General features: G+C 34.2%; 3 protein-coding genes across 4 annotated transcripts; 2 read left to right on the forward strand and 1 right to left on the reverse strand.

The window, feature by feature from the left end:
• Nucleotides 1-21,052: 21,052 nt before the first annotated feature.
• On the reverse strand, nucleotides 21,053-21,772 carry LOC102663597 (CBL-interacting serine/threonine-protein kinase 5-like). Its single transcript, XM_006588086.1, has one exon. The coding sequence runs from the start codon at nucleotides 21,770-21,772 to the stop codon at nucleotides 21,053-21,055; it is 720 nt and encodes a 239-aa protein (XP_006588149.1).
• Nucleotides 21,773-25,543: 3,771 nt separating this feature from the next.
• On the forward strand, nucleotides 25,544-30,326 carry PHR15 (MYB-CC domain-containing transcription factor PHR15). Of its 2 annotated transcripts, none has more exons than XM_006587152.4 (6): nucleotides 25,544-26,438; nucleotides 26,525-26,732; nucleotides 27,130-27,246; nucleotides 29,337-29,388; nucleotides 29,530-29,599; nucleotides 29,929-30,326. In XM_006587152.4, exons 1-6 carry the CDS (start codon nucleotides 25,803-25,805, stop codon nucleotides 30,118-30,120), a joined length of 1,275 nt encoding a protein of 424 aa, XP_006587215.1. In that variant the 5' UTR covers nucleotides 25,544-25,802; the 3' UTR covers nucleotides 30,121-30,326. The 2 variants fall into 2 exon arrangements, with proteins under 2 accessions (XP_006587215.1, XP_006587217.1); XM_006587154.4 differs by having other exon boundaries at nucleotides 26,525-26,600.
• An 11,190-nt stretch (nucleotides 30,327-41,516) lies between these two features.
• Nucleotides 41,517-44,428, forward strand: LOC100797195 (myb family transcription factor PHL5). Its single transcript, XM_006587155.3, has 7 exons — nucleotides 41,517-41,964; nucleotides 42,059-42,176; nucleotides 42,831-42,907; nucleotides 43,137-43,176; nucleotides 43,377-43,431; nucleotides 43,565-43,634; nucleotides 43,978-44,428. The coding sequence occupies exons 1-7, from the start codon at nucleotides 41,623-41,625 to the stop codon at nucleotides 44,089-44,091; spliced, it is 816 nt and encodes a 271-aa protein (XP_006587218.1). The 5' UTR covers nucleotides 41,517-41,622; the 3' UTR covers nucleotides 44,092-44,428.
• Nucleotides 44,429-72,089: the final 27,661 nt, after the last annotated feature.

Below are 72,089 nucleotides of genomic sequence, written 5' to 3' on the forward strand. Positions count from 1 at the left end.
TTTTATGGTTTACGGTTTAGGGTTTTGGATTAGGGGTTAGGTTCATGGCTTAGGTTTAGGGTTAGGGGTTAGGTTTAGGGTTTAGGGTTTGGGGTTTGTGGTTTTGGGTTTATGGCTTAGGGGTTAGTGTTTTATGGTTTAGGGTTTAGGGTTTAAGGCTTAGGGTTTTGGATTAGGGGTTAGGGGTTAGGTTTATGGCTTTGGGGTTAGGGTTTTATGGTTTATGTTTTAGGGTTTATGGCCTAGGGTTTTGGGTTAGGGGTTAGGTTTGTGGCTTAGGGTTTAGGGTTTATGGTTTAAGGCTCAGGGTTTTGGGTTAGGTTTAGGGCTTAGAGTTGAAGGTTTTATGGTTTAGGGTTTTGGGTTAAGGGTTAGGGGTTAGGTTTATGGCTTAAGATTTAGGATAGGGGTTAGGTTTAGGGCTTAGAGTTGAGGGTTTTGTGGTTTAGGGTTTAGGGTTTTGAGTTAGGGGTTAGGGTTAGGTTTATGGCTTATGGTTTTGGATTAGGGGTTGGGGGTTATGTTTAGGGTTTACGGTTTACGGTTTAGGTTTTTTGGTTTAGGGTTTAGGGTTAGGGTTTATGGTTATGTTTTTAACTAACGAATTCATTGAACCCCACAAATAACTAATGTACACAAACCAAAATAAGTAATGTTTTTAACTAACGAATTGATTCAACCCCACAAATTCAATACATTGAAGAGAACTTAAACAAATACAAGTGAGTCGACTAACATACATAAATCAATGGTTTGAACAACTCCCACGCTTAGATTGCATTGGACAGCGACTCCTGTTATGGTCTTCGGCTCCACATCTACTACATTTTGTCGGTGCTCAGATGGTTTGACCCAATCCATCTCATTCCTTATCCTTGTTGATTTTGGCCGACCTTTCGCACGAATTGTAGTTGGGTCAGAGATAAGTGTCCATGCGTCATTAGAAGGAGGAATAGCCACTTCATTCCCAAAAGGCCACCATTGTGCGGAGTAAGCTTTTAAGATGTGCTCATTTGTGTAAACAACATCTATATATTGGTAGTAGTTCAGGCTCACGTAACCACAAGCTGCAATAAGTATGAACATGGATAGTGAAACGCTGAATACCTTCTGCATTGACAATAATGACCATTCAATTTAACTGCCCACTTTTGTCCGCCACGTTGCATAATAGGATTGAAGGTCTCCTCTACTTCAAACCTTGTGGAGTGGATGTCATACACGCGAACGATGTGCAAACAAGCTTGTTCTTGATTTTTTCTAAGTTCTTTAACAAGCTTTGAACAATATACTTGTCCTTCATTTAACTATCTTTGGGCTTGGCGGCCATGCTCAACAAAGTACTTTCAACACCTACTGTACGTTGATTTGACCAATGTTGTTATGGGAATGTTGCGAAAATCCTTCAAAACCTTATTGATACATTCTGAGAGGTTGGTTGTCATGTGACCATATCGACGTCCTTCTCTATCATAAGCCATCGTCCATTTTTCCTTTGAAATGCGATCAATCCATGTTGCTATGACTAGACTCAGTTGGCGAAATTTTTCTATATTTTGATCAAAAATGTGCTTGCAAGGAGTGTAGGCTGCATAAAATTAGTTATGAATAAAAAATTTAAGTATATATGAAACTTAAATAAATGTGACCATCAAATATGAAATCTTACCCAATTTCTTCAACATTTCTTTTTGTTTGGCATTATTGAATTTCCGATTGAAGTTGCTTGCTATGTGTCGCACACAGTAGCCATGATAACCGTGGTGAGGTTGCCAACCAAGTGCTTCGTTAGCGACAACGGACTTTATACTCGCGTGTCGATCAGATATCAGACAAATACCATTTTTATTTGTGACGTGTTCACGCAAGTGTGCCAAAAACCATGACCACGCTGTTAACGTCTCACCTTCGACCACCGCGAATGCTAGAGGAAGGACACCACCATTTCCATCTTGTGATGTGGCCATTAAGAGGGTCCCACGGTATTTGCCGTACAAATGTGTGCCGTCAACTTGTATGATTGGCTTACAGTACTTGAAAGCCTCTTTACATTGGCCAAAAGTCCAAAAAACTCTATGAAACTGACGGTGTTCGCGACTAACCGTATTCCCAACGATAAAATCGTCATGTAGTATTTGAAAATATGATCCAGGAGAATGATTTTTCATGTGTGTTAGCCACGACGAAAGTTTCTCATATGACTCATCCCAATCGCCATATTCAATTGCAATGGCTTTTTGTTTCGCCAACCAAGCTTTTTTGTACGACACCTTGTACGCAAATTCATTGTTAATCCTCTCTTGAATCAAAGAAACTTTTATTGATGGATCTTCTCTGATCATGCCTGTCAATAACATAACAAAATTTAAATGACAATTAACAAAAAATTAACATAATATGAACATAAAATACGTACCTACTACACAAGTGGCAATTAAATCTGAATCAAGTTTCTCGTGATCTTGTGTCATGGTCATATTCAGACATGTGTGTGGTCCACCCCATTGTGTGACTTTCCACGTATCTGTTTTTTTAGATAAAATTGCCCTCATATAGAAAGAGCAAGGGCACTCTGCACTTTTATTCAAGCAACAAATCACATGTTCGATTTGCTTTCAACAACTTTGAAACTTTAATGCACCTTCATAACATATTGTTTGATTGCATTTTTTACCGCATCTTTACTATCAAATTCCATGCCAACATATAATTCTTGGTCAACATTAAAGGTCGACGACATCTCCAAACCGCAAATGTCCTCCTCATCAGGATAACTCCAGTTGATATTGTTATAATGTAAAGCATCATTCCAAAATGGATTTTCAATTCCTTGTGCACCTAACAGTTCAAAATAAAAATTTAAATCATACTTATTTAGCATTAAATACAATTGTCATCAAATAATAAATGTATTGTCTAATTTTTTTATATAGCAAATTATACCTTCTGCTGGGTGAACAATTCTTACTGGTTGAATCATGTCGGTGACTTCATCATCTGTATCAGATATACCATCAACACTGTCATCTTCGTCTAAAGACTCTTCAACATATGAGTTAGACACAAGATAATCATCATCATCATCATCTTCGTCAACATGTAAATTGCTCATATTTGTTGGCGGTTGTGTCTCATCATTAGATATATAATTTCCACATGATGTAAGTGAATTTGCAGAATGAAACATTGAACCACCAGCCACATCCTTTTCTATGTACAATTCCAGAACTGACATTTGTTCTTGTTGTTTAAAACTTTCCAGCATCGTTTCAACATCTTCGTCATCACAAATTTGCAAGGTAATATATTTTCCTAACACTAAAAATCTACAACTAATAGCAGAAATAATTTCATTATTTTGTAACTTTACCTTATCTCCAATTTTTTTCTTCAAAGCATTGAAACTAATTCCACGTTTAATCTGAAACGTTTTTTACTACCTTCAAATATTACACCATTATTATCTTCATATACCCTTCCATTGAAATACAACACTGTTATAACTGAATTCATCGTGTACCTACAAAAACAATATTTTAACACGTCAAATAAATTATAAAATGGGTATCACAAAAAGTCATTGCTGGAACTTCAAAATAAAACTTTATTTTAAAAAAAAATTAACTTCAAATCAATTTCACATTAACACACTTTAAAAACATTAACGATTTCAATGTAGTAATTTTAAATTAATCAAGATGTAATCAAAATTATTAACTTTAAATAAATTTCACATCAACACACTTAAATAACACGAACGATTTTATAAAATTTTAAATCCAAACTAATAAAATGTAATCACAAAAGGTCTCTTTATTGGAACTTCACATTCAATTTTTCTTTTAAAAAAATTTAATTAACTTCAAATTAATTTCATGGGACACACTGAAAAAAAATGAATAATTTCAAGATAGTAATTTTAAAGACAAAATAAAATAATTCATGAACGAAGTTAGTAGTATAAATAATTAATCTTAACAATAATAACTTCAAAATGAAAATAGGTAATTACAAAATTACTACAAATATATTAAAATAAATATGATACGAGAAACAACAAAGCATCATCAAATAACACTTTCAACTTGAACGCTTATAAATTTTTAACACACCAACAAATGAACCTAATCTAATTAAAAAAATACTAGAACTTCATATTTAAATAAATTTCGTACTCAAAATACTCACTTCAAATAAATATGATCTACAAATTTTTTTAAATGAAAGTTCAAACGTTCATCAATTATTAAAACACTAATAAATCATCAACACCAACCTAATCTAATTAAAAAAATACTACAAATTTCATATTCAAAATATTTTATTTTCACTAATAAAATTTTCTTCAAATAAAGATTATTACATAATTTTTCTTTTATTTTAGACATTTAAACACACACTAACAAGTCTATGGAAAGTCTATGAAATATAAAAGCTACTTTAAAAAAATATTTCATACCACAGAATTTTGATTGCCAAAGCCAACAAAGGAAAAGAAGTTGCAGAGGTAAACTGAATCGCTGAAAGGGGAGGTGTATTTAAACACCCTAAAACGCCAAAGGGAGTGGCGTTTTAAACAGCCTAAAACGCCAAAGGGAGTGACGTTTTCTACTTATCCTAAATCGCCAACACTATCAGCGCCTTGTATGGTACACTGTCATCTGAAAAAGCTGGAAGCTGCCTGAAAAAGCTGACCCTAGGCTGGTGGCGCCAAGCTGACCAACGAGTCCACCCTGCATGGCCAAAGCACCAGTGCAGGTGGCGATACCACTGGTGTCACCAGTGGCAGTGGCGCCACTACCACGTGTCGCCGCAACAAAGGACGCGCCAATCATGCTGGCGTTTTGCATAGATATTTCATGCAGGGTACGTAAAAAATAGTCCCCCTGGAGAAAAACTTTAAAAAAGACCCCAAATGAGGAAATAGTTTGTAAATAAGCCCCAAACTGGAAATTTTGCCGTTTAATACCACCTCGATGACATGTCACCCAGTTAAATGCACAAACAATATGATATATAGCTGAATCAGCTCAGACATGGTTCGAGTTTCCGGACCAATTGATTGAACAAGTCAAACCAAGCTGAGTTTAATAACTATGATTGGACTTGCTAACATAAATTGAAAAGTTACAAATGCTGTCAACATTTGAAATTGATTGGGCTTAGAACCGGTTACTTTCTAAATCCGTTATACCAAGAACTGACCGAGAAAGTATTTTTCTAAATCGCTTCTATAGAAACTAATTTACAATGTTCTTCACAATATTTCAAAAATGTCACCTCGTTCCATATCAATTTTCGGCGTAAGTGTAACGAGTTTTTTTTTTTTTTTGTGCTAATGGTGTTTCCGTTCTCAGCTTTTGAATTAATGTTTCAATTATCGATATGATATAAAGACATATGGAATTATCGATATGATATAAAGACATATGGAACAGGTTCTAAACTTCCACCAAGAAAAGGAGAGTAGGAAAGTAAGTAAACTATCAATTAGAGGTAGGGGCCATGATGAAGTTGGCAACTTGTGATTATTAATGAAGGAATTATTTTCCCTTTTTATTCTTGGCCCTTTTGGGCGGCAATCTCTAGATTAATTCATATTTGTGCGCATAAGTGTTATTAGCTAAAGGTTTGAAGGGTGAAAACAAAGTTCGCGCACTTTTTTGACTGAATTTCGGGACCTAAATCCACGTAGAACATTATTCGTTTTGAGGTTGAAGAGGCTGAACTGAATCTTGCTTTCCATCCTTTAATTGCAATGCTAAAATCATTAATATGATTCTCCACTTTTGATAATGACATTCACGCTGTAGCTAGCATGATAAGAAAATAAATTATTTACATCTTTGTGACTATTATAGATTTTTCTTTCTTATGTCTAACACCATTTGTATCCTTCTTAGGAGTTCGGCTCCTCTCCAGTAAATGGAGAGGATATTATTCTCTTTCTTATTAGAGTTGGGAGAAAACCTAAATATTACTTAGATAATTTTTAAGATATTTTCTTAAATATGCAGACATAATTATAGTTTTCTATGTATAATATATTATTTATTTAAGTGCTTCATCACTATCACGGTTTTATCTTAGTGAAAGGCACCTTGAAGGGTTAAGAGTAGAAGGTATTTATAAGCGATTATTAACCTCGATTGTTTAGTGATGTGAGACTTTATGGCTATCAGAACAATTCCTCAATCGAGACTAAGGGGCAAGAGTGGCCTAAGTCCTCCTTCTAGCACTAAATGTTCCTACCTCAAATCTACAAGTATCGTTTGAGTTTTCTGTATCCGAGGTATCGTCCATTTAGGTGTTTGATTACCTTCATGATTTTATCGTTAGTAAAAGGTGTTTTGGTGGGTGAAGATGAGAAAATGCTTATAAATAATCATTGGTATCGACTTTTAAGTGATATGAGATTTTGTAACTACTTGAATAAGTTGCTTTAAAAGTTAGTTTATATTATTTGGGAAAACCTTAATTCTAATTGAATAAAATAATAAAACTTATGAAATATATAAGATACTAAGAAAGTCTAACTCAATTAATAATTGAATAAGAAAGTCTAACTCAATTAATAATTGAATAAGATGCCTGATTTATTGTAAATTGTTTACTTATAATTTCTACATATAAAAATAGCGTTAACTCTTCCTATGAGCGTTTTCTAAGAAAAATTAAACATGTACCATCTTGATCAATACAGCTGTCTTTATATTTAATAATGTTGATCATCCTTATCCACTATGGTGAATAATTCATTCCGCCGGGTTATCCAAAGTAGAACCAAATGCTTGTTATAAGGGTTCCTAATGTTTGTAGTATAGAAATCGACCCCCATGAAAATGCTGATAATTTAATCCAACTAGTTTTGTTTTTATTATATTGTTTTATTCCGCTAAAATTTGTTCCCATTGAATTATATATAGACCGCTTAGCTTGCTAAACAGTTTGATCACAATACAATACTACAATAGCAAAGGACAGATACTACCTTTACAATTAATTTATTGTATATAAAGTTGTTCGATATAAGGGTGGTAGCCATGAAAAGTAGCTGTTTACATAGGGTGGATACTCCCAAAGAAATTAATTTCGTCAATATTGAAGTTGATAAAATGTAAGCTTAATTGTTTTATATCTCCAACTTTTAAATTTGATGCATTTAACTTCTAATTTAAAAAAAAAAAAATTATTCAACTGATGTAGCTATGTTAACATAAGCACAAAAAATGAGGGTAAATTTTTTCAAAAAGTAAAAAATACAAATATTTTAACATGTTATGTTAGCTTAACAACAAAAGATAAATCAAAATTAAAAATAATTATAAATCCTATTTTGTGTCATTTTTTAATAAAGGAGATAAAGAAATTATGTATAAATTAAGATATTTTTTATTTATCAATATATATAAGAAAATATTCTAAAATTAGATGTTGATCACTCAACTAAAGTTGATTAATGTGAAGATAAAAGTAAGCTTTATATATAAATTTTATGAGAAAAATGCAAGAATAAAGTGAAATTGACATAATAAAGATAAATAAATATATTTAATGAAAGAAAAATAATCAATCATAATAATAAAACACATAAAAATGATGCGAATAAAACACCAAAAATTCTTCATTTAAATAAACTTTTTGTATTTATTCGCCTTTTTCCTTACTAGACTTTCTGATATTGAATAAGCTTCATTTGATGAAGAAGATGCATCTTTTGACTTCTCGGATGCTTGTAACTCTGAGCTTTTACTTATGACAAATTGTTTTTTCATATTTTTCTTTAGTGGACTTTCTTCTTGTTTTGATTATTAAGCTGCATATTTTGACTTCTTTGATAGTTGTAATTTTGGACTTTGAGTTGTGACAGTTTGTTTATTCGCTTTTTTTTTCTTAATGGACTTTGTGAGATGTGATAAACTTCTTCATTAGATAATAAAGATGCACATTTTGACTTGTTAGATGCTTGTAGCTTTGGGTTTTGGCTTATAATTAGTTCTTCATTTGACTCATCTAATGATATTTGTTGTGAAGTGAAGTGAGCTCTTTTTTTAATAAAAATATTAATTACTAGACGAAATTATTAATATTTTGTACAAGAAGTAAAAATATAAATAAATGATAAATATGGTTACATGTTTAATTTCTTTGAGGAGAAGATCATATTAAATGATATTTTTTGGGATAAAAGTCCATGTCACGGTATAGGTTTTTGAAATCCTTTTTTCAAGTTGTGAGCTGTGAGCTTGATTTCAAAAATAAAAATGTGCATATAAAGGGGATACAATATTGGGGGTATGTTAGCCTTATTTGTATTTTGGGTGTGAAGGAGTTCAAATTTTGTTGTGTTTAGAATTTGTTGTGCATCTCGATTAAACATTGTGAATGTTGCTACACTGGTATCATAAGAGACTTTCAATTGTATCTTGAACCTAAAAAACATTTTTGAAATTTTAATATTTATTTAATTATGTTATAAAAAATAATTCATTATAAACAAATATTAAACCTTCTTGTTGGTACTTAGGAGTCTGTTTGCATTCTCTACAAGTGTATTGATCTCTCTCTTTTGTGACTTTCTTTTGGCATCTCTCACATGCAACATAATTTCAAACAAACGTATCATCGATTTCATTGATTGTCATAAATTATTATCCTATTATTTTATATATGTTAAAACTAAGAAAAAAATAAATTATTATTGAATATTATGAATATGAAGGTCATGGTAGGTTAACATATTTGTGATTCTGATATCCATTTCATGGACATTATATCTTGCTAAGATTTTCTATTTTTTGACATTCTCTTGTCAAAATCAATGTTAGCATAACTTAGATAAGATAGTTCTTTTATTTGATGTTGCTTCATTTTTTTTCTACAAAGTAGTTATTTAGAATAAAATTTATAATATTTTAACTACATCAATCAAAGAATTAGAATAAATTAACGATTTTATTTTTTGAATGCTACAAAATGTGTATAATAAAATAAAATAAAAGAAGGAAGTTCATTTTACTCTATCTCGAACTTTGCAAAATCAGGATTGTCTAGGTTGATATAGATCATTGTACTTAAAATTGAGTTGATTGAATACTCAACTAAAAAACAATTATTAAAATATAATTGTTAGTAAATTAAAATTATTATAGTAAATAAAATATAAAAAAATATCATAAGCAAAAAGTATGATATAGAATTAATTGAATTAAAATTATTTATTTATTAAATAAGTTGAATTGAAAACAATACCTAAGATAGTAAAGAAACATCTCAAATAAATAAATAAATATCAAATTAAATAACATGGAAATATTAAAATAAAGAGATACAAAATTATGGATCAATTTTTTTAAAATCTTATTTGAAGATTATATATATATATATATATATATATATATATATATATATATATATATATATATATATATATAAATTTAGAAAAATAATTTCAATTTCTATAGTGAAATGACATATGACAATTGTTAAATGTAAACATTAAGTACAATTTAACCATCCATTTATCTATTTATTCATATTTTTGGCTAAATTATGTATATATATAAAGAAAAGAAAAGAAAAGAGATAGAGTAATAAGATATATAAAGTGTAGAATATAAATTTTGTTAAGGATTTTAAATGTGTGAAAGTAGTCAAACCTCTCAATTTCTTAACCATGATAAAAGTAATTGCAACTATCTTTGAGCCTTTTTTATTGATTGCTTTTTCTAATTCTTAGGCTTTGTTTGTCCACAAAGTAACTTTAACAACTTTAGTTTTGAAAATAACCAATAAAAAAAGGATATGTGAAAATATAATGTTCTATATTATATTCTATTTTGTAAAGAAATATATATTAATGAATTGTACAAAATAATTATTTTAACATAATTTATAGTTAATGATAAAGTAAGGATAATTTATTTACTCTTTTAATAATAATTCCAATCTCCTTATTTTTGTTGGTTTGTCACGGGCAAGTGGACCTGTTTTTCATTTCCAAGTGCATGAAGTGCATCAATAATATCTATAATAAAATATGAGATATGTTAAAGTGAAATAAATTAGTTATGAATTTGAAAAAAATTAATGTTATACACGTTAAGACAACTCTATCATCCACCCTTTGAGGTAGAGTTTCCATTGAACCAAACTCAAAATAGTGTAAAGGAATGCTAATGAGTATCTTATTGATTTCCTTGACCACATTAGTAAGCAAAAATAATCCCTTGAATGTTCTTTTGACAGATTTTTATGCATCATTTGGTGAGACAATTTTTAAATTATGTATGGTGTATAAGTTTTCCTCTTGTAGAATATCATTGATTTTTGAAATTATATTCTCTCATATCGCTACATGTAGTGAAGATTCCTATTGCAATATATTTAAAAGTGAAAATCGGATTACAATTAAAAGTATTAAATATATTTAATCAACATAAAATTTGTTTAAAATAATTTAATGTAAAAATAGAATATTATTTTTATTTTTATTTATAGAGTAGAAAATATATTGAATTTAGAAATTACTAATGTAAAAAAATTGAATGATATGTAAAATGTAAAAGAAAATGGTTACATTTTCATCCAACAATAACATTTCCAATAACATTGGATGTTGCTCATCTTTCTTATTACAAACATTCCACAATCGAGCAATACACACTTTTAGAAACCAATCATTTGAGGTCTTCGATAAATTCATATTCCATTTTATTTTGCTAGATTCTCATGTAAAGAAAGAAAATATAGTAGATGAAACTTGTATGTAATTAGAAAACATTTTCAATTATATAGCAATATGATAGGTAAGGTAATACATGATTTTAATATGTATTGAGTTAAGAAATTGAAATTTAAAATTCAAAATTGTGTTATACATCAATAATGAAACCAAATTTGAATCAAATAATTAATATAAATAAAAATCAAATTGTGTCATAATGAGACAAAATAATGACATAAATTTAAATTAAAAATTCAAAAGTGTATCATACATTAATAATCATAAAATCAAATCTAAATTAAGTATTTTTAATATGAGAAATCAATAAAAAAATGTGATCTAATGAAAATTTAAAATGTAGTAATTTTTTTACAACTCGTAATAAATAAGTTAAAATTTCACATTTTATTTAATTATCAGTTAAATATTAATTGTTAATTAATTTTGAGAGGCTTAATATTTATTAAAATATATAATATAAAAATATATATAGAATGTATATAGTATTAAATATATAAAAATATATAGAAGGGAATGGGGAAGGTTGGGGCATTCTCAACGTTGGGAATTACGAAAAAATGTCGGAGCTGAGAGAAATACCCTTTGCATCGTAGCTTTTTCTTTTCCCGCAGAAACCCAAAACTGTCTCAGTAAAACTACGATCCCGGACTCGTTAACCGTTGAATTGCCGTGAAATTTTGATATGTGGTTTGTGATGCTTTTTCTCACATCTTCACGGTTGGGATTTTCAAAAGAACATCTGTGGATGGAGAAATACTCATCGCACGTAGACAGTGGAATGAAAGCTTCAATCTGTTTGACCTTGTGGCCTCAATAACTTACAAAGGGGTGAATTAATTTTCCACTAACAAACTTTTAACCCCCTTCTAAAAGAGATAGGCTCAAAATGCAGAAGAAGCAGCAATCAATTTAATAATGTTCTTTAAACATGAAAGACATAATTGATTGCAACAAAATGAATAAGATAAGGGAAGAGAGAATGCAAACACAATTTTATACTGGTTCGGCAAATTCCGTGCCTACATCCAGTACTCAAGCAACCCACTTGAGATTTTCCACTCCCTTTGTAAAAATCCGTTTACAAAGTCTGAACCACACAGGGACAACCTTTCCCTTGTGTTCAGCATTCCTTACAACTTAAGAGACCTTCGGTCCCTTAAACAATCTCTTTGAATGAGAAGAAAGAAAGAAGAATTCTCTCTTGAAGAGAAGGATATTACAATTGATGTCCATGGATGAACTCTTAATGGATTTGCGGGTGTTTGCCCAAGAGTTTCTTTTGAGAGAGCATTTGACATTCAAGTTCTCTTGGAATCTGTCACATTTTCTTTTGAGAGGATAAGATGGACCAGCAAAACTCTCTACCAATTTCGTCCCAAGTCACACATATATATAGGCCTTTGATGGCCATTCAAAATCCAGATGATAAGATGTGACTGTTGGCGATATTCCTTGAAAATCCTCTCTGGTAATCGATTACAGCATTAGTGTAATCGATTACACAGTTATTTTACTTGAACAGTTGTGACTCTTCATTTAAAATTTGAATTCCCAACGTTCAGAGTCTCTGGTAATCGATTACATATGATGTGTAATCGATTACACACTTTCATGTGCCTTGGTAATCGATTCCATGTATTGGTAATCGATTACATATGCCTTGGATGACTTGAAACCTATTCGTTTTGAGGCAAGGCTTGATCTTGAAGAAATCTTGAATCAAGGCTTTGTTTGTTGAAACAATCTTGTATTAATCTTGAAGCAAATGAGCCTTGTTTGATTCCTTCTTTTGATATCATCAAAATCATGTATGCATACATTCACACAATCCCTTTTCCTTCTCTCTAATGATTGAGAACCCAATTAGAGAAGTCAGAGGAAAAACTTGAGGAATCTCTGGAAACTGTTAGAGATGCCGCTATTGCTGTCACAATACACATGTGAGCTGCTTAGAGGTAAGGGATGAGTTTATCGCAATTGAGGTTAGAATGAACATGTGTAGGGGTTTTTAAAGGATCAAATTGAGTTTATTTTTAGATGTTTATTGTATTGAAATTTTTTTTTGTACGATTATGTGAAATTGTTTGAGGGGTTTTACTCCCCGTGAATTGAGAAATATTTTTGTATAATTTTTTGTGTTTTGAATAAGATTAGCGTAATAAATAATTATATTGGGATTATGAAATTATGATTGAAAGTGTATATAAGTGATAAATTGAATATATGATGAATTGTAGAATAATATATTACTTTAAGATTATAATATTGTTATGGAGATTGAGTATAAGTGCAAAGTTGAATGTGTCAATTGGAGAGATACATATAAACATAAGATGGTTAATTGTGACCTAATGAGATGTGAAATTGTGAACATGAGTTTTAGTTGTGAATAATTGTGTGGTTAACACTTGATGTGACATTACTTGTGTTGTGAGCTGTAAAGTATACAATAATTCGACCAGTGTTTATCTTGAGAAAAATGTTGATGTAACAATCTGTCTCGTCGCTACGATATCACCACTCTAAACCGCGAGAAATTTCAAAATTTTTTTAATGAAAACTCCGTTAATTTGCTTATGAAAAATGAAAGTAATTTTTTTCGATATACATTCACCAAACAACGCACCATTACTTAAGTGAATACATACATACATACATACACACACACACACACTGATATATATATATATATATATATATATATATATATATATATATATAGTAACCTAGTACACATCATTCACATAATGGAAAATAAATTTGTTCATACATATAATTAAATTTGTGATTTACATCTTCAAATCAACAAAAAGAATTACGGAACAAGCTATGGAGGAATTGATTAACAAAATACAACTCTCTCCCAAAATAATCCCAACGTCATCACGTCGGCTCGGTGGCTCCACAAAAGAATCTCACTTCTCATTCACTACTACTGTCATTCTGCTCCCACAAACAAAGGTTCGCGATCATCACAGGTACCAACCACACAGTACAAAAATTGCGAGGGGTGAGTTTATTATAAAAGAAATTAATACAAAAATCAAATAACCACAATTAGTAAGAAAACATTAACAAGTATCATAAGCTTGCACCAACATTCATTAGTCCAATACACACTCAACAAATAGTCATCATCCATCCTCAATTCCAATCATTCATGTTCAATATGATGCATGTTCCTGACCTCAACTCTCATATGCAATATGGTACCATCCCCAAGGAAATAGCCCAAGTGTGTCCATACGACACTCTCACTTAGAAAAACTAGGCAATAAGTGTCGAGGTTACTCTCTCGTGCACAGGCAACTCCCCCCCCCACGGTGATCAGCCTGAGTCTCAAGGGAGTTCCAAACCGAGTGACATGCCCCTAAGTACAAGTATTTCTCCTCATGAGAAACTACAAATTACTTACTGACAAAGTTTATACTATTTCCATGTCATATGAAGTATGAAACATGGACACCATCAAATGCACTGACCGTGGATAATTAAAGATTCTAAGTCATCCCCCTCCAGAGATGCTTAAAACTCTTTAACCACTCTATTTCCCCCACCAAGGATATCCAACAAGGTCAATGCACCCCCCACATGATCATACACAACATACAACGTATGAAACATAGGCACCATCAATGCACTGACCGTGGATAATTAAAGATTCTAAGTCATCCCCCTTCGGAGATGCTTAAAACTCTTTAACCACTCTTTTTCCCGCACCAGGGATATCCAACAAGGTCGCTGCACCCCCTATGTACATACACATCACACAACGTATGAAACATGGACACCATCAATGCACTGACCGTGAATAATTAAAGATCCTAAGCCACCCCCCTCCAAAGATGCTTATAACCCTTTAACCACTCTATTTTCCCCACCAGGGACATCCAACAAGGTCAATGCACCCCCCATGTACATACACAACACACATCATCACAGTGTATTTTCAACATCATCAACATTTCATCTCAATATGCTCAACATCAACATCATCTCATCTCAATGACATTATCAACAACAATAACATCATCTCATATTAAAATAATCATCAATAACAACATCAACTCATATTGACATAATCATCAATAACATCATTTCATATCAATATCATCATAAACATAAACCTCACCTCATATCTATTAATGTCATCAATAGCAACATCAATAGTAAGTCACATTCCGCATATACATACATCTTAGTTCGTGCTTGAGATTCACATTTCCCAGGTCTTCAAACCACATAAGTCTAATAGTAATGTTATTAATCAATAATAGATATATCGCATCCCATTAGTCAAAAACATTATTTTCTTTGAAAACCAGCATGCAACAGGGACAAGCATACATCCCCATAGTTAGGTTCCCTGACCCCAACTATGGAATTAAAAGTTGTAAACTATAATAGACTTCCCTCACCTATTGTGAGCTCTCCTTCAGTTCCTGTTTGCGTTGCTCAAAGGTCTCTCTCGTTCACGCTCGTCAGTCCAAACACAAGGTTCTATATGCCAAATTGAAGGGAATTTAGTATAGGTTTCAAAAATAAGGTTAATAACCATATTCGAAGTCAAATACCCCTTTCAAAACATAAAGGGTTGAGGGGATTTCAGATTCTACTAAAAGGAGACATCATTTTAAAATTCCGATCACACCAATGTAATTAGGGTTCAGTGAAGGTCACAAAAATAACATCAATGTTATAAAAAAGATAACTTTTACAATGTCTCATTCTCTAGGGTTTTTCAAAGGAAGTGTAAAAATACCCTGTTACAGTACCCAACACACAAGAGGAACTCAAACTAACTAGGAGAAGGGCTTAGAAGTCAAGATTACCTCAGAGAAGCTATGAAAAGGAAGATTGGGGGAATTTTCTCCACCAAATCCTTGAGGAGGATTCTAAGGATTTCACTCTGATTAAAGTGTTCCTCTTGGTGTAGGGGTTCGGCAGCAAGCAACGGCGGCTCCTGGCGGCCACCAGTGGTCTTGGGTGGTGGAGAAGGTGTTAGGGTTTGGGTGGCGTTTTGGAGAAGAGGAGAGTGAAAAAACGTGTTTTTCACGTTGAGGAACGTATTTATAATCTTCAAATCTCGCTTAGCGAGCTTCTCTCGCTAAGCAGAAGCCCATTTTTTTCGCTCAGTGCTACTTCCTCTGTACTATGGCTTGCTCAGCGGGTCAATTCTTGCTCAGCGCAATTCCCTCTCGGGTTGAAATTGCGCTTAGCATGCCCTTCGCGCTTTGCGCGCCCTTTGCACTTACCGAGACATCAAAAATTGTTATTTTAAAAATCCGAACGGTGAGACTATGGAAAATTATCTTAGGAAGCTCCATACAAAATGTAAAGATGATCCAACGGTTAACGAATCTGAGATCACAATTTTACTAGAATAGGTTTAGGTAAAATTTAAAATCTCATAATTTCAACTTAGCTCAACAAAACTCCACATAACTCAACATCCACATCAAGAAATTCACACATGACTAATTCAAGCCATACCTACACTCATTTAATTAAACCATATAGTCAAATAACACAATAAATACAATTAAACATCGATTTATAAATAGTAATATTTCAGGGTGTTACAGTTGATGCATAGTGTTAAAGGAAAAATGTAGGTTTCCTAGTTAGGAACCAATGTTAAATTGTAAATCATGTGTAAAACGTGTTTGAAACAGAGTGTGAGGTTGTGAGTATTGTATAATTCATGAGTAGTGCTTGCTTATAATATTATTGTTGAAATCGAGTATAAGTATAAGTTGAACATGTGTTAATTTGTGAGATACATGTAAACCTGTGATGGTGGATTGTGATATTATAATATGTTAAATTGTGGATATGATATTTGGTTGTGAATAAGTTTGTGTGTTTAACACTTGATGTAACAATAATTATGCTGTGAGCTGTGAATTATACAATAACCACACCAGTGTTTATATTGAGAAAAGTGTTTATACGCAATGTTAAAGAGAAAGTGTAGGTTCTTAGTTAGGAACCAATGTTAAATTGTAGCGCAATGTGTTAAACGTGTTTGAAACACAAGTGTGAGGTCTGGGTATTGTATAATTCATGAGCAGTGTCTGCTTGCAAAAATTGTTTTAGGGGTTGGACCTAAATCAAGAAGGTGAGGCCCTAACGGATTCTATGGAGTCTAAGCCTTGGGGGTAAAGACACTCGATTTGAGTACTCCTTTAAGTCTATGTTGATCCCATATAGTTGGAGCATTCTCGCAAAATGGAGTGACCCTGACTGGTCACCTTATGATTTTACTTAGTGAGAGTGACCTGACATACCCATTGAGTGGTGTGTCTTGTTATGTACTCCTAAGCGCCCCAGGGTGGTTTTTCACTGACATGACACATTGCATGTAGGCTTGATTCTTAGTATAATTGTTGCATAACGCTTGCTAATTGTTTATTATTAAATTGATGAGTGTTATTATGTCTTGACCCGAGTGTGTGATTCATGTGTAATGTGATTGCTGATTGAAAAATGAATTTTAAATGATAAAGTGGTGAAGTGACGTGGATTGTATTAAGTTAAGCTATGTTATAAATATTTCCATAATTTATTTTGATTACATCTTGTTTATTTGTTTTGTCATTTTTTTGTGTGATAACTTACTCTCAGTGTGTTATTTGTCTTTGGATCCTGTGATGATCTCGAACCTTGTGTTCGTGGGAGCAGATGACTAGGTAGATGACTTTAAAGAACCTCGTGTCAAAGGACGTTGGGACACAATGCTCTGATAGGATGTGACATTGGAGATGAGTTTTTTATTTTAATTGCATAATATTATTTTATTTTATTTTACCTCATTGAAGTGAATGTGAACCTTTTATCCACGTGAATTTGTTGATTAATATTTTTATGTTTTATTTATTTATATGTATGTCGGGGTAGAGGGTGTCACATATGGTGCTTCCATGACCATGCTAGAGTCTATTGCGCTTTTGTTGGGTGAGGCTTGTGATTGCAAGTTGTGTACCTTTCTTTTATTATCATTTCTATTGGGTGCGCTTTTGTTATATTGTGAGTAACATTGAAGTTGTGAGTAATATTAAAGAAAGAAGAAAAAGAGAAATGATAGACACAAAAGGAGAATGTTCTCATTCTTCCAAATCATCAATTTTGTTGACGCAACAGTGTAATATTGAGGAGCTCGGCTTTTATATATTATAAATAGAAATTTAAAGTTTAAAATTATGTTATACATCAACAATGAAATCAAATTTGAATCAAATAATTAATATAAATAAAAATCAAATTGTGTCATAATGAGACATAACAATGACATAAATTTAAATTTAAAATTCAAAAATGTATCATACATTAATAATCATAAAATCAAATCTAAATTAAGTATTTCAATGTGAGAAATTAATTAAAAAATGTGTTCTAATGAAAATTTAAAATGTAGTAATTTTTTACAACTGGTAATAAATAATTTAAAATTTCACATTCTATTTAATTATCAGTTAAATATTAATTGTTAATTAATTTTGAGAGACTTATATATTTATTAAAATATATAATATAAAAATATATATAGAATGTATATATTATTAAATATATAAAAATATATAGAAGGAAATGCAGAAAACTGAGACATTTTCTCTAGTGCTACTACGCTGAGATTGACGCTTTGTGGCTTTGCTTGCAATCAGGTAGTGCATATGGTGCTTCCATGACCATGTAGGAGTCTCTTGTGCTTTTGTTGGGTAAGGCTTGTGATTGCAAGTCGTGCACCTTTCTTTTATTGCCATTTCTGATGCCCGTGAACATGAGAAGAATTTGGAGGTGAGTAAGACTAAATTGAAATGTACTGGTATAAGGTTTTGTTATGTTGTGAGTAACATTGAAGAACAAAAAAGAAAAAGAGAAGTGATAGACGCAAAAGGAGAATGTTCTCATTTCTCTAAATCATCAATTTTACTGACGTGACAGCGTAATAGTAAGAAGTTTAGTTTTTATATATTATAAATAAATATGGATGATATTGCTTATTTACAACCGTCGCTAAGAGGATGACAAGGACTAAAAAGAGACTCTTATAAAAATGAAACCTAATTAAATCTTTAAATACCAATGAAATGAAATTGAACATAATAAATAAATAAATAGTGAGACAAAAAGTAATTAATTGGGCCTATTGCTTAATTATATTATGTGGGTAGACCATGAAACATATATAAAAAAGCAAAATTCAAACAATGTATATATTTAGCAATATATTGTCAACTTGTTGGAGAATTTACTAAAGTCATTTTAATACACTAACGATAAAATACCATATATTGTGTTTGAGGTAGTTGAGGTTAAATTTGATTGAGCTTTGATATGGCCGAGATATATATGGTGAAAAGGGATAGGGTACCTAGCTACAAAAAGGTATTCTAATGCTCAAATTATTAGCAATTTGGCAAGATAATGTCATGTAATAAATATATACTTGTCATTGTTCACATTAATTGTATTATGAATTGAAATAAAACTTTAATTATCACTTTACTTGAGGCTTCGGCGGACTCCTTTGTATACCTAAGATGTTGTAGCAATCTTATACATGCATATTGATATTGACTTTGGTCAACACCTAATATAATGGTTAAGTTTCCTAGCACAGAGATCAAGGTTTTTGAAAGGCAATGTTAGCCTACTATGGAGTGAAACACTATCATTTTACTCTGAACTGTGTGACACCCTTTACCTCACACATATATGTACTAATAACAAAAAGAATAAAAAAAATTTAAAACACATTTAAATAAAAGCATTTCAAAAGGGTAAAAGGCTCACATTCACTTTCCTGACATCATAATAGAATGTGTCCAAATAAATAATAAAATATTCTCGGTTCAAAACAAGGTTGTCCAATACTTCATGCAATTAATATAAAAACCTATGCCCTAATGTCACATCCTATCAGAGTATTGTGTTTTAGCGCCCTCTAGCATGAGGTTCTTTAAAGTCATCCACCTAATCATCTACTCCACGAACACAAGATTTGAGATCATCACAGGATCCAAACACAAATAGCACATAGGGAATGAATTATGACAATTCTAAAAAAATACAAAAAAATAAAGATGTAATCAAAATAAATTGTGGAAGTATTTATAACATAGCTTAACTTAATACAATCCACGTCACTTCACCACTTTATCATTTAAAATTAATTTTTAATCACCAATCACATTACACATGAATCACACACTTGGGTCAAGACGTAATAACACTCATCAATTTAATAATAAACAATTAGCAAGCGTTATGTAATAATTATACTAAGACTCAAGCCTATATGCAATGTGATACCATGTTAGTGAAAAACCACACTAGAGCACTTAGGAGTACATAACAAGACACATCACACAATGGGTATGCCAGGTCACTCTTGCTAAGTAAAATCATAAGATGACTAGTCAGGATCACTCTATTTTGCAAGAATGCTCCAACCATATGGGATCAACATAGGCTTAAAGAAGCACTCAAACTGAGTGTATTTACCCCCAACGCCTAGACTTCAAAGAATCTATTAGGGCCTCACCTTCCTGATTCTTGTCCAACCCCTAAAATAATTTTTTTGCACACAAACACTGCTCATGAATTATACTCAAAACCTCAAACTCGTGTTTCAAACACGTCTAACACATTGTGATACAATTTAACACTTTAGGTTCCTAACTAGGAATTCTACACTTTCCATTTAACACTGCGCATAAATAATTTTCTCAAGGTAAACACCAAGGTTATTGTATAATTCATAGCTCACAACACAAGTATTGTCATATCAAGTGTTAATCACACACTTATTCACAACCAAATCTCATGTCCACAATTTAACATCTCATAATGTCACAATCCACCATCACATGTTTACGTGTATCTCACAAATTAACATATGTTTAACTTTGCACTTATACTCAATTTCAATAACAATATTATAATCTCAAAGCAACATGTTATCCCACAATTCATCACATATTCATTTTATCACTTATACACAATTTCGTGATCCCAATATAACTATTTATCACGCTAATCTTATCCAAAACACAAAATTAAATTACACAAAAATTCTTCTCACAACACGGGGAGTAAAACCCCTCAAATAATTTCACATAATCATATAGGAAGAATTACAATACAATAAATATCCCAAAATAAACCTCAATGTGATCCTCTAAGGGTCCCAACACGACGGCGACTAGGGTGCAAAAGTGAAACTACTTTTGCACCCAACGCAAGTTTCGGTAAAAAAAGAAAAAGAATGCATCGCGTCCGTCCGATTTTAAAATTAGAAAATCAAATGATGGAGATCTGTTTGGGGTACCGGTTGTAATAGGAGCCCTCCCCTTCCATTGTCTTCGTCGCGAAAGTGACCTCCGGCGCCACCTCGAATACCTCTACCGTGACCGCTTGCCTCTTCTTCCTCCCCTTCGCCACACCCTTCAGCCGGATCTTGAAGTCCTTGACCTTCGCCACGCGGAACCTCAGCCACCATGTCGCCACCGCAATCTTCGCCACAATCACCGCCGTGGAGCACTTCAGCGTGAACATCGTCGTTGTCTTCCTCTTGCTCTCGAACATCCTCGAGAGGTTGAACCTAGAAGACATGGACGAAATAAACTCAAACGCGTTGAAGAACTTAGGCATCTTGAAATTGTTTTCTTCCTCCGTAATCGTAAGGGCCTCTTGTTTCTCCAACTGACACAAGTTTGGAGCAAAAAATGAAGAAAAGCCCTTCCAGAACCACGGCATGCGAGTTATGGCCGAAATCGTGGTTCTCTTGGCGGGATCCGCCACTACAATCTTGGAGATTAGCTTCTTTGACTCAGGCAAAAACCACGGTGGAAACTCAAACTCAACTCTGAGAACTTTGTTATACATGGTCATGAGATTCTCGTGTTGGCCGGAGGTGTTCAAGGTGGCGCCGGAGGTCACTTTCGCGATGAAGACAATGGGTCTGAAGCTTACACCGAAGGGGAGGGCTCCTTTTACAACCGGTACTTCCTCCGCCGCCATAACTAGAACCGTCGTCGCTGGAGATCTAGCCTCTTCGACATCACCACGGGTAGAGGGGGAGGGGGGAGGGAAGAACAATTACCGTAGGAGCAACCTCTCAATCCGGTTGCCATCATCAAATCCAATCCATTCAATTTTTTTATTATTAAATCATACAGACCCGAATGACTGTTACCGTTTTTTGTAAACTTGTGTAGGATGCGAAAGAAGTTTCACTTTCGCACCCTAGACATCGTCTCCCAACACATGTTCATTCTAACCCCAATTGTGATAAATTCATCCCTTACCTCTGAGCAGGCTCACATGTGTATTCTGGCAGTGATAGCAGCATCTCTAGTAGCTTTCTAAGATTCCTCAAGTTTTTCCTCTAGTTGCTCTAATAGGGTTTCCAAACGTTAGAGCGAAAGAGAAGGGATTGAAGCCTCCATTTTACTGTCCCCGTGCGATGGACATTTCTCTCTCTATAGATATTATTCATAAATCCCAACGGTGAAGGTGTGAAAACTTAAATCGCAAACTTGATGTTTAAATTTCACGATGATCCAATGGTTAACGAGTCTGGGATTGTAGTTTTAGTGGAATAGGTTTGGGTGTATGAGGAAAAAAGAAAGTTACGATGTGAAGGGCATGTCTCTCATGTCAGACATTATTTCAAAAATTCCAACGGTGAGAATGTTTAAAAATGAGTTTCAAATTTGGTGCTCAAATTTCACAACGATCCAACGGCTAACAGATCCGGGATCGTCATTTTATGAAACAGGCTTGGGTGTATGCAAAAAAATAGAGGATTTTGGGAGAGGAAGAAGGGAAAACGAAATTGAGAGGAAGAAGAAGCATAGAGACGTATCGCAAGTCTGAAAATTGACCTAACATGTCTCTATTTATAATTAGGGTACTCCAAGCCTATTATTTACTCTATTTTTCTTTCTTTTTATTAATTTATAAACAAGAATTCTATTTTATTTCCTATCAAATGAATAAATAAAATATCTTTTTTATTTTGTTTCAAACCATTATTTTAATTAATAAAATTATGTTTTCTTATTTATTTAATTATAAAAGCCTCATCATTTTTTTAAAACTATTTATTTTTAAATAATTTTTTTTAATTTATTTTAAAAAAAATGGGATGTTATAAACTGGGGTAGACTCTTTAGTTATAAGCATCTTATATATGGATAATGCTGTTTTATGACTTCAGTCAACATCTAAGCTAGTTGATTCTCCCTTTGAGCTGAGATGGCACTTTAAACATATTGAACCTCAAACCCAATTTAGAACACTAGGTGTTAGTTACCACATTGGCTAGTTCAAAAATATTTTAAAGTTGGTATAAAGAATAATATGGAACTTTTGCCATGCAGTTAGTGCATCACAACTTTTCATACATAGTCAAAGGTCATAAGTAAAATAGGAAAAGACAGAAATTTTGCTCTATAATTTTTAACATTTTCACTTTAATCTAAACTATATATACGGAGATTAAATGATAAGAATATATAGAACTCAATCAATATTATTACCTATAACATAATTTTTAATTTGATTTTAGTCCAAACCATAAAAAAAATAAAGTGCAAAAATAGACAAATACTTCAAGAAAGTGTTAAAGTACAGGAAAAAAAGTCAAGTACAATTTATCCTAAAAATTGTGTTGTTTTGTATGTTAAAGTTCTATGTACAATGAACATAAAGTAAGACAACCAAACGTGCATTATACATAAATTCTAAGAAGATATTATACTTTCATTTCCCATACAGAATAGCGAGCATACTTTCTAACTTCAACAAATATAAAAGTTAAGTGGGGCAAGTTATCTCTTGCTATGTAAATGCTAAGAAGTTATTATACTTTCAATTCCCCTACAGGATAGCGAGCATACATTCCAACTTCAACACACATAAAAGTTAAGTGGGCAAGTCATCTTTTTCTATGTTTATATGTAGATTTCACACCCCTTAAAAAAACCATTGAGTTAGTGACTAAATTTTATAATAAAAAGTTTTTTTTTTCTTATTAATCATGAGGTTACAAAAATTTTAGTGGGATGACAAAATAGGTTAGATCTGACATATTATTTCATTCATCAATCTACTTAAAAATGACAAGTCAAGATCTTGTCACCCGTTCCATCCAAACTACTAACTTAACGAGCAAAATAGGTTGGCCCACCAAATCACTAAATTTTTTAAGAAAAATAAATATGTAAATCTTATTAAGTATTTATTGTTTTGGCTTAGTGTTTTCACTCCAATATCTATCCGGTCTTGCAATTAGAATTAATATGGTTGGCAATTACCATTAATTTTTTTGTCAAGTTTTAGTGTTCTTCAAAAATCAAAATACACATTTATTATTATTGCTAGTGTATTTTATAAACTCAATTCTTTTGATACTATCAGAAAAATTTATATTCAAATCAAATTTAGGCTAAATTATTAATATAATTTAGGTCCTTTAATTAAATTTGCAATTTGAATAAGTTTTGTAAAAAAAACTTTAACTTTCTCTTTTATTTTATTTTTTTCATTTTTGGCGAGTCAACCTGTCCAGCATGTTTTTAACAGGGGTTAGGGGAAGAACAAGTCAAAATAGGTCAGATTAGTCCTATTTATCATCTCTAATTAACAATAGAGAATATAAAAATATAGTAAAATCATGAAATGACTAGAATTTCAACAGTTAATTATTAATCGAAGTCTATAATTATCCCTTAGAGTATATTTCCTTCAGTTTTAGAGAAGTCATTAAAAAATTCGCAACTCAATTTGTTATAAGCTCTTTTTTATATATTATTATTCAATCAATTTCTTATAAGTTATCATATGAATAAAATTGACCTACAGTTAATGGATATTTCTTGCATTTTGACCTTGTTAAATCAATGGCCAGAAGAAAGTACAGTGGATGAATACGCTGAATATGTGTATATCCTTTTACCTTTCGTTAATGGAAAGCCCATTATGATTAAGGTTACTGAGCAATGTTGGAAACTCTGAAGTTGAAATTCTGTTATGCTTTTAAGATGAACAAAAGTTAGTTACACTTTTTTAGTAATTTCTGATACCCCACTTTGCAAGATGCAGTGTCAGGCAAATGGGACAAGATTTTTAATTCTAATATATATTTTCTCTTTTCGGAAAGGAAGATTCGGCTATCTATCTATATTCATATTTATTACTCCTGTGGGTGGCTAATGATATTTCTTCCGAATCCAATATAAGAATAATTGCAGATCTTTTACTTGTGAATTTATGCGAGTATCTTTATCTAACATTTTATTATCACACTATAGATGGCAACAACAATATTCTACAATTTCAAGATGATGATGAATAAGTATTTAGTAATAGTTTTGGGCCTGTTTTGAACCTCTATTTGTGACTCATTCAAGTTCGGTTGCTTAGCTTTCATCTTTCTTCTGATTCTCTTGCATTTTGTTTTAAATGCACTTGAAGATAACATTAGACAAAATTATCTATTTGTTTATCGAGCTTTGTTGTTTTCGGTGTTCTGTACTTCGGTTGTGTCAATTGATAATTGTTTCATTCATTATAACAAATAATGAAAACCACCAAACGCATGATAAGCAATCTCAATATGGAATCTAGGCATCCAGCTGCATTAAATATTTGGAGGGAAAGTTTTAGCGCCTATGATAGTAGTCTTAGTCAACTACATCAGAATTGTCTTCTCTTAAAGATACAAGTGGTCTTAAACAAATAAATAATAAATAATGACCTTGCATGGTAGCATTTAGACAAATTAGATTCAAATCTTATTCATGAAGCTTTCAGGAATAAAAGACAGCACTTTATGCCATAAGGCTAGAATATAGCCGTATTCTTACCTTTCCAATCTTCTTGTTGCGTTTCTGGTTTTTGTTTTCTTCCCTTCACCACCCTTCAAAAGGGTGCTCCTTAACAAGGATGAACTTCTCATAGATTCATGTAAGCTCCAGAAAATTTGAACAGTTATTTTGCAACTTTTCTAGTCAAATTTTGAAGGGACATTTTGGGGTGTCTATAAATGAATGAGAACAGGATTGATTCATGTGTAGGACGGATTCAACAAAGCTATGGTCTAAATGGTGATTGGAACTCTGAGTTTGGAAATTGTTCTAGTCAATATTTTGATATGAGACAGGCTTCAAATATGGGAACTAGCAATCAGCCACTTGCCATGGCAAGTGGTGGAGGAGTGGAACAAGAACCAAACATAGGCCAAACCAAATCATCTAGCAGCATTATAAGCCGTTTTGAGTCACCAGCTTCAGCCTTTTATGCAACAGAAATGTGCATGGGTGGTTTCCCACAATATGATAGCCAAATTGGTAATAATCTCTCTTTGATGTCTCAGTCCTCTAAGTTTAGTAATATGGAATTCCCTTTGTATCAATCTCCCAGGCAAAGCCTTTTCATGGCTTCATTAGCAAACCAACCTCCCCCCAACTTTGACTTGTCAAATCCCTTGCAAGAAATTCTCAAATCTCATTTGAATAGTGATCAATGTGTTAGATCTCCTGAAGACTCTAATAAAATCCCATATGGGGATTTTCCTGGCAGCAATTTTCTTCCAATTGAACAACATAAGTTTTTCATTGATGATGCTATCTCAACTGGTATAAGCCCTTCAATTCCTTCTAAAGGAAATCAGGATCAATCAGTAAGTTTTTTTGCCAACCACATATTTAATTTTGTCCGTTGTTCATTCCTTGATTGGCTTATGTTGTTACTGCATCCTTTGTGTAGGTTTCTTGTGGCCCATTCAATTTACCTTCTGCACAGCTTAGCTTCTCTTCTCAGCAAGAGATGCTTTCTCCAACAGGTAGCATGTCAACTACTTCTGGAAATTCTAATTCAAATGGACCAGTAGTTTCAAGTAAAACAAGAATAAGATGGACTCAGGAACTTCATGAGAAGTTTGTTGAGTGTGTGAATCGCCTTGGAGGTGCCGAGAGTAAGGGCTTGTTTGATTCCCTTTTCAACTTTTTTGTTTTAAAAACTGTTTTCTAAAATAATTTCATAATACTTTGCAATCAATTTCTCATCCAAAATCTAACAAGTTTTGAAAATTGTTTTAAAACAATTGTTTTAAAGACCACAAAAACAGAATTGCTGGGAGTTCCCATCTTTTGTTTTCATCTTGTTCAATCTCTCCCTCCATTTCACACTCTCATTTGTTCCTTACACCACCCTCCACAAGCTGTTTGAGCAACCTTGTTTAGTTTCATTTTGAAAACTAAAAACAGTTTTTAGAAATAGAAATCAAACGTACCCTAAGTAACTAGCTAATTTTTTTCATTACATAAAACACTATTCAACATCTGATAATCTTCTTGGCTGCTTGATTGTAGAAGCAACACCAAAAGCTATATTAAGGCTGATGGATTCAGATGGATTGACCATCTTCCATGTTAAAAGTCATTTGCAGAAATATAGAATTGCCAAATTCATGCCACAGCCAACTCAAGGTAATTTCTAACACAGTTGCAGTGCAGTTTCTATATCATATGTCAAGTACATTTCACGGCACTTAAATTTGATAGCATTCACATAATAAATTACCTTTCTAGGCCCGTCAAAATAGTCATAGGTCCTAGGACCAGCCCACTTGACTCTCCATAATGGTCCTAGTGGGCCTCAGCCCCCTAATGAGGGATCCTATAGGACCCCAACCCATACAACCCCACTTAATATGGGGTCAAGGCCAAGGGTAGTCCATGGGTCATGCTATTTTAAAAAGTGATTTTTTTTCAATTATCCAAAAAATATATTTTTAAATCAGTTGGTTAACGTTAATTTTGATCAACCTTTTCTAGGTTAACTTTAAATTATTTCGACTAAGGTTATTTTTGGTTGACATTCATGAGAATTTTTTTGACTTACCTCGACAAAGTTGTTTTTGGTTGACCTTTGCTGTGAAATTTTTGATCGACCTTCACCAAGATAGTTTTCAGTCAACCTCGACATAACTGTTTTTTGCCAACCTACGCTAGGGTTATTTTTGGCCAATCTCGACCATGGCTATTTTTTTTCCAATAGTGACCTAGGGTTATTTTTTATCGACCAAGCCCAGGGTTGTTTTATGTCAACCTAGGCCAAGGCTAGTTTTGGCAAACCTCAGTCAGGGCAGTTTACGACCAACCTCGAGACCTTGGATAGGGTTGTTTTTGGTCGTCCTTAACCAGGGCTGATTTTGCTCGACCTTGGCAGAGCTCTTTTTGGCTGACCTCAGCTAGGGTTAATTTCAATCGACTTCGGCCAAACTGATTTCTACTGACCTCAGGTAGGGTTAATTTTCAGTTGATCTCAATTAGGGTCAATTTTCGGCCGACCTCTTTCGATCAACCTCAACTAGAGTTATTTTTCGACCGAGCTTGACCAGAATTATTTTGGGTCGTCCTTGACCATAACTATTTTCGGTTGACCTCGGTCAGGACTATTTTTGGACAAAGTCGACCAAGGTTATTTTCGGTCGACTCGAGTAAGACTAATTTCAAATGACCTCGACCAAGGCTATTTTTAGCTAACCTCAATCAAGGTTATTTTTAGCCACTCGACTAGACTATTTTTGCTTGACCTCAACTAGGGTTAGTGGTTGACCTCAGCTAGGGTTAATATGTGGTTTCCCTCGAGTAGGGTTCATTTTTGGCCAAGCTTGGCTATGGGTATTTTCAGTCGACCTCAGCCAAGACTATTTTTGGCCGACATTGGTTAGGGCTGTTTTTGATCGACCTCAGTTGGGGATATTTTCGGTCACCTAGGTTAAAGCTATTTTTGGCCAACCTCAGTCAAGGCTATTTTTTATCAACCTCGATAATGATTGTTCTCAACCTAACTCGATCGAGTTAATTTTAGCTGACCTTGGTTAAGGTTAATTTTTGTTGACCGTGACCAAGGGTTATTTTTGTCCTACTTCAGTTAGGATTAATTTCAGCCAACCTCAGTTAGGGTTCTTTTCGACCAACCTCGACCAAGGTTGTGTTCACCCGAACTTGGCTAGGGTTGTGTTCAGTCGATCTCTATTAGGACTATACTCAGTCAACCTCCATTGAGGCTATTTTCAACCAACATATATTTGTTGTTAATTTTGGTCAATCTCGATTAAAGTTATTTTTATCGACCTTGACTGTTTTTGGAGTTTATTTCAGTTGACTTTGACTTGAGTATTAAAAAATGACATAATATTACTAGCCCTGGGGGATTTTTGACCTATGGGCCTTTTGGCACTTAGCCCACACGAGCTAGCGATAGACCGGGCCAATCAGGCCATTTTGACAGCTCTATACCTTTTATAGGATGAACTTATAAACTAATATAAATTGTTTAGTTGATACCTTCACACTTAACTAGCTAAAACTGAAAGGGTAAAATAGTGCTTTCTTGATTGAGTATAGTTCCAGGTATTCTTTCATATGGTACAAAGCTTGAATTATTAAATGTCAAATACAGTTTACTTCCTCTGCTATAGAAAATACTGTATTATTATTCTGCTGTTATTCAGGATCTTCAATGCCCTTTTTGTTATTATTCATTTTCAAATTATGTTTTCATGTTTCAGGGAAATCTGACAAAAGAACCAATGTAGAGAATGTGCATCTTGATGTCAAAACGTAACACTACTTCTTTTTCCTAAGCCACCGTTATCAATTATCCTTCTACAGTTCAAATACTTCAATTCATAGTTATTTTCATATTGGCATAAGATGCTGTTAATCAACTTAATTTCTTGTTTCTTGTTTCTTGATTCTCAGTGGATTGCAAATTAAAGAGGCACTTCAGTTGCAGTTAGATGTTCAGCGGCGTCTTCATGAACAGCTAGAGGTATATCCTTGTTAGAGGACTCTCAGTAACACAATCTTTACTATTAGTTAAGATTTTTTGAGAACTACAAAATTACGAGTGAAGTTCATTAAATATAAAGTGGACATTAAATATAAAGTGAAATCCACAAAATTTTGTGATTTTTCATAAATTTCAACTAATAGAGATTGTGTTACTAGCATTTCTCATCCTTGCTGTATCTTGTGACTTTTCGGCAACTATATTTTCATGTTCTCCAAATCTTGATGTTCATACTTTGTACTTCATAGTTACATTCTCTTCATAATGTTCATTGACTTCAAATTTTCATTTCAATTTACTTGCTCCAGATTCAGAGAAAATTACAGTTGAGGATTGAGGAGCAAGGTAAGCAGCTGAAGATGATGTTTGATCAACAGCAGAAGACAAGTAATGGCCACTTGATTACTGAGAATAATGATAGACCAATTAGTTCTAAAGATGTTCTGGTTTCCACTTCTGACGGGTCTGAAAATTCCTTATTCTCTACCAATATAAGCTAGTTCTCCAATCTCATAATTTCGTAGCTCTATACATAAACAATTAATTTCAGTAACAGTGTGCCAACAAATCATACTCCTTGTAAGAGACAAACCACGCCATACAATTTCATTTTGAGAAGTAAAGCACTCTTGTTGTCCTGCAAGTAAAAGTCAATAAATTAGTCCATATAAGATGAGTGTGCTACTTTTGCATTACTTGAAAAACACATCACAATTGGTTAATCGTAATTTTCATATAGAAAGCTTTTGTACAAGTTTAGCACGGCTTTGTTCTCTTGCTTCCTCTGCACTTCCTTTATGGCTTTATCTTATGATAAACAAACCTTTACTTTGAGTTCTCTTGAAAAACTTTACATAAGCAAAAAAAACAAAAGTGATCTCAGAAGATATCTAGTTTTTGAAATGTGAATGTGATAAACACCCCATAAATAAATAAAAAAACTTAAATATATTTTTCATTTCTACAATTTATCTTTCTTTTTAATATTTTCATCTCCACAAAAATAAAGTTTTAATTCTTATAAATGATTGTTATTTTTCATGATTGTCATTTATCTTTATAACAAAAATAATAATTTGACAAATAAATTGATGATATAAAATATCATATCATCACATGATGTTATCATATTCCATCAATATGTCACATCATCATTATTTATTGAGACAAAAAATAATCTACCACGATTAAAATAAAATAATATATTTATATGGACAAAAAGAAATTATTTTATATTACATATTAAAATAAAATAAATGATTAAATATTAATTTATTCACATCTCCATCTTTAACACTATTTGCCTTCAAATTGTTTTTCTTTCTTTCTCTCATCTTTTATTTCATGTTTTACCCTTTCTCCCATCCTTTAATGTTTTTCTCACATCCTTCACCACCATGGTAGTGGGGGTGGTCACGTTCAATAATAAAGGTAACTGTGGACATAACACAAAAATTATTTATTAAAAAGTAAATTTATGAGAGATAAAAATATATTTAAACATTTTTTTATAAGGATATCTGTAACTAATTCCTTCCGGCCTTAGAAATTACTAAAACTAGATATATACGCACGCGTTGCGGGGGGTTAATCTTTTTAATATTATAATAGGTAAATTAAATAAAAATCATAAAAACATGGTACAGCTAATGAAATAGAAAAAATATGTTTAACTATTACATTATCATTTTTCATTAAAATATTGCCATTATTTTGAATTAGAAAATAATATAAAAAATAAATATGCATATTCTTTGTAAAAAAATTAATTAAAATAAAGTAAAATATATTTATACTACCATGTAATTAGAATAACTATTTTAAATATCATACTTCGAATGTTTATCTTGGTTGAAAGAGTAAAATTATGAAAATTAAACTTTTATTTATAAAGTGAGCATATTTTATTCATGTAATTTAAACATCAATCTTCTTGTACGTACAGTAATGCGTATTTAATGCTTAATGAAAACAATTAAAATTAGGAATATAAAAATACTCTTGAACATTTAATTAAAATGTCAGACAAGTAATTATTATTTTTTAGATCAGATGTATTTTTAACGGGAGATAATTATGATCAAGTTTTCCTCCTAAGTAACTCAGTATCACTAACGACACCAAGACACTAAGCAAAAGCACCTGACAAGAGTCCCAAATTTTCAAACTATCTCTAAACATTGAACCTTGCTTAGCTAACCAATACTTCCCTCTTTATCTGTGGCGAAGCATAGAAGGGACCTCTAATATACTGTTTATTTTATGATGATAATCGATTTTGGGAATATCCTCTAATTATAGTTGTTTGGCTTATTAAGAAAAAATGAGTAGTTGATATATGTATTATATTGATAATGGAAGATTTTTATATTTTTATTTAATTATAAATTCATATTTATGATAAGTGATAATTAAATAAAAGTGTTCTTAATATTTGCATCCAAAGATTATAATCTATTTTTGCATTCAAAATATTCCGGAAAGCGTATTCTTGAACAACACAAATTTTATTCCATTACTTCCATTAATAAAATGAAGACATTACATATATCAACATATTAATCTTTGCTATCCGGATGAGTGAAACTCTAAAAAAAAAATTATTTCTATTTTTTATGCCTAGAAATTAGACTTCATTTTTTTTAATTTGTGTTAGACATATGCTTCTATTTATAATATTATAGAGTTATATATGAATTTGGATCTTTTAAAAAAAAGATATTTTATTTAAAATAATTTTAAATCTCTTTATCTTTATATTTTAAAAAATTTCATGATATAAGTCAAAAATAGTTCGTAAATAATCACATGACTAGTTAGTGTAATTAGTCACATGATGATTTACTCTTTATATTAGCCATTAATATAATACTATTCTTATTTTGTGGACAATTTTTATATTTATAAAATAATACTTTATTTATATTAATTATAGTCTTGATGCTAACAAAGAATATAATAATATTACACTAAAATATTCATTTAATTAAATTAAATTCTCTAATTCAATTATCAAATAAATTATTTTCTTTTATAAAGATTGAAACACACATTTATATGTGATCTCATAGGTTCAATAGTAAATTAATCATAATTAATTTACTACTCAAGCGTCTAACAACATTCCTTAATATATACATAGAATGAAGTGACATCTTTTACCTTTAAGAACCAATAGAATAATAATATAATATTTTATTCCATAATCTACCGCTACGGTTAATTAGTTTTAGAGTATAATATTACGGTCAAACGCTACTATGTTAACATATTATATTTAATCAATGAATGACTTAAGAAATTATCTTAGAGTATAATATTATTGTCAAACTCGTTTGTGCGTGATCTCGTAAGTTCAATAATAAATTAATATTAAATTAATCATAATTAATTTACTAATCAAGGTAGGTGTCTAACAATACCCCTTAATATCGAGATAAAATGAAGTAACATCTTTTACCTTCAAGAACTAATAGAAGAATAATGAAATATTTAACTTCATCATTTACAACTAAGGTTAATTTTAGAATATAATATTACCATCAAACTCTAATAAGTTAACACATTATATTTAATCAATGAATGACTTAAGAAATTATTTCATTCAATTGTATTGACCAAAGTCTTAATTATATCATATAGTTCAAACTTATTACCTAGAGTTGATGGTTTCCTTCTTAATTAATCATTAATTCTAAAAGTATTTAATCATATTTAACATTCATTCAACTAGTATCCTAAGTAATTAGGTTACTGAAATTAAAATATTATAAATAACTTATTAATTATTATATAATCTTAGATCTAGGAATGACAATGAGCACGGGTAGTATATAATTGCTACCCGCCTCATGTGCTAAAATAACCGCCCGTGAAACTGCGAGTACCCATGTATGCAACTACCTGCGGACATTTGCAAACTCGTGGATATCCATGGATAATAAAAAATAAAATTAAAAAAAATCTTTTTTTTTAGGAAAACAAAGAAAAATATAGATAATGTTCAACAACTTCACGAGAATTACACTCTTTAAAACATATCATTACATAACACCAAAAGCATAAATTCAAATAACATTAGTCTCTTTAAAACATTAGTTAAAATAAAATTAGTCTATCTAAAATACAAGTCCAATAAAAACATTTGTTCAATTCCCTAAGTCTAAATAATAAAACATTCTGCAATTGATATTTTACTCTTCAACAACCTTACTTTTCAATTGATATATATACATATATAAAGAGAGAGAGAGATTATTTTGGTAATTTTTCAGGTAGCGATACCCGCATGTATGAGTATCATATATCCATATGTGTGCACTATCCATCTCATATTCACTACAAATTTTATCCACGCATGTTCACGGGCACATATTTTTTTGTCATTCATACTAAGTAAAAAAAAATATTATATTTCTTCTTAAGAATTTCCTATTAATATATTAAAGTAATATTAGTCACTAAGAATTCTTAATTGAGAATTCAATTCAATGATGATATCCAGGTATATATCATCTATATAAGTAATTTAATAAATGAGATTTATTAATTTTTATCTAATAAATATCATTACATATATATTTATATATTTAAATTATATATTGATATCTTATTCACAATAATTACAAGTCTTTAATTTTAATTAGGACTTGTTAATTAACAATTTAATAAAGGGGATCACTAACTTATTCTCACTAATTTTTATGAAGGAGTAAGGTAAAAATCAACACCTTTTCTTTTTAAGAAAAAACTATTTCTTTTTTTAAAAAGTAATTTAAAATAAAAGATATTTTTTTTATTTTATCTATAGACACTTTCTCTCTCTTTAACCATTCACACCATTTCCTTCTTTGGCAGCCATATTGATCTTAGTTTAAATCTGAATATTTCAAAAAGAAAAATGGTCAGAAACTAGACATCACCAAAAAACCAAACAAAATTACAAGTTGTAAATACCACATTAAAAAGTATTAGCAGCAGCCCGCAACTAAATACAATAACGTCTCATGTGCAAAACGGACCGAGAGTTCAGATTATAGATAAATACTATAGCTGCAATTATGTGCCATTTGAAAAGCAAGATTGAATAATTAGGAAACGTACCTTTGTGGGGAAAACAATTTGGTGCAATTGTTTTGAGAAGAAATTGGAGAAAAGCTTATGGCGTTCAGACGAGAGCTCCGGGAAGAGAGAGAAAAAACAAAAATTAGAAAAAAGTGTAATTTTGGAAGATTTAGGATGATAAGATTGATTTATACAAAAAATAATAATAAAAAAACTGATTGGAGAGAGAGTCTTAGATAAAATAATAAAAATATCATTTATTTTAAATTACTTTTTAAATAAAGAAATAGTTTTTTTGTCGAAAAGAAAAGATGTTGATGAGTAACTTATCCTTTATAAAAATTAGTCGAAATAAGTTAACAATCCCCTCTAATAAACAACAAATATGATATTAAAATAAAAAATAATTTTTTACTGATAATATGATACATTAAATTTTAGATATATATATTTATCTTCAATAATAAATTTATTAATTTTTGAATAATAGTTTTAAAATTCATACTTACCATAATTTTTTATGATTTATAAAATAAAATATTTTACATAAATAGACTATAAATATTAAACTCAAATAATTTATAATATATATAGGTATTAAAAAATAGGTTTAATTATCATTTTTATCCCTTATAATTACAACTTATCTTTTTAGTCTCAATAGTTAAAAATATTTAATTTTGATTTTTATAGTTACAATTTTTTAAACTTTTTTTTCCTGTCTAAAGTTGCATAACACATTACATTCCCAATCTTTTAAAATCGCTATAAAACTAGATTTGATGGTGTAAAATAAAATAAAAAAAATACAGTCAAAGCTTTGTCACTGCATAATAAGCTCGGCAATAAAAAGGCATAAAATTGTAAAATAAATAATCTGAGTAGTGTTATTAATAAATTACAAAAGAGATTTTATCTGTCAAGCTCTGCAACGGGGAACGGATATAGGTTAGAAACTGTGGGGACAATTGCCCCCAAAATAATTTTTTTTTATATGTATTTGATAAAAAAAAATATTTTGCTCTCATAAAAAATAGATGTTGTTTCAAAGGTAATATTTTATGTAGAAAATTATAGCTAAGAGATAAAAAGGGTTATAAATTGGTATTAATTTTACTTTTAATTTTTTTTATTTTTGTTATTTTACTCTTATAATAGCAAGCATATATATAAAATCAGTGAGAAACACACATCTTTAAGTCGATTGTAATTTGTAAAAACTTATATATGTAATTAAAAAATTATATATTTGATAAAAATATATAATATTTTTCTTCTATAAAGATATAATATATTGTTTTCTTTTACCTCACTAACAAAAATTTTTGGATCTGACTGTCATTTTCCTCTAGAAAAATGGCAAAAAGAAAGAGAACAAAGTTTGTCAATATAATAAGAACGAATTTGATTAACCACTACAGCGTAAGGATGGAAGAGTTGAATCCTCCTTCGTGTTCAAATGCAAAGCCGTCATAGAATCTGCTTCACAAATGATGGGTGTAAAACCAGAATTCCAAGCTAGCAGCAACCCTTGATCAATAGCCAGCAATTCTGCATCAACATTAGACGTATGTCCAAAACCAGAAAAATCCACTAAGCTAGTGCCACATCTTGTGCATATAACCAGAGATTTTTTTTTTCCAATGGAACACTGAATAACTATGTAACTGAATTTAATATTACACTTAATCATTTTATGAATTATTTTTTCATTTATATTGTTGTTAACTTTTTTATCTTTAATCTCTCTCAAGTGAGAAAGACTTTTTCAATCTATAAGTATCCAATGATCATCTTTAAAACTTAATTGTGATTGTCCGGCCAGGGTTGTGTCTAGATAAATTAGGATTTAAAGCAAAATATCTATAAAAAATAAATGAAATAATTATTATTTTTTATGTTAATTTTTTAACATTTTGATATGCAAAATCATTTATCTTTAAATGTTTTATAATTAATTAATTTTAATATTTCACTTTTAATAGATAAAATAGTTGATTCATTCAACCTATTTTGTAACATTGTTGATCTTAGATAAGATTTAAAGAATTTTAATTTTGAAAAACTTCTATCGATAGTAGCAATTGTTACGGGTATTGTTAATAATATTCTATAAGCAATATACACATGTCACACATGGGAAAGAATGTAATCATTTTATACAATTTAATACTTCGTTTGGAGTGCTAACTTTTTCTTTTAATATTTCTTTCAATACTTTTAATTTTGAAAATAAATCGAGACCATCAATATTTGAATGTTAACTAGATCTTAAAATTTTTTCAAGATTAATACAATATTTTTTTAATTTATCATCGCTTAAAGTTTTAAAATTTTTAAATTCAAATAAAAAACAAAAATAGCTTCATATTTGAAAATCTGCTCAAATCGAGTCTCAATAAAAGAAATAGATTGATCCACTGGGCATATAAAATATTCAATCCAAACAAAATCTTGAACTAAATATGTGATCTCATCATTAACATTTTCATCAAAGTATGATTTTCTATGAATTATATACTTTTCACAAAATTTGGGCTTTATATCCATTTAAACAACTAATTTTTTTGTGGAATCCAAAACCAAAGTAAATCCATTTTTCCTATAATTTTTTAAATAAGTAATAAAACCTTTTAAATTATCTATAACAACATCTATATGCATATCTTTCTATTGTAAAATCTTATTAACAAAATTAACAACAAAGAAAATATCATACCAAATATTCATTCCTAATAAAAATTCAAAATTTTTAATCTTATAAGTTGTTAAACATAGGGCTTCACTTTTTAATTTAGGATCTTCACTATATTTTGATAATTGAAGCAAAACATCTCTTATCTATGGTGCTTGAAGTTTTATTGGTTTGACACTTTCAATTCTACTCTCCCATCAAGTTTGAGATAATGATTTAATAGAAAATTTTCATACATTATCTTGCAAAAATTTCCATTGTTTAGTGTATGAAGTAAATAGAGAATAAATGTGTTGTAGAACTCTAAAAAAAAAAAAGAAATAGCTCCAGGAGATAAATTAGGCATATAAGACTAAATCTAAATAATAACATCCAAATGACGTATAAAATTTTGTAGAATTTATAACTAATAATCTTTTTTGCACTTCTTAATTTTACCCTTCTTGTTAGATCCAATATCATAACCTTGTCCCCTTATATCATTAATATCAAGCTTGTATTTTTTCCAAAATGTTAATAAGCTCATCAAAAAGGCATTTTCCTAGTGTATCAAAAACTTATAAAAACTCTATAAAGTGTTTTTCTATTTTTTATTGGAGAATTCGATGCGTCAATGCATCTAAAAAATAATAGTCAATTGTTTTTTTATGACTTACATCAGGTTTACAATCAAGAATAACATAAACATATTTTGCATCTTTAACTTTCTTTATTTTTATTTGGAAGACTAACAATTTTATAAGTTCGTTATGTATAGTATTACTTAAGTAATGAGCACAAATTTCACTATTTTTTATGCATCTCACATGTTCTTTTATAATTGGATCAAATTCTATAAATATTTCAATCAAATTCAAAAAGTTATCATTTTTTTTTCATATATCTTCTCATTTATACCACGAAAAGTATGATTATTTTTAGAAAGATATTTAATTATAACTATAATTTTAAGTAAAACTTTTTTTCAATGTTCCTTTTATTTATTAATTTGTTCTTGTAACTTTTTTATGTATAGTCTTTTTTCTAGTTCAATCCATTAGGCCATATTACTAATATGTTCATGAGTTGTCTCATGACTTTTGAACTAAGATTTTTTCAATCTCTAGTCCTTTCATTTACTAATTGACTAATATCATTTGAACAAAATAACTTACAACAAAAACAATACACTTTATTTAAATCTTTAGAATAAATTATCCATTTCCTATCATATTTTTCTCCATTTGATAATATTCTTTGATAAAAGGATAAATTAAAATGTCTATTATTTTTATCTTTTTTGGAAATTGTAAATTGTTATGTCTAATTGGACTTTTTTCTATCTTTAAATCTCTACATTTTTCATCAATAGTTTTCTATTTTCCTGGATCATAAATATTTTTAGGAACTTCACTTGGGGTGTTACTATGTTCATTATTTTCTTCTAATAAAGTATTCACCTATAAATTCTTTTGTTCTTGATTGAAATTAAAACTATCAGTATTTTCAATGTTATCTACAAGTAATTATTTTTATAATTTTTCATCAATTGTACTTATTCCTATATCTTTTTTTTATGAATAATAACAAATTTATCAAGAACACCATATTGATATTGAATTCAATTTTCAATTTTTCTCTCTTTTTTTTAATTTTTCAAAACCTGATTCATATTTCTTATTTGACATTTAATACTATCACAATTCTAAAAGTGTAAGAAGAAAATAAAATGAAAACACAACAATAAGAACTTATAAATCAAAATGTTATAAAATAAAAAAGAGAAAGGGTTGAAACGATAGAACCTGAAAATAAAAAAATTACGCATGAATGTTTTCTATTGCAACAATTTGATACCAATTATCCACTCTGACAATTCACTTAAAGTCTTAAGAAAATAATAGAAAAATGAGGAAAAAAAGAGAAAAAAGATTACGAATGAAATAGTGAAGAGAATGACTTGAAAATATTAATTTTTATAATGTATATATAGAGATAAAAAAAAAAATAACCGTTAAGGTATAATATTGGAAATGATTAATCATCAAAATGATTTTTCTTTCAATTAAAATCTTATTATTAATCATAAATTAATATTGTTATTAAAACTTTACCCTCAATATATCATTAAAAAAGGTAACTTGAAAATTTTTGTGGTCATTGGTCAATGATTATGTGAACATTGGAATTTGAAAAATTAATGATGATATCTCATTGCTACTAAGTATTTTTAATTTACTGCAATTTACTCATGATTGTGTGTCCCTCAAATATCTACATTATTATTATAGCAAAAAATTTACACTATTAATAACTTTTCAATTTGTGGGCCTAAGGCACTGACCTAATTGGCCTTACTGCCAACACGGTACTCACCCCAACCTGTCTAACCATTGCCCTCAACATGTTCTAGTAAGTATCTTGCACTGTTGCGCTCTCCCCTATTATGCAACAATAGGACATGCTACTTGACCTTTATATATGAACTCATGTGTCAAGGAGACGACGAGTTGGTCACCAAATTTATTAATTCTGATATTAATTGTTGTGCATAAGAGGGTTAAATACACGAGAGATTTTAATCAATGGATCACCGAGCAATCACACAAATAAAATTGATACGACATTTTAACTCAAAATCATAAGATTTGTTTACATGTTTTTTCCTCACTTATAGAGTGTTTAACTTTCTCATTTCAATCCAATGTAAAATTTTACCTCATATTTATACTCTAAGAGAACATGAATCACAAAACAATCCTCTAAAACCAGAAAACCTAGGATTACCAAGAGAAGATCCATCTGTATTAAGCTTGATGTAATTCTGAGGTGGAGGAGACCAACGAACATAGATAGGCAAATTGGTAGCATCCAACGCAGAAAAAAAAAAGGAAGCAGCAGCATCATGCATAGGTTTTGCTTTCTTGACGATAATCCACAAGGACCAGACGTTGTCATCAAAGATCTTAGAGTTACGAACTTTCCAAATCCACAGCAAGGTTGTGGCAAAGAAAGAACCTGTCTCAACTGCTCCCGTTAGGAAGGATTAAATGAATAAAATTGTTTATAGCTCAATTCTTACTCAGATTTAAGTCATTCAATTCATGAATCATGTTGAACAAATTAATTATTGAATTGAATTTTAAGGTAATTTTGAATTAATTCAATTCATTGTAAATTAATCATCTTTTAAAAGTACCTAGTTCAAGCCCTTTTCTTTAATTGGTTAATAGAGATTACCGCGTTATACAGAATTCTTTAAATTATATTATCGGATGCATCGTATAATAAATTTTTTAATACTTTATTTTAAGAAAATCGTACAATGTCGTTGAAAATGGGGAACAGAGGATAAAAGGGAGTATAATATTGTAAGTGTTTTATCCTTGATTTTAACTATCATGATGCTCTGTTATTTTTGTTGCTAAATTGGAAAATAGAAACATGACTATTTCTTTTCAATTAGCAGTTTTTGTATTAATTACTATTTTATTTATCTATTAATTAGTGTGTAGTGTTCAATTTGTTTCTCATACACTCGCACGGAGTATGTCAATTAAAATTTTATTTAGTTAATTAACGTCGATGGTTAATGTCAAATCTTACTATGTAGATTACTACAGTAAAATTCAATTTTAATTAAAAGAAATTACAAAAAAGTATTCCATCTTAATTTTGTGTTTATTACACTCTTGACAAATCTTCTTTCATTCTTTATAGGTTGTACTCCCACAACAGAGATGCTGTACTACAAGAACGAATTCCTCTATGAAAGTAGTACAAATACTCCTGTTTTATTCTTCTTTTTCTTTTTTTCTTTTTTTCCTCTTGATTTTTTTTTAATCTAAACTACAATGAATAAAGGTATTAGACAAGGTTAACACGGAGTTAAAATATAGTATTATATTAAAATCATTATACACGAATGACATTGTTTTAACTTAATCATAAGTCTCATATTTTAGTTCGACTGGATCGAAACTCAAAAAAAAATTATTGCCTACAACAGAAATGACCTTATCCAATTTAAATAAGATTATTTGAGATGCCTATACTAAAATAACAGTATTAAATTATAGAATCTAGGCACTTGCATGTTATTTATCTTCAGATAATTGCAAAATTAGGCCAATATAAAAGGTACAACAGTGACTATTGCTTGAGCATATGTTTATATATAAAAACATCAAAGAACTAAAACAAGTCACTTACCAAAACTAGAACTATACATCATCTTTAAGAAATGCTAGTTTGACAAATCAACATGTATCATTTTTCGCAGGTGTCAAACGGAGAACACAGCAGTGTAGCCAACGTTGGAGGCTTAGAAACAGACAGCTTCAACTTCCAACAACATGTGTTTGATGCTCAATTTTCGTGTTTGAAGTTCGATTCACAAAACTTGTTGTGTCAATCTTCTGGGGACAACTCTGCTCCAATATTATTCGGAAGTGTTGTTGATTCTTTCTTGTCCAGTGATGAAGACACGTTTTGTGACACATATAGTGAATATAGTGAACTTCCTTGCCATGAAGTGTCACTTTATGAGCATTTCAGACACGAAAACAACATCTTGGAGAGTAATTATTCTGCCCCAGTTAATGAGGTTGGTGTAAATGGTGTTTAATGTTGCTATTTGGTGTTTTAATTTTGATTTTTGAATGAGAATTATGAATTCTCTATTGGCTTTTTGTTCTCAGGTTGAGGTTGTTTGTGCTACTTCTGGCATGGTTCCAACTAGGAAAAACAGAATAAAATGGACCAAAGATTTACATGAACAATTTGTTGTGGCGGTCAATAGCCTTGGTGGTCCTCAAAGTAAGTTAAGTTAAAATTAGTCAAAATTATATTTTTGGTCCTCCTAGTTGTCTTTAATTTCGATTTTAATCCTTCTTTAAATTTATTTACGAATTTAGTCATTCAATTATGTCAAATCCAGTAGATATAATTCCCAAGCTTAGATTTAAACGTTGACTGTCACAAAAAAATGTTGACGTTCATATGTCACGTTTTGATTGGATGATGAAAAAAAAAATATTAGAACTGACTCTTGGGTGCACCTTTTCATGTCCAATTAGAATGTGTGACACATGACAATCAATTCTTCTTTGTGACCGTCAATGTTCAAATCTGAACTTATGGATTACATTTATAGAATTTGACATCATTGGAAGATTAAATTCATGAATAAATTTAAATGAGAATTAAAATCAAAATTAGAAACAATTAGAGAGACCAAAAATGTAATTTTACCTTAAAATTAAATAACAAAACATAAATGCAGCTTTTTAAAAGTGTTTTTAGTGTTATTTTCCAATTATAATTGGAGTCTCATTCAGTTATCTATGTTAATTCTTAATGTAAACCTTGATTATGCAAATTACTATAGTAAAACTTTAATTTTGATAAGAGAACAACACCAAAAATATATAAAGAGCTGTATTTAATGTTTGTTCTTTTAATGAATTGTAGAAGCAAAACCCAAGGCAGTGCTACAGATGATGAATTCAAAGTTGCTTACCATTTTTCATGTTAAAAGTCACTTGCAGGTTACAATCTTCTCTTAAGGAAATTAGCATGTTGTTCTTGAATATTATTGTGTATTTGTTTTATAGGCAAGTGTTTTTAGTTTTTTTTTAGTGGGAGAGATTCAAATCCACCCCTTCTTCCTAATTAGCATGTTGTTCTTGAATTTGATTGCGTAATGTTTCCATTTCGTATATTCTGGATTACTGATTTTGATTATCCATATTTTTAATTGACACAATTTCGGTGCAGAAATATCGGACCACAATGTACATGCAAAACACTACCAAGGGTAAATTCCTGTTCCCTGCAGATATAATTTAACTTTTATCATTTTTGTACTCTATATAATCACATTTATCATTTTTGTCATCTATATCATGCTTGTTATTCTCAAATATTAATTAAATTAAGAAAAAAAGGGTTGAAACATTTGTGCATATACTTCTGTTGATATAAATTACCACCCATTGTCTTGTTTCCATTGTATAGAGGGGTACAAAGAAAGCCAAGGCAGAGACATGGTCACGGAACTTCAACAGAAAATGTAATGTAGTATAGCATGCCACAATATTTATATTGTACCGCTTGTGTGCGTGCTTATTTTCTCACTATAATATGCATGCCCCCTTATACAAATTTCTAAAATGTAATGGCCATTAGAATTATGCTTCTGGCAGCTATATGCAACTTGAGGAATCAAGACTACTGCAACTTGAGATTGAGAGAGGTATTCAAGAACAATTGAAGGTGCGTGTGAGAATTTTTGTTTTCCCACTATTCATTATTTTTAGAACTCTAGTATATACATTCAAATTTGTTCTTTAATTTCTTTATGAAATTCCAGTTTCCATTAACTTCTATCTTATCAGAACTTTTCAATTGAGATAATTAATTTACAAAAAAAATAATATTCTTATAAATTTTTAGGTACTTGAGAAAGAGTTAAATAAGTAAAATTCAAAAAAGTAAGAAGTTTAACTTATTTAATTGATTAATTTATTTTACTTTTTTTCCTATAATACTAAAAAGTTAATCCAAATTAACTATAAAATATGCTTATAACTGTCTTTTTACTTTTTCTGATGGTCAGGCTCAACGAAATTTGCAAATGCTAGTCGAAGAACAAAAGGAGCAAGTCAATAGTGTAACTGGTCAAAATCAAACAAAGCAAACTGGAGGATCCAAATCTTTGGAAGAAAAATAATTAATAGGCACGGACCTGTAATATTATTTACCTTTTAATATTTTTTAAGAACATATGACAAATTAAACTTTAAGTAAATAACTCGTAACGTACTTTTTCCTTTTTTTAACTACCCAATCAATCTTATATTTTTTTTATCTTCATATATAAACATTACATATTAAAATTAAATCACAATAAATAACTTGAAATTAAGTAATTATGCTTGAGAGTTTTGACTTTTTTTTTTCAGATAACAAGTAGAACATTCAGAACAAAATCCCCCATTTTTGCATGCCTTCAAAACTTAAAGTGCTATAGGAATATATGTCAACATATTGAACTATAAATGCTTCTGTTCTGGCTTCATTTTTATGATAGTGTTTGTGTCTTTCTCTGTGCTTATTTGGTGTGATCATTTTGTTCCGTTATTTGATTCATCATTTTTTATGTCTTATCCAATATCCAGTTATCTTTTGTCCACACTCACATTTAGATCTACGACGTCTAATGACGAAGACCAAGAATCATTCTTTCAAGTGTCGACATTTTTTGTCATTGTCGTGATGCATCTTTTTAACCATGTCGTCATCCCAGAGTTATTATGTTTCTGTTGGGTGCCTGTATTTATGCAAGCAAGTTTTGTCATACTCTTCTAAAATATTTCTTTAATAATGTTTAATATTAATATAAAATTTTGCATTTAATACTTTCAAAATATTTAAAGCATTTAATAATTTTTATTTAACAATTGAAAAAAATATATAAAAAAGTAAAATTAAATTTCACACAACCTAATATTTTAGCTTATTACACTTAAAACCCCTAGGTTCTTTAAATACTTTTGACCCTTGCTTACAAACAACGTTAAATTTCCATTAAAATAAATAAAGAGTTAATTAAGTTTTTGATTCTTAAATTTTTTTCAAAATTTGATTTTTAGTCGAAGGACTTTTATTTGACCCATCAAAGTCCGTTAACTTTTTGTCATTAGAGTTTTAGTCCTTAAACTTTTGTTTGACTAGTTAATGTTCTACAACTTTTTTCTATTAAAGTTTTTAGTCCTTAAAATCTCATTAAATAAATAAAAATAATGGATTCAAATTTTTATTTAGAAACTAAAAACTAAAGGTTCTAAAAATTAAGGGACCTTGATCAATTAAACGAAAATTTAAGGACTAAAAACTTTAATGGAAAAAGTTAAAAGACCTTGACTAGTCAAACAAAATTTTAGGGATTGAAAATGAAATTTCAAAAAATGTTTAGGGATTAAAAACTTAGTTAACCCATAAATAAATAAACAAAAAATAAAATGTGTTAAGTTTCCTTTTTACTATTTTTCCAATTTTGTCTCTAAAATAATCAACACCTCCCTTAATGTTCTCCCCAATTTCCATTTCCCCACCATGTGCATGTTCGGTCCTTGATCTCCAAACACAATTTGTTTGCAACTTGTATTTTGGGTCCACCCCTTGGGGAAGGAATGAATGACATGGTAAAGCAGTTGCAAGCAAAGCCAATCAAAGAGGCTTAGGAAATAGAAGCAACCAGTTCCTCCTTCAAGCAAGAATGGTTAGAATTCATATAAAAAATCGAAAAACTCATGGGCTTTCTTCCAAAAGATGCACGTGCAAGCTCTAACCTCTATGAGCATCTAACACAACACATCATTACCAAGACTGGACTAGTCTTCAACAAGGCCCTATCTTTCATTATGAAATGTGGCACATCAGAATGTCATTTTTGTAAAAGTTTGAACACCACTCTCGCCACCTCCACCAATTCGGCCACCTTGTGTTGTTGCTTGCCACCATCTTCCACTGATCAACCTTTTTTTCACCAATTTATGGCCACTAAAGTGGATTGGTTGATCACTGGAAGGGGATTGAATAATGACATGCCAACTGACTAGGTCTTTTCCTACACAAAACTCTTGCTTTTGATTTTTTCTTTCTTGAGCTATTGCCAGGAAATCAAATGTTCTATTAAGAGCAAAGACTTCCCTTCTTAAGTTGATGTAAACCCATTTGCACAAGGATTGAAGATGGATCTTCAAAGGTTTTTTCTTTCTTTTTTTTTAAAGAAATTTATTGAATGAGAGAGAAAGTGACGAGTTTATGGAGGGTTGAATGTAAGGTATTTGGTTCAAAGTTTGAATGTGTTTGGATGGAAAATGAAGATGATAACAATGGTGTTCAAGTAGGATTAAAGAATGAAGGTTTAGAAAGATGAAGAAGGAGAATGAAGAAGGGGGTTGGAAGAATCACTCCTTCGGAATTGGTGTCACACACAAGGTGGTGTTCCTTGATAAACCAATTTCTTGAATCACTCAAGTAACTACGGAGATTCACTCTCACACTTTAGAAGGTGATTAAAAACTCAAATTCAATGTCTATTTTTTTATTAAAAAATGTGCAGCCTATAAATATGAATGACATCAAGTTGGTTACACAAGTGAAATAATCACCAATAACAACAATTGATGGTGTCATTAAACCTAATTAAAACTAGAATTGATAACAACAATTGATGGTGTCATTATACCTAATTAAAACTAGAATTAAGACACATAAACATATGGAAAATTGTGCAACTCCTTGGTCAGCCAAAAGGCAGCCACAATCCTAGAGTTTTCACCTTATTAAACCTTAATTTCTTTAAATTAAAACAAGCCCATATGTGGTGCAAATCCCAAGAGAATTGACAACCACTTTAACAAAAGTTTGAGCCTTTATTTCAACTAACAAAATGCTAATAAAATCACTCAACAAAAGTGGCACCCTCTACTCTTCTTGGAACATGGTGCAATTAACAATCTGAAGCTTCTCCACTTGTAACTTGGGCCTAAATTCAAATAGCATGGTTAACACTTGTTGAAGAGTTTCCTTGGCCTTCTTTGTTCTAGCCCTTGCCATAGGTCTTCAAAGTTCTTCTAAAGGTTCCTTGCCCTTATTCCTTGCCTTGTCCTCATCACTCTCTCCCTCTTCAAAAGGATTTGTCCTCAAATCGGCTTCTCCATCTACATCGAAAAGAGTTAAGTCAGACACATTAAATGTAGTACTCACATTATACTCACCGGGCAATTCAATCTTGTACGCATTGTCATTTATCCTTTTAAGTACTTGAAATGGACCATCCCCTCTTGGTTGAAGCTTGGATTTCCTTTGCTCTGGAAACCTCTCCTTTCTCATGTGAACCCAAACCCAATCTTCGGGTTGGAAAACAACCTTTTTGCACCCCTTGTTTGCTTGTTTAGCATAGCTCTCATTCCTCTTTTCAATTTGGGCCTTGACTCTTTCATGGAGCTTTTTCACATAGTCCGCTTTGGCTTATCCTTCCTTATGCTTAAAAACTAAAATATTAGGCATTGGCAACAAATTAAGAGGAGTTAGTGGATTGAAACCATAAACAACCTCAAAAGGAGAACAACTAGTGGTGCTATGCACAGTCCTATTATAAGCAAATTCAATGTGAGGTAAGCAAACTTCCCAATTTTTAAGATTCTTTCTCAAAACGGTCCTTATCAAGGTACCCAACGTCCTATTCACGACCTCCGTTTGTCCATCTGTTTGAGGGTGACAAGTAGTAGAAAATAGTAGCTTAGTACCCAACTTCCCCCATAAGGTCCTCCAAAAATGGCTTAGGAACTTGTAGTCCCTATCACTAACAATGCTTCTTGGTAATCCATGGAGTTTCACCACTTCTTTGAAGAACAAATCCGCCACATGATTAACATCATCAAATTTCCTACAAGGAATAAAATGAGCCATTTTAGAAAATCTATCAACAACAACAAATATGGAATCCTTATCATTACTTGTTCTAGGAAGCCCTAAAACAAAGTCCATTGATAAATCAATCCATGGAGAATCCAGAATTGGTAAAGGGGTATACAAACCACGAGGCATTACCTTTGACTTGGCCTTTTTGCAAACAATACAACGCTCACAAAATTTCTGCACATTTTTCTTCATGTTAGGCCAATAAAAATGCTCTTTCAATGTATCTAAGGTCTTTTGGACCCCAAAATGCCCCATCAACCCTCCTTCTTGGGCTTCACACACAAGCAAGTTTCTAGTAGAACACTTGGGCACACATAATTTATTTTCTTTTAAAAGATAGCCCTCATATTTATAAAAACCATCTTTAGAAAACTTTTCACAATTTTTGAAGATTTCACCAAAGGTGTCATCTCCTTCATACATTTCTTTCAAGCAATCAAATTCAATCATTTTTGTTTCAAGCATAGAAAGCAAAAAGTGTCTCCTTGACAAGGCATCCGCAACAATATTTCCTTTTCCCTTTTTATGTTTAATAACATAAGGAAATTGCTCAAGAAATTCCACCCATTTGGCATGCCTTTTATTTAGCTTACCTTGTCCTTTTAAGTATTTTAGGGACTCATGGTCACTATGGATCTCAACCTCCTTGGGATAAAGATAGTGTTGCCATGTTTTCAACGCTCTCACTAAGGCATACAACTCCTTATCATAAGTAGAATAGTTAAGGGTAGGACCACTTAATTTTTCACTAAAATAAGCAATTGGATGACCTTCTTGTAACAATATAGCCCCAATTCCAACATTTGAAGCATCGCATTCAATTTCAAAAGATTTTGAAAAATTTGGCAAAGCAAGTATGGGGGCATTGGTTAACTTTTGCTTAAGAGCATTGAAAGCTTCTTCTTGTTTCTCCCCCCATTTGAAAAAAAAAATTCTTAATTACTTCATTCAAAGGTGCTGCCAAGGTACTAAAATCATTCACAAACCGTCTATAAAAACTTGCTAGGCCATGAAAACTTCTCACCTCGGTCACACTTTTAGGTGTAGGCCACTCTTGGATAGCCTTGACCTTTTCTTCATCAACTTGAACCCCTTTGGAACTCACTACAAAACCAAGAAATACAACATGGTCTTTGCAAAAAATAAATTTTTCAAGGTTGGCATACAATTGTTCCTTCCTAAGCACACACAACACCAATTTTAAGTGTGCAACATGAAAATCAAGGGTTGTGCTATAAACAAGGATATCATCAAAGTACACCACCACAAATTTACCAATGAATTCTCTCAAAACATGGTTCATTAATCTCATGAAAATGCTTGGTGCATTAGTCAAACCGAAAGGCATAACCAACCATTCATATAATCCATATTTAGTTTTGAAAGCAGTTTTCCATTCATCTCCTTCTTTAATCCTTATTTGATTGTAACCACTTTTCAAATCAATTTTGGAAAAGAAACAAGCACCATGCAATTCATCAAGCAAATCATTAATTCTAGGTATTGGATACCTATATTTAATGGTAATATTGTTTAAAGCTCTACAATCGGAGCACATCCTCCAAGAACCATTTTTTTTTGGAACCAAAATTACCGGGACAGTACACGGACTCATGCTATCTCTTACCCATCCCTTACCAATGAGTTCCTCCACTTGTCTTTGGATCTCCTTGGTCTCTTGAGGGTTACTCCTATAAGCTGGCCTATTAGGCCAAGAAGCTCTCGGCACGAGATCAATTTGATGCTCAATTCCCCTCAATGGTTGCAACCTACTTGGAACACTTGATGGAAACACCTCCTCAAATTCCTGCAAAAGAGTTTTCACACTAGAAGGTGATATGAACCCTCATGGCACAAGGGCTGACTTAGGATCGTCTAGGATTAAACCTTGATGGAAAATGTGGAAATTGATTAAGGAAAGGATGGAAAATAAGGTGGTTAATTTCGTGGGTCTTAATAAGGTGGTTCTTGGCATAAAATGGATTAATGGGATGGTAAAACGTAGGTTAAGTGGTGGCTGGACAGAAATATAGAAATGTCAATAACTCAAGCTACAGAGCTCCAAATGAGGTGATTCCAAAACGAGGTGAAAGGTCTCATTTTGAAATTCAATTTAGGCTCAAGAGTCACTTAATTTGAGTGCGTAAAATGGGAGTTATGGCCACGAGATAATTCTACGCAGAAGTGGATTTTCTGGAATTGTGGTTTGAAAGAACAAGGTTGAAGATGAAAGGAAGGAAAGAATCACTCTTTCCGGTGAGGGCAACACACAAAGGTTGTGAAAGTCCTTTGATACAGCCAGGGTGTTCTTGAATCACTCAAGAATTTAGGAGAATCACTCTCACTAAGATAAAAGAGGTAAACTCTAATTTTCTGAATAAAACTCAACTTGTGTTTATTGATAAAATGGTTTAGCTTATATAGAAGCTTTACATCCGATTTTAGTAATGACCCACTAACCTAGAATTAAAATAACTTAATGCCATTAACCTAGGGAATTAAAAGAACTTAATGGCTGAGTGTAACTGAAATTGTGGCAACCAAAAGTCACCCCCAACAGCCAACAAGTCAGCCACCATTTGGTCTCCCAAAAGGCTGATGCCTAGGTTGCCAATTGGGCCCTTATTACAACTTGAACTAAACCTAACTAAAGCCCTTTTAGTTGATTAACCCAAAACATATTTTTGGTCAGCCAACTTTACAAGGATTGGGCCATTATTTAGACAAACTAAACACTCTAAAATTGAGACAAAGTGGTGCCATTTAGTACTCCTCCATTTAGGCCATGATACAACTCACAACCTTGGACTTTTCTCCTTGAAACTTGGGCTTGTATTCAAATAGTATGGAAAACACTTGTTGAAGAGCTTCCTTGGTTTTCCTTGCTCTAGCCCTTGTCATAGGTCCTCCAAGTCCTTCAAGAGGATCCTTGCCCTTGCTCTTGGTCATGTCCTCATCATTCTCTCCCTCTTGAGAAGGATTTGTCCTCATATCGGATTCTCCATCTGCATCAAAAAGAGATAAGTCAGAGACATTGAAGGTGGAACTAACATTATACTCACCGGGCAGCTCAACTTGGTAAGCATTGTCATTGATTCTTTCAAGCACTTGAAATGGTCCATCTCCCCTTGGTTGAAGCTTTGATTTCCTTTGTTCCGGAAACCTTTCTTTTCTCATGTGCACCCAAACCCAATCTCCGGGTTCGAAGACAACCTTCTTTCTCCCTTTGTTGGCTTGTTTAGCATAGCTTTTATTTTTCCTCTCAATTTTATCTTTGACTCTCTCATGAAGCGTCTTCACATAGTCCGCCTTTGCTTGACCTTCTTTATGCTTAAAAATAGAAACATTAGGCATAGGCAAAAGATCAAGAGGAGTTAGTGGGTTAAAACCATAAACAACTTCAAAAGGAGAACAATTAGTGGTGCTATGAACAGCTCTATTGTAAGCAAATTCAACATGGGGTAAACAAGCTTCCCAAGTTTTTAAGTTCTTCCTCAAAACTGTCCTAAGCAAAGTTCCCAAAGTCCTATTAACAACTTCCGTTTGCCCATCGATTTATGGGTGACAAGTGGTTGAAAATAACAATTTAGTGCCCAACTTGCTCCACAAAGTCCTCCAAAAATGGCTTAGGAACTTAGAGTCCCTATCACTAACAATGCTCCTTGGCAAACCATGGAGTCTCACAATCTCCTTGAAAAACAAATCAGCCACATGGGAAGCATCATCAACTTTTTTACATGGAATAAAATGAGCCATTTTAGAAAACCTATCAACAACCACAAAAATGGAATCTCTACCATTGCTTGTTTTTGGCAGCCCCAAAACAAAATCCATGGATAAATCAATCCAAGGATACTCCGGAACTGGCAATGGAGTATACAATCCATGAGGCTTTACCTTAGACTTTGCCTTTTTACATACAATGCAACGTTCATAAAATTTTTGCACATCCTTTTTCATATGAGGCCAATAAAAATGTTCTTGTAATGTTTCTAGAGTCTTTTGGACCCTAAAATGCCCCATTAAACCTCCTTCATGTGCTTCACAAACAAGCAAATTTCAAGTAGAACATTTAGGCACACACAATTTGTTTTCTTTGAAAAGAAAGCCTTCATGTCTAAAGAAACCTTTTTTTTGAAAATTTTTCACAATTTTTAAAAATTTCTCCAAAAGTTTCATCATTTTCATACATGCTTTTCAAACATTCAAGACCAATCAATTTTGTTTCAAGCATAGAAAGTAAGGCATGACGCCGAGAAAGAGCATCGGCTACAATATTACCTTTTCCCTTTTTATGTTTGATAACATAAGGGAATTGCTCTAGGAATTCCACCCACTTCGCATGCCTTTTGTTAAGCTTGCCTTGCCCCTTGATATATTTGAGGGACTCATGGTCACTATGAATGACAAATTCCTTGGGATAAAGGTAGTGTTGCCATATTTTGAAAGCCCGTACTAAGGAATACAACTCCTTATCATAAGTTGAATAGTTAAGGGTAGGACCACTTAACTTTTCACTAAAATAAGCAATTGGATGGCCTTCTTGCATCAATACAGCCCCAATCCCAACATTTGAAGCATCACACTCAATTTCAAAAGATTTTTGAAAGTTTGGCAACACAAGTATGGGGGCATTAGTTAGCTTTTGCTTAAGAACATTGAAAGCTTCTTCTTGTTTCTCTCCCCATTTGAAACCAACATTTTTCTTGAGCACTTCATAGAGAGGTGCTGCTAATGTGCTAAAATCCTTCACAAATCGTCTATAAAAACTTGCTAAGCCATGAAAAATCCTCACCTCGGTCACGGACTTAGGTGTAGGCCATTCTTGAATAGCCCTAACCTTCTCCTCATCAACTTGCACTCCTTTTGAACTCACAACAAAACCAAGAAACACAACATGGTTAGTACAAAAGATGCATTTTTCAAGATTGGCATACAATTGTTATTCTCTAAGCACAGTCAAGACAGATTTTAAATGATCAATATGTGTCGCAACGTGCCCTTTGCGGGCGAGCGAAGGCGAGGCTCACGGGTGTGCTTTCCAAAGTTGGAAAGGTGCGCGGAGTCGCCACCAACGTTTATTTGTGGAAAACGTCGGAAAAACCGAAGAAAACCGGTCCAAATGAAAATTCTAAGCTCGGGAGTTGTATTTACGTTTGAGGAAAGTATTAGCACCTCTCACGTTTGTCTCGAAGGACAACAGCCTAGTTTTTAGAATTGTGGAATTGTGTTATCTTAACTTTTATTTCTTTTTATTTTTTGAGGTCGACAAAAGCGGGGCTTTTGCTCCTACGTACCCTCCTTTGGAGAGGAAATCAGACCTACGTAGTTCTTTCTTATGCGTGAAACAAGTGATTCTTTTACTTTGAAAGGTGATCATTTTAAGGCGTTGGACCTTAAAAATGATCCATTTTACTTGGTAAGAAACAGAAATGATAAATTTTCAAAATCCTATTTTTGTGGACGAGCTTGACTAGGCGAGTTGATTTTAGCCTTAGTTTCACTTTAGTTAATTAGTCAATTCGATTAAGAATGAGAAATCCCAAAGAGAAAACGTCCGATTGATCTTTCTCTTTTATTTTACTAAAAGGTATTTTTTGATTATTATATTATTATTTTACCTCTTTTTTGATTTTCGATGTGGTTACGGCACGACTGAACGGTCGGAATTCATTTTAACCAAAATTAACGGATGATACAATTCAAACGATCGGTGGAAATTTATTTTATTTTTAGATTAAGCGAGAAATGACTTAAATAAATGGCTTAAGCACGTCAAAAGGGGGTATAAAAAGTAAATGAAAATGAGAATAAAAATACATGAAACAAAATGTGGACCACCACGGGTACATAGAATGAATTGAAAAGCTTGGTTTGAGGTACTTACCCGTTGAAGACTGAAGAAAACGAAGAACGAACGATGAATCTTGAAGAACGGTCGAGAATCTTCGCGTAATTTCTCACGGAAACGTTACGGAAGCGCCTCGGCTTGGATTTTCTTCACGTAACTAATTTGCCTCAGCAAATTCGAAAGAGAGAGAAGTGCCTAAGGGGCTGAACCCTTTTCTTCTTCACTTCTTCCCCTATTTATAGCAAAAATAGGGGAGAAGCTTGCCGCCCAGCTCGCCCAGGCGAGCAAGGTTGCTTCCTCCAGAAGCAACAACCTTCTGGAGGAATCTTCTGGAGGGCCCAAGTGGGCCTGGTTGCTATTTACACCCCCTGTTTACTAAATGCACCGCCCTTTTCTATTTTTTTGTAATTCTTTTTCCGTAACGTTACGAAACTTTACGAATTTCGTAACGATACCTATTTTCCTTCCGCAAGGTTACGAATCCTTACGGATTATGTATTTTACTCTTTTTTAGCTTTCGAAGAAGTTACGGAAACTCACGGATTGCGCAAAAACACCTCTTTTCGATTTCCGCCACATTACGGAATTTCATGAATCACACAAGCCTGCTTCCTTTCGATTTCTGAGACGTCTTGGGACTTCATTTATTGCACGTCATCAAGTAATAATCCCCGGACGAAATTAGGGTATGACAGTTGCCCCTCTTTACTTACCTCTCATCGGAGATAAGAGGAAAGCAAAGATAGGACACTGATTTCGTCCGTCCTACCCTTTCTGTGATGACGACTCTCATCTCTACTTCTTCTTTTTTCTTCTGCACAAAACAAAATGCAAACAACAACCAAAACAACGAATATAATACACATATACACATATACACATACTTGGCGAAGGAACCGATATGCAAAACAACAGAATAATGTGCTTCCCAATCACCAGAAGCTTCACACTTGATAATTGAGAACACGTGAACAGCGCTAGGCAATGACATTCATGGTGCTCCGAACAAAGGTGGAGAATGGAGGATTGCCTTGAGGGTCCTCTCTTAGGCAATCATGGAACACAACTCCAAACTCGAAAGTGGAGGACACATGAACAGCCCTAAGCAATAACATTCATGTGGCTCCGGAACAGGATGAGAATGGAGGATTGCCTTGAGGGTCCTCTCTTAGGCAATCATGGAACACAGCTCCAAACTCGAAAATGGAGGACACATGAATGACAACGCAATTCATTCACGTGGCTCCGGAACAGGATGCGAATGGAGGATTGCCTTGAGGGTCCTCTCTTAGGCAATCATGGAACACAGCTCCAAACTCGAAAATGGAGGACACATGAATGACAACGCAATTCATTCACGTGGCTCCGGAACAGGATGCGAATGGAGGATTGCCTTGAGGGTCCTCTCTTAGGCAATCATGGAACACAGCTCCAAACTCGAAAATGGAGGACACATGAATGACAACGCAATTCATTCACGTGGCTCCGGAATAGGATGAGAATGGAGGATTGCCTTGAGGGTCCTCTCTTAGGCAATCATGGAACACAGCTCCAAACTCGAAAATGGAGGACACATGAATGACAACACAATTCATTCATGTGGCTCCGGAACAGGATGAGAATGGAGGATTGCCTTGAGGATCCTCTCTTAGGCAATCATGGAACACAACTCCAAACTCGAAAATGGAGGACACATGAATGACAACGCAATTCATCCACGTGGCTCTGGAACAGGATGAGAATGGAGGATTGCCTTGAGGGTCCTCTCTTAGGCAATCATGGAACACAGCTCCAAACTCGAAAATGGAGGACACATGAATGACAACACAATTCATTCACGTGGCTCCGGAACAGGATGAGAATGGAGAATTGCCTTGAGGGTCCCCTCTTAGGCAATCATGGAACACATCTCCAAACTCGAAAATGGAGGACACATGAATGACAATGCAATTCATTCACGTGGCTCCAGTACAGGATGAGAATGAAGGATTGCCTTGAGGGTCCTCTCTTAGGCAATCATGGAACACAGCTCCAAACTCGAAAATGGAGGACACATGAATGACAACGCAATTCATTCACGTGGCTCTGGAACAGGGTGAGAATGAAGGATTGCCTTGAGGGTCCTCTCTTAGGCAATCATGAAACTCAGCTCCAAACTCGAAAGTGGAGAACACATGAACAGCCCTAAGCAATAACATTCATGTGGCTCCGGAAAAGGGTGGCGGGACCGAACGGTCCACCGGGTTTTTCCACCTAGAAGGCAAACATGCTTTTTGCAGAGAAAAATAAATCATTCGCGAGAGCACCATATCTTAGAGAAACAATATACTTGTGCTACGGGTAATTTTCCTTGTAACCGAGAATGAAGGGCAGGATGTCAACTTTTAGCTTTTAAATGAACACGCGGAGGAAACATCGGGCTAAGCTGAAAATTAATCACTCATAGTGTATAAAACTCACAAGGCAAGTGTTTTTATCCTATTCCCAAACCATAACTGCACCAGGACTTCATTTTGCACACGATTTCCTATCGAATCAGAGATCACACGCACGATCACGGATCAATAGGATTTTCTCGAGGGTAGTGTTTTTTTTGGAGAGGAAACTGGGTGTTTCAGTCTTTTCCTCTTTGTTCATGTGGGGTGGGATATTGCCAGTCAAGAATGATTCTGAGTGGCAATCTGGCTTTGAAGAATTTCTGTCCTCTTTTTTTCATTGATCGAGAATTGCTTCTTTTCCCTTTTCACTTCATTTCGATCTTTGATTGGGAATCCTTCTTTCCTTTCTTCTGTTCTTTTCTTTATTTTCATTTTTCTTTTTTCTTTCTTTCAATTTCTTCCTTTTCTTTCTTTTCACTTTTCCTTCCCCATCCCTTTCTTTGGGAAATCGGGTTTAGCGTTCTATTTGCTCTCCCTTGAGGAGATTCCGCTGTCCTTTGCTTCGGGGGAAAGAATGAGGATTCCTTTTTTACAGGCCAAGGTTCAAAAAGGTCTAAGGTTGTGTTTCAATGGGGTCTTTTATTGTGGGAACCCAATCTTGATATCTGGGGCGCAACAAATTTGGGTGTCAAGGTATCAGTCTCGGGCCGAACTCCCATATTACTCCACAAGGCACGCGTGACAATGATGATTTGAAAACAACGTGCAAAATTAGTCATGGCTACAACCAGGTGGGCACTCAAGCATCCTGTTTATGGCATTGTGATACTACGGTTGAGAATTTACACAGACAGACCCAACGTTTCCAAGTTATGTTCTTTCATCAGTTCAATGAATTCATCCATCCTTATCTCGGTTCATTCCAGAAAATAAACTCTTAGCATCAGTCCCTTGTTTCCAGAAGATGCGTTTGCTCTTTACGAATGATTTATACTTCTTAACTATAACATGTCGACCTTCGCGGTCTTTCTTTCTCTTTACTTTTTTGTTTTATTTTTATATACGTTCACTACAACTATACACCTGTGGTCCTTTATGAGGAAAATCTTTCTTTGTACATCTATATTTTTATACATGACAAACTTTTTCTGTACACGCATTAGAACTCTTCTTTTTACGTCACACGGTCTATATACAAACCCTATTTACATTCAAAGATTTTTTATTTTTCCCAACATACCCTTATGGTTCACACAAAGGTTTCTTCATATACACTTGTTGCTCACACACACAAGAATTCCTTTCCACACATCATTTACACACAAAGATCTTCTATACACATTTTCCCTTTACATACATGTATAAATAAAAACCTTTTTTCTTTTCTTTATGAACATGACTTTCATTCACAACGCCTCTTTCCTTTTTTTATCATGATTTTGGTTCATTTTATTTTTAGGACGACGTTCCTAAATGGAAAACTCTACATGACTCCGGAATTTCAAAAAACACTATTGACAACAACGAAGTAAATACTAACGTAACAGTTCAAACGACATGTATGCACAAAACAAATGACAATCGCAACAACAAAACAAACATTAGTCCCTCAAGTCATAGAAACAAGATAACATACGAATGATAAATGATGGAACATACGGATTTGGGGATCCCACGGTCATGTAGCTTCGCATGCCACCGGTCTCTTGGGACACGGTAACAAAAAGTGGGGTGGTCGACAAAAGCAGGGCTTTTGCTCCTACGTATCCTCAATGTGTGATGAGGAACTCAGACCTACGTAGTTCTTGCCAACTGTGAGACTAAAAATAGTCTCGGTGTTTTCTTCACCAAAATGCGAACATGCTTTAGTAAAGAGACAAAACTTCCAACTGATCGGAGCAACATATGCTTTTTGGATGAAAAACAATGTGTCTATCGGGGAAGGAGAGTATGCTGATGAAATTTTCTCATAACCGTAAATGAGATTTTGGATGTTAGCATTTCATTTCTAAACGACCATTTAGAGGAAACACTGGGTCCAACAAAGATAGGAGAAAATCATTCAAAGTGTATCAATCTCACACAGGTAAGTGTTTTATCCTAATTCCGAACCATAGATATGTCATGACTTGATTTTGCAAATCATTTCCTATCAAATCAAATATTACATGCGTGATCATGGATCAATAGGACTTATTTTGGGAATGGGTTCTTTTGGTGGGAAATTTGGCTTTGAGTGTTTTTGCCTTTTCCTTTTCTGTTTTTGTTTAGTGCGTGGCGAGAAAGTCGCTAGCGCCCAGGATTTTGTCGGCAATCAAAGGGAGAGGACCACTTTAGGTCGTGGTTTCCTTTCTTTTTTGTTTACTTGGTGAAAATTTTGTATTGTTCAGATATTGTCTGGTCCGAAGACCTTTCTACATATTTCTTTTGTTTTCTTCTGATCCTTGATCGAGAATTTTCCTTCTTTTTTTTTTTTTGCTTTCTCCCACTCTTTCATTGGGAATTTTCTTTCTGTTTTGTGTCTTCTCCCTTTCTTGGATTGGGAATTTTCTTTTCTTTTTGTGTCTTTTCCCTTTCTTGGATTGGGAATTTTCCTTCTCTTTGTGTTTTCTTCCAAGGGCAAGGATTGACATTCTCACCCTGGGTCAAGGTTTATGGTAAGCTGGGATTTTGGCTCAAGGCTTGTAGAACGGCTGGTCATGATATATGTCAGGGTTTGGCCAGCGGTTCGGGGATAAAGGGAATTTCCTACATTATTTCCACGATACACGTGCAACAATGATGATTAGGAAATTTTATGCAAAACTGGTCATGCATGCACCTATGTGGACACTCAAGCATCAAGTTTTTTATGGTCATGTGACACTAGGGCTCAGGATTCATTTTCCCTATTTAAGTCAACCCAGTGTTTCCAAAATACGTTCTTTTATCAATTTGTGCATTCGTTCGAGTCCATTTTGGGCGTCCGGGAAAATTTTCACAGCATTCACCCTTCAGGTGTATACACATTTTTTCAAAAACTAGTTATGATCAACAAATTTTTTTCAAAGAAAAGTTGGAAGTCATCTCTTTTCAAAAGCATGTTGTTTTTTTAGCTAGACAACTTTTTATTATTACTTTTTTATTATTTTTTCTTATTCTTTTCTTGCTCGCTCTCTTTTTGCTCTCTTTTTTTCCATGAGATATTTTGCTACCTAAACATACGTATAATATTTTTGCTATATACATGCATATCCAAGGTATCTTGCTACCTAAACATACATATATATGTTTTGTGAAGTATTTTTTTGGCTACATACATGCATATCCAAGGTATCTTTCTACCTAAACATACATATATATATTTTGTGAGGTATGACTACATACATGCATATTTAAGGTATCTTTCTACCTAAACATACATATATATATTTTGTGAGGTATGACTACTTTCCGAGCTTGTGCTTGTTTTATTTAAATTCCTAGGATCATGAGCAACTAAGTGTGTCCTACTATGACTTGAGAAACAAAAGTGATCAAATAACAAGCAGAGATTTAAAAGGTACTAGGTTGCCTCCTAGTAGCGCTTCTTTAACGTCTTGAGCTGGACGCATGATGGCTTGTCGGTCACGGACCTAGTACTTTGCTTACCTTTGGCTTTGGACTTGGTCGCTTATTGGTCGGCCATGGGTCGTAAGCAACGCTCTAACCTTTTTGTGGATGAGCCGAGGTGAACTCTAGTGGTGATGGCGGTGCGTCTGTTGCCTGCTGCCGGCCATCCCTAGACTGCTATGGTGTTTCGCCCTGCGCCTGCTTGGGGACGCAGTACATCTTGATGAAAGCTCGATTAGTAGGGGGCCTAATGCCCTTGCTAGAGGTGGCAGGCACTCCGTAGAATTGACAGAGGCTCGTAATTAGAGCTTGACAACTCCAAGACCCTATTGGACTTCTTCGAGTCCACTGGGTGTCTTGCAGGCGCGATCCCTGCAAACAATAGATGAAATCAGAAATCAGTTGAGCGATGTGCATACTTACCTATGATGACGTGACCTTGCCGGGGGGAACGGGCACCCTGTAGGACTACAGAGGCCTGTAACCAGAGCTGGAAACCCCAGGGCCCTGTTGGACTTCTCCGGGTCCACTGGGTGTCTTTGTGGGTGCGATTCCTGCAAACAATAGATGGTATCAGAAATCAATTGAGTCACGTGCATACTTACTTATGTCACGATGGCATGACCTCGCTGGGGGGGCGAGCACCCTGTAGGACTACAGAGGCCCGTAACCAGAGCTGGAAACCCCAGGGCCCTGTTGGACTTCTTCGGGCCCACTGGGTGACTTATGGGCGCGATCCCTGCAAACAAATAGATGACATCAGAAATCAATTGAACCATGTGCATGCTTACCTATGTCATGACGGCACAGACCAACCGATACATCTGCAGGGGGAGATTGGCATTGTGGTCGCCGGGGAGAATGTTACTAAATAGCAACGTAATCCATATCCATGTAAAAGTGGTCATGTTGGTGCGCATGATCCACACTCGTCTTTTTGCAGTGGCACGGGTCAAATCTTGCCCCGGTATGCATAGTAGATGCGTGATAGCCTCCCTCTCTGGATGTGCTCGCACAGTTGGTCGCCCTCTAATATCAGGGGGTGGCCCAGGAACTGATGAAAGGAAACTACTGGCCCCTTAACCAGGAGCGCAAGTCTTGGTTAAGCATCTAAGGGCAAAGGACCTTATATTCTCCTAAGGTGTGGATATGGAGCACACTGAAAATGAGGACGCGTAGCCCTCTAAAGGCGAGGGCGTGCAACCCTCTGATGGCGAGGACATATAGTCCTCTAAAGGTGAGGGCGTGTCGCCCTTTGAAAATGGGGGACATGTAGTCCTCTGATGGCGAGGACGTGTAGTCCTCTGAAGGCGAGGACGTGTAGTCCTCTGAAGGTGAGGACGTGTAGTCCTCTGAAGGTGAGGGCGTGTAGCCCTACAAAGGTGAAGGTACATGACCCTTTGACGATGAGGACGTGTAGTCCTCTGAAGTTGAAGACGTGTAGTCCTCTAAAGGCGAGGGCGTGCGACCCTCTGAAGGCAAGGACGTGTAGTCCTCTGATGGCGAGGACCTGTAGTCCTCTGAAGAAGATAGGTACTAGTACCCAAGGGTCCACCTTTATGAGAAAACAAGAGGTCGGCCCATCGAGAGGGCCGGTCATCCAACAAGATTGGACACGAGATGTAGGAAATCTATGCAGTTAACATGATTTTTAGGGATGCAGACGCATGCAACCTTTGTTGTGAAATTTGGTAATGCTGACCTCATATGAAACAATGCAATGCAATGGAAAGTTGTACAATGTTCATGACATTCTTTCCCTATTTTGTGATTTTGATTTTGATTTAATTTTTTTTGGAAAACATAGATTGACTGTCCTTTTGAAAAAGGTGATAATTCATGCAACCTTATCCTATCTTTTGCAAATCTCTTCGAGAACTCCCTCAGAGTGTATGTTCTGTTTGATTTAGTCACTTGACCATTTTGGAGTGACGACAATGGAGCCGTTTGACGTTTAATCAATCTATTGAAATTCCAGGGCTTGTCTCCCTTTTTTTTTTCTTGTTTAAAAACATCAACGGGTGAGAACTTTTGATCTGCCCCTTTATTTACTTGAGGCTCATGCACGATGCCCCTCATTGCCCCAGTGTAAGGCTTTGAGGTACCAATCATTGTCGTTCGTCATGACCTTGTAGCAAGGAACCTATTGGGTGAGAACTTCTAATCTGCCCCTGGGTTCGTTTGAGGTTTATGCATGGTGCCTTTCATTGCCCCAGTGTAGGGCTTAGAGGTACCAATTGTTGTCTTGTTTTCACAACCTCGTAGTGAGGAAGAAGCAGCTGATTCTTGCAAAAAGAATTTTCCAAGGACGAGAAATAGTTGAAGGATTTTTCCGTTGATGGATTAAGTCAAATGACTCCTATGTAGAAGCAAGATGTTTTGATGTCTTGATGATGCTAAAGGACCAAGTGCTTCTAAGTTGTATTCAAGACAAGAATCCAAGAAAATCAAGATATATGATCAAGTTGATCTCTAGAACCTTTAGGAAGAAGTTTCCAAATTGAAAACAAACAAAAGGTTTGACCAAAGAATTCTATCATTTCAAATTGAGATTTGCTCTCTGGTAATCGATTACCAGCAGTTGAAGATGTTTTAATTCAAATTTTTAAAACCTGTAATCGATTACACAAGCCTTGTAATTGATTACCAAAGGGGATTTTCAGAATATAATTCCCAAGAGTCACATCTATTCAAATGTTTTATGAATGGCCATTCAAATGTTTTAAAGAGAGTTTTCATTGCCCAAACAGTTTTATCCTCTCGAAAGATTAAGAGTTTTTCTGAACTGAACTGTCTTATCCTCTCAAAAAGATTCCTTGGTCAACCACTTGCATATTCAATAAAGAATTTTGATTGATCTTCATTTTACAATCTATCTCTTTTAAGAGAGATTTCTTCTTCTCTTCTTCTTATTTCTGAAAAGGGATTAAGAGACCGTGGGTCTCTTGTTGTAGGGGATTCTTGAACACAAGGGAAGGGTTGTCCCTATGTGCATCGTTAATCCGAAAAGAGATTGAAGGTTTAATTGGGGAATAATCTTCATATCTTAATTCAACCCTCCTTTTTCTTAAGGTAGCTGAGGCCATTTGTCCAACATCCTATTCTTGATAGCTCACTTCTCTCTAAAAAGACAACCTTTCCAGGATGATAAAATGAGGTCACATGAACGTCTTGAAAACACAGTCAATCAAATGCTTCTTTTCTTTTTGAACACTTTTTTTTTTATTTTGGAAACTTATTTGTTTTGAACTTTACTCGTTGTTTTACGGTGCCCCAACAACGTGCAAGATGAGTAATCTCTGATTGAACAGTCTTGGAAGTCCAAACTCAGGAGCACAGGTCGCTTGAGCAAACAAACCAATGGCTTGCACCCATATTCCGGTGAAAGTTGAATAAGAAAAGATGCGTTTGTGAGAGGATGAGGGACAAAGATATCAACTTCATCCATTTCTTTTAACATTGTAGCTATGGTTTACAATAATGGTACAAACTTGAAAATCCTGATGAGTCATTAGAGACATCTAACAACAGCTTTCAAAATTTCCCCATGTGTGGCATTTCTTGTCAATGTCAGGATTTACACGTGATTCTCGTCAAATTTCAGCCAGCCCGCATCAATTAGACCTTGCACCTTACGCTTCGGGCCCCTACAATGCTCAATGGAATGCCACGGGGCTTTTCCATGACAAGCACACATTGCGTTCGAGTCGTATTCTCGGAGAAATGGAGGTTGATGAACCTTGGTTGGGGTTATGGCTACCATTGAATTATCAAGTAGATATGGGAGCAAGTCAGCATATGACACTGGGATTGGGGTGAATTCTATAGGCTTTCTCGCTGCAAAATTCATTTCTTGGTTGGTGTTTTTGGATTGTGCTAAAGGTGATGTTCATCATTGGAAGTGCGGTAGACAGACTTTGTGGTTGATTTTAGGGATGGCCTTTGTGGATAACTGGGCGGTGGGTAAGGAGAAGGTTTGTTATTGGCTGAGTAATGACATTGTTGGGTTGGTGGGAAACTTGGCTGTATTGGAATGGCAGTCACAACACGGGCTTCTCCTTCATCCTCACCCTCTTCATTTGCCCCAGTTTTCTCATTTGTCCAAGCGGGATGCCTAAATTTGCCTCTTTTCAGACCCACATCGATCCTTTCACTAGCAAAGACCAAATCCGCAAAGCTTTGAAGGTGCGTAGCCCACCATTTTCCATAGTAGAATACTGGTAATGTGTCTACTATCATTGTCATCGTTTTTTCGTCATTGAGGTGCCACTTGAGCTGCCAGGTCTCTCCACCTTTGGGCGTATTCTTTGAAAGATATGTGCCCCTTTTTGCACATGTTCTGTTGTCGCATCCTATCCGGAACCATATCAAAATTGTACTGATACTGCCTAACGAAGGCAAACATTAGGTCCTTCCAAGAGTGGACTCGAGAAGGTTCCAGGTTGGTGTACCAGGTAACAGCTACCCCAGTAAGACTTTCTTGGAAGGAATGTATCAGCAATTCCTCATTTTGTGTATGCCCCCATCTTCCGACAATACATCTTTAGATGGTTCTTGGGGCAAGTAGTCCCCTTGTACTCGTCAAAGTCCAGCACCTTGAACTTGGGAGGGGTGATGATATCGGGTACTAGGAACAACTCTTCTAGGTTAGCAAAGGCATGATCTTCACCTCCTTCAATGGCCCTGAGCCTTTCCTCTAGATGATCCAGCTTTCCCATTTTTGCCATAGCATGAGGGTTTTTACTTGTCGTGGAATGCAAGAGGTGTAGTTGTGGGTGATACCGAGGGCCCTCCAAAGGGTTTTGTAGGGGTATACCACCAATTGCCTGCCCTTCAGTGGCATATCCGAGGCAAGGCTCGAAGTCGGCTAGATTGTGGTGGGGCATTTCATGTGTCTTACCCATGGGTTGAGAGACATGTGCATGATCAGTTTGGGGTTGTCGGCTCTCAATGAGTATGGGAGTGGAGTTATTGACATTCTCACTGGAAGTGTACGCTACATTGGATGGTGTATAGTTAGGAGGCAAGCCACATGGTGGGAAGGCATGCTTGTTTTGACTTTGCGCATAATGGGGGCCGCCCATACTTCCCAAATCTTTGCCTACCATATTTGAGGTTGGATGATTCATTTGGTTGATGCCGGATGGGGACGTCGGGTTCACCTTAGCAACAATGCTGGTAGCGGCAATTGCAACCGCATTGGCTTCCATTATCTTCTTTACGCTCATCATGGCCTCCATCATTGTGGCCATTTGCTCTTTCATGGCCTCCATGTTGGGCCTTCATCTGCTCTTGCACCTCCTCCACTTTACCCATTACTCTAGCTTTAGCACGGGTTCGGTAAGGGCACCGTAAAGCATGTTTTTATTATAACAATGATTAAGTTCTCTTTTTTTTATTATTTTATTTTTCAAGGAAAGAATGTAATGAGCAATGCAACCAATGAAAAGTATGGATATACGCGAATGATGCACAATTGAAGTATTGCGAATTTTTACACAGGATATGGGGTTGAATCAATTTAGATTTTCAACATGGTCCATGACATCTCCGTCAAGGTGAAACTGGAAGTAACAGGGACATCGACAACCCTAAATGTGTTTGGCAGTAGACGAAGGAGCGATGTAACACGATCCATCTTTTGCCCCAATTTTTTGCAAGATGGTTACTTCCATACTTCAACTTGACTCGATGAACCTTTTCGTAAAAGCACGAGCTTGGTTCAACCCCATAACCCAGAGAATGGCAATTTTGATCGCTAATACTTCAACAACATTTCATAGGGATGAAAGACTCGGGAATACGCATGCTATGCATGGAAAAATGTAATTATGAGATTGAGATGCCCGAAGAAACATCCTTTCTTAGTTAGACATGCATTAGGTACCATGTTCAATCATTTTGTTTTGTTGTTTGTGTTTTTTTTTTTTTTTAGAAATGGGTTTATGATCCCAACATGGTTGGCTCATGGTACCTAACACATGCAACTAAGAATGCATCATGAATTTTCATGCTTCCCTTTTTTGTTTTTGTTTTGTAAAGGAAAATACAAGGATCATGTATGAGCAAACAAAAAGTATGTTGAACTCATATGCATGATGATGCAATGACTTATGCAAAATGGGAATGTGATAACGGACAAATGCAGGAATGATATGTTCATTATGATGCTGAAGAGATGTTTATGCGGTGCATGATATGAATGCATTTACGGACACGAGAGCCCGGAAAATTATCTCTCCTTATTGCGCATTTGGGGGGCGCAGTGCCCCATGTGTGCAGTTAAGAAGACGATATGGATCTTCCGGCTTCCCATGACAAAACACGAGACCCACATACAATGCATGTGTGACGGTATGATGCAGATGCGCATGCATGAAACGGAAAGAAAACAACACAAAGGGGTAATTCACACATACGAAACTGCAGAGATCCAACTTTAATGCTACGTTTTGGGCATGATGGCGCCTCAACGTAGTATTAAAAAGGTTACGTATTACTCTAAAGAAACCAAACATCACTAGCAAGACTATAAACTAGTGCTATTTACCAAAAAATGCATGAGAACGAATGGCACGGAGCGTGTTTGCTCTTTGCCCCTATTTGGGAACCTATAGGACAATATCTAGGGGTCTCTAATAACTACTCCCCAACAATTCATAACTCACACGGCTGTTTTCTAGAGGTATCATCACTCAAGATAATAATATTGCGGCGGTATGGAATACCAGCGACAACACATTATAAAGAGAGAAAGCTCTAGACGAGGTTTCACTATTATCAAGCAAGTCGGAGACCTAGCATGATGATAGATTCACCTCCACTCCTTAAATTCCCATGAACCCGGGTATAGGGCCCCTTTTTTACTCAAACCCGTGGGTGCTTAGAATGCAGTGTAAAGAATGCAAAATAGACAACAGTTATTTACATTTTACACAGTTCAACAAATGCACACACAAAGTTTTGCAAATCCACAATTCCTTAAAATAGGCCTAACTCACAAAAAAAGTCCATAGTGGAGTCGCCAACTGTCGCAACGTGCCCTTTGCGGGCGAGCGAAGGTGAGGCTCACGGGTGTGCTTTCCAAAGGAGGAAAGGTGCGCGGAGTCGCCACCAACGTTTATTTGTGGAAAACGTCGGAAAAACCGAAGGAAACCGGTCCAAATGAAAATTCTAAGCTCGGGAGTTGTATTTACGTTTGAGGAAGGTATTAGCACCTCTCACGTTTGTCTCGAAGGACAACAGCCTATTTTTTAGAATTGTGGAATTGTGTTATCTTAACTTTTATTTCTTTTTATTTTTTGAGGTCGACAAAAGTGGGGCTTTTGCTACTACGTACCCTCCTTTGGAGAGGAAATCAGACCTACGTAGTTCTTTCTTATGCGTGAAACAAGTGATTCTTTTACTTTGAAAGGTGATCATTTTAAGGCGTTGGACCTTAAAAATGATCCATTTTACTTGGTAAGAAACAGAAATGATAAATTTTCAAAATCCTATTTTTGTGGACGAGCTTGACTAGGCGAGTTGATTTTAGCCTTAGTTTCACTTTAGTTAATTAGTCAATTCGATTAAGAATGAGAAATCCCAAAGAGAAAACGTCTGATTGATCTTTCGCTTTTATTTTACTAAAAGGTATTTTTTGATTATTATATTATTATTTTACCTCTTTTTTGATTTCCGATGTGGTTACGGCACGACCGAACGGTCGGAATTCATTTTAACCAAAATTAACGGATGATACAATTCAAACGATCGGTGGAAATTTATTTTATTTTTAGATTAAGCGAGAAATGACTTAAATAAATGGCTTAAGCACGTCAAAAGGGGGTATAAAAAGTAAATGAAAACGAGAATAAAAATACATGAAACAAAATGTGGACCACCACGGGTACATAGAATGAATTGAAAAGCTTGGTTTGAGGTACTTACCCATTGAAGACTGAAGAAAACGAAGAAAGAACGATGAATCTTGAATGAAATTCTGATACCAGGGGACAGATGTCGTACGGGATGTCACGACATCACGCTTCAGAACATGCAGATTATATGTGTCGGTATGAACAGATTAAACAAGTAAATAACACAAGAGAATTGTTAACCCAGTTCGGTGCAACCTCACCTACATCTGGGGGCTACCAAGCCAGGGAGGAAATCCACTCTCAATAGTGTTAGTTCAAGGTCTAACAGCCCCTGTTTACAACCTTCTCACCTAACCACTACCCGTGCGATCTCTACCTAAGAGCCACTCTTAGATATGAGAACCTCCGCTCACTCCCTCTCACTCACACTCCCGTGTTTACAATTAAATCAAAGACACACCAGAGATCAACTCTGAACAAAAGAGATCAACTCTACACACTAGAGATCAACTCTAGACACAAGAGATCAACTCTACACACATAGGTCCAACACTTGATGTTAGGGTACCATCAAGGTGGCTCACAAAAGACTCAAGTCCCAAAAACTCACAAACTAACTCTTCAATCCCGGACTTCGTACAGAACTCGTGCAGCCTCCATGATTATATAGCAATTTGCGTTTCTGGGCTGCAACGGCTTGTGCTGGAGGAGATCTATCTTCTTCTGCAAAAAATCTGCAGTTAAAGAACTAAAAGATAACTTTTGATCTTTTAGTTTGAATCTTTAATCTTTATTCTTTAATCCCTGAACGAACTCTTCTACTTTGAAATTCGAACTTTAATGATCTTTTAATTCGTTCCTAAAGATAGATCTTCTTATCTCTTGCTAACTGCACAATAATCTGTTAAAGATATAACAGATTTATATGTCCAGTATTTTCGGGCCGGATGTCAGGACATCGTGTCCGACATCGTGGATCCTGCAGCTTCACTTCTGCACTTGACTTTTATCTTGCATTGTACAGCAACTCCAGTATTCTCGGGCAGGATGTCAGGACATTGTATCCGACATCGTGGATCCTGCAACTTCAATTCTTCATTTGACATTTTATCTTGCCTTGTACATTGTGCAGCCCGATCTTATTCCTTGACATATCGTTGGACATCATGTGCAGCAACTCCAGCTTTCCTTCATTGTCTAAGTGCTTATGTTTTAACAAAATCTTAGCCAATCTTTTAAAGCTCAGTAGAGCTAAACACTAACAATCTCCCCCTTTGGCAAATTTTGTCTAAAACATACTTAGACACTTCCTGAGCAGGTACGAGCAGTTATGCAAGTGGGATCAGCAACTTCCATTATCAGAGTAATCAAGCACAGCGGAAATTCTTCAAGTTGCAAATCTACAAGTCTTCTCCAGGATGTCAAGACATCTCTCGTGACATCAGCTTTCTGCTACTGCTCCCCCTGTCTCCATGCTTACTGCAGCATCTTCTATCAGCTACTAGTCTTTTCCAGGATGTCGAGACATCTCATGTGACATCCGCTATCTGCTCCCCCTGTCTTCATGCTCTTACTGCAGCATCTTCTAGCAGCTTACATTATTCATCATCAGCAGCAGTCTCCCCCTCAAAATCGTATACATACAACTCCCCCTCAAAATCATAAATCATGCATACATCGTTTCCTACTGCCATACATCATATCAATCATGCATAATAGCAAGCATAATACTATTACTCCCCCTTTTTAGACATAAATTTGGCAAAAGTAGGATGCATGAAATTAAAGTGCAAATATTACAGACCAATAGTAATCAACTGTTCAAAGGGACATGCCCCTTTAGCTAGTAAAAGTAAAAATAAAGGTCTGATGATCATGGGGTGGCTTCAGAATCATCATCTGATTCTGTCTCTTCTGCTGCATCTTCCTCTTCCTCAGCAGCTTCTTCTTCTTCTTCAGCTGCTTCTCCTTCTTCCTCAGCTGCTTCTTCATCATCAATGCCACTCTCTGAGAGCCTTTTGATCAGTAGTTCCAGCTCCATTTTCTTCTCTGTGGAGGCTTTGATGGTTGCTTCCAGCACCTTGCATGTGTCCTTGAGTTCAGCAATCAGAGCATCCTTGGACACAGCACCTGAAGCAGCAGCTTTCCCTGATGTCGGGACAATGTCTGGGACATGTGTCCCCTCAAAATATTTGTAATGCAGGGATAGAGGCGATTCTCTCTTCATCACAGAGTCAGTGTAGTTTAACATATTGGGATGCTGACTCAACATAATGCCACACAATACAGTAGGGAAGGCAATGGGTAATTTGACAGCAAAAGATTCTGAATGCTTAACAGTTTGATCAAAAATATAGTTTCCAAAATTAAATTTGGATTTGGTTCCAACAGCATACAGAAATTTACCCAAACCTGTGGCAACAGTGGAAGTATGATTGGTGGGAACCCAGTTTGCAGCTCCAATCCTGTGCAGAATTGCATACTTCACACTTAGCTTCCCTGCTGAAAGCTTCCCTTTCTTCGGCCAATGCTGGACTTGTTTGGCAGTGATTTCCTTGGCAATCTGATGCTCAGAAACATCAATATCCACCATTCCATCAGTAGGTCTGCCCAGATGTTTGTTGATCACAGCAGGGGAGAATCTAACACACTTTCCTCTGACAAACACTCTTTGATAATCATCACTTTTTCTGTTTGATATGTCAGAGGGAATGTTGACAATGAATTCCCTGACTAGGCCTTCATAACAGTCTCCCAATTTGGTGACTGTCTTCAGTAGTCCAGCAGCCTTGATGAGGTCCATGGTCTCCTTGCAATCCAAGGCATCTCTTCCCAGTTCTCTTTCAACCGCAAGTCTGCGTTGATACACATATTTCCACTTTTCAACATTGCCAATGGAGTGGAAAGAGATGTTGTCCAATGGTGCATCAGGAACATTTCCAGGCACCTTTCTTCCAGATTTCTTGGCCCTCTTAGATGTCGAGACATCTAGTTCGACATCATCATCTGAATCGGATGAGGAAATTTCTTTCCTTTTCTTGGAGGGGATAGCAACCTTGCTTCTTCTGGATGTGGCAGGAGTGATTGGAGTACTCTTCTTCTGTGCCATTGTCTTGATTCGTCCAGACCTCTTAAGGGGGGTTTTTCCCTTTCTGTTTTGAAGTCTTTCCGCAATGCCAGGTGCCAACCTGTTGGCAATGGGTTCTTCATCAGATTCGACTTCTTCCAGGTCAATGAGGTCACCTGGAGCAGGTTCTGGTGCCCTTGGTGCAGGGGTCTCCTCTGCGGCTTGATCCTCTTCTTCCGTTGATTCCTCTTCACTGGGTGAAGGGAGGGCTTCAGCATTTGGAGCGGAGGATGTTGGAACATTTTTATTGACATCAGGCACAGAAACATCTGGGGTGGAAGATGTTGGAACATCTTTCTCAGCATCAGGCACAGAAGCATCTTTCAGAATGCTACTCACAATACCGCGGATTTTCTTGTCCATCTCCGTGTCTACTTCCCTAGGACTTGTTGCAAGGCTAGGGTTTTCAGCAATCTTCACTCCCTGTTGTCTTCTGGGAACCAGTTTCTCAGGGATAGAAGCTTGACCAGGAATTATTTGTATGGGTTGAATGGTGAATTCCGGTTGTTCCTGGTGCGGAGATGATGGTACAGAGGGTGAACCAGGAGCGGAAGTTTCTTTTGGTGAGGTAGCCATGGAAAAGCAGAGCGTTTGGAATGATTTTGTAAATCTCAGAAAACTATTGGGAAATGCTGGAGAAAACACGAATGCCAAGCAGATATAAATTTGAATGAAGAATGTAGAGGGGCGTGTGAAGCAACGGTCGAATTCGTTTTGGCTTAATAGTGAACGTGCTATTAATGTTGAGTGATTCGTTTGGGCACGTTCAGATTGCTGTAGTTGCTATAATTCCTCTAGCAAACAAATGCCCAGCTTGCCCCTCAGTTTTTCAAACTGATTTGCATCCAAAGCCTTTGTGAAAATATCTGCTATTTGTTCCTCAGTGTCAACATGCTTCAGTGTGATCACTTTATCATCAACAAGATCTCTGATATAGTGATGTCTAATGTCAATGTGCTTGGTTCTGCTGTGTTGAACAGGATTTTTAGAAATATTAATAGCACTCATGTTGTCACAGTACAATGTCATGACATCTTGTTCGACATTGTACTCCTTCAGCATCTGCTTCATCCAAACTAGCTGTGAACAGCTGCTTCCTGCTGCAATATATTCGGCTTCTGCAGTAGATAGGGACACACAGTTCTGCTTCTTGCTGAACCATGAAATAAGGTTGTTGCCCAAATAGAAGCATCCACCAGAAGTGCTTTTTCTGTCATCTGCACTTCCAGCCCAATCAGCATCACAATACCCAACCAGCATTGAATCTGAACAATGACAGTACATAATCCCATAGTCACTAGTGCCATTTACATATTTCAGAATTCTCTTTACTTGAGTCAAGTGACTTATCTTGGGATTGGCTTGATATCTTGCACAAACACCTACTGCATAGGTGATGTCGGGTCTGCTAGCTGTTAAATATAGTAAGCT

Source organism: Glycine max, chromosome 9 (genome assembly GCF_000004515.6).
Source record: "Glycine max cultivar Williams 82 chromosome 9, Glycine_max_v4.0, whole genome shotgun sequence".
NCBI lineage: Eukaryota > Viridiplantae > Streptophyta > Magnoliopsida > Fabales > Fabaceae > Glycine > Glycine max.

Bases quoted from the DNA above. Each gene is read 5' to 3' on its own strand.
- LOC102663597 (XM_006588086.1), bottom strand. From the start codon at position 21,772: ATGGCGGCGGAGGAAGTACCGGTTGTAAAAGGAGCCCTCCCCTTCGGT.
- PHR15 (XM_006587152.4), top strand. From the start codon at position 25,803: ATGAATGAGAACAGGATTGATTCATGTGTAGGACGGATTCAACAAAGC. The intron at 27,247-29,336 runs GTAATTTCTAAC...TTCATGTTTCAG, and splicing joins CATGCCACAGCCAACTCAAG to GGAAATCTGACAAAAGAACC. The intron at 29,389-29,529 runs GTAACACTACTT...CTTGATTCTCAG, and splicing joins GTGCATCTTGATGTCAAAAC to TGGATTGCAAATTAAAGAGG.
- LOC100797195 (XM_006587155.3), top strand. From the start codon at position 41,623: ATGTATCATTTTTCGCAGGTGTCAAACGGAGAACACAGCAGTGTAGCC. The intron at 42,177-42,830 runs GTAAGTTAAGTT...AATGAATTGTAG, and splicing joins TAGCCTTGGTGGTCCTCAAA to AAGCAAAACCCAAGGCAGTG. The intron at 43,177-43,376 runs GTAAATTCCTGT...TCCATTGTATAG, and splicing joins CATGCAAAACACTACCAAGG to AGGGGTACAAAGAAAGCCAA.